The sequence below is a fragment of the Chlamydotis macqueenii genome, chromosome 23 (genome assembly GCF_036417535.1).
Source record: "Chlamydotis macqueenii isolate bChlMac1 chromosome 23, bChlMac1.mat, whole genome shotgun sequence".
Lineage (NCBI taxonomy): Eukaryota > Metazoa > Chordata > Aves > Otidiformes > Otididae > Chlamydotis > Chlamydotis macqueenii.
Window position 1 is genome coordinate 3,456,444 of NC_141578.1, and position 69,528 is coordinate 3,525,971.

General features: G+C 58.6%; 1 protein-coding gene across 9 annotated transcripts; it reads right to left on the reverse strand.

The window, feature by feature from the left end:
- Positions 1 to 435: 435 nt before the first annotated feature.
- Positions 436 to 51,124, reverse strand: ATP2B4 (ATPase plasma membrane Ca2+ transporting 4). 9 transcript variants are annotated; one of them, XM_086765888.1, is made up of 22 exons: positions 51,012 to 51,124; positions 30,658 to 31,109; positions 26,025 to 26,222; positions 24,944 to 25,201; positions 24,003 to 24,128; positions 23,739 to 23,864; positions 21,954 to 21,989; positions 20,196 to 20,357; positions 19,857 to 20,071; positions 19,523 to 19,765; positions 19,162 to 19,403; positions 18,608 to 18,842; positions 17,277 to 17,456; positions 16,918 to 17,005; positions 16,669 to 16,775; positions 15,007 to 15,198; positions 14,683 to 14,896; positions 14,018 to 14,229; positions 13,537 to 13,644; positions 12,974 to 13,156; positions 10,585 to 10,674; positions 436 to 5,147 (listed from the first exon to the last, which is right to left on the reverse strand). In XM_086765888.1, exons 2-22 carry the CDS (start codon positions 30,851 to 30,853, stop codon positions 4,842 to 4,844), a joined length of 3,717 nt encoding a protein of 1,238 aa, XP_086622014.1. In that variant the 5' UTR covers positions 30,854 to 31,109; positions 51,012 to 51,124; the 3' UTR covers positions 436 to 4,841. The 9 variants fall into 9 exon arrangements, with proteins under 9 accessions (XP_086622014.1, XP_086622006.1, XP_086622009.1 ...); XM_086765885.1 differs by having other exon boundaries at positions 4,990 to 5,147; positions 10,482 to 10,674; XM_086765880.1 differs by lacking the exon at positions 10,585 to 10,674.
- Positions 51,125 to 69,528: the final 18,404 nt, after the last annotated feature.

A 69,528-nucleotide genomic window follows, 5' to 3' on the forward strand; every position in this document is an offset into this window, starting at 1 on the left:
ACATGTGGGCACATTTTATTCTCTGGATGCACTTACGCATTGTTTCTGCTCAACAGCCAAAGCTTTATTGATTCAAAACCATTACCCTTCTCCCCCACCCCCAGCACGCTTTATTTTTTTTACTATGTGCCCCCTTTCCCACCCCTCAACCACTCTTCTGCTTGTAATTTGAGTATTATCTCTGCTTGGAGTCTGTTTTCTCAGAAGAAGCCAACTGACAATTCGTTCAAAAAGTTTTTCTCCCAAGAACCATATAAATTACATGCAAAACATTGTACATAGAGATTAATATCAAAATGCAATACAGATCAGGTGCACTTTAAGCTGGACTCTAGGATATGGCAAACACACCAGGGTACATATTGCTTTGAAACCACCATTTTTTTTTTTTTAATGTCATGCATACCACATAATATTCAGTCTTTTGTTTTGTAATTTTCTGGTTTTTTTATACAAAAATACCAGTGCTTATTATACTTAGTTACTGGAAAAGAAAAACTCAGATCTGCGTGCCCTCTTCAAAAGAAAGTTTTGTTGTGAGAGCATTGGATAAATATATATACACACATAAACGTTGATTTAATACTGTATATATATATATTTATTTAAGGGGAGGAAATAAACTAAAGGCAGTTTTAGCCATGGGCTTCGCTGAATGAAAATTGTAATTTTTTTTGTTGAGCAGGAGGATATCAGAGGCAGGACAGCCAGACATCAGCCAGTCTAAGTGACAAGGGACAGCCTTGGCAGAGAGATGCTGGAGAGGAACAGCCAGGCGCCAAGAAACACGCTGGCATTGCCCCGCAGCCTCGCTGTTTGGGGCAGGACCAGGAGAGCGGTATCCCCACATCGCCGTGCCCCGCTGAGGAGAGCTGGGTGTGCAGGAGGGCAGTTTATGGGTTGCACACTCCACAGGTTGATAAACTTGTAGGAGCTGGAGCGAGTAGTGAGAAGCGATGGCAGGCAGGTACGTGTCCTTCCCTCAGGAGGTACAAAAGCTTGCAGGGACTCTTCTTTGAGGTGCTTGGTCCCTGCAGTCATGGAAGGTAACAGGAGTTGGCAATGGTATCTTGGAGATGCCCTCCCTGGATCTGGGATGGGGCTTTTCCGTTCACCCCAAGATTGTGTCACCCCAAGAAGCATTTCTAAAGGGGCTGAGCACTACAGGACATCTACTCCTCGGCTGGGGAAAGCCAAAGGCTGCCCATGCTAAAATATGGTTTAGTTTTTTTCCTTCTTGAGATTGTTTCAAAATTTTCCCTCAAAGCTTATTGCACAAAACCTCTGAAAATTAAGTAGAACCCCTGTGCAAATCAAAGGAAACCTTATCACATAATGCAAATGCCTAAAAATGCCTGTTCAGCAATGCACACAGGACGTGGTATAATGTCTTTGGTACCAATCCGCCAATTTTTTTTTTTTTTTCACAGCAAACCACCACCACCAGAGACCCTACTGGTATTAAGAACTGGATGCAAAATTATGTTCAGAGTGTTTTAATAACAAAGCATTCCAAGGCAAGTTAACACATATCACAGGGTATGACTTCAGTTCCTGTCTGGCATGGCACTCTCCCCCGTGCACACTCGTGGCAGTTCAAACAAAGCAAGGAGAAAAAAAAAAAAAAAAAAATATATATATATCTCCCCCTCTTTCAAGGCATGTTGCAGAGAGTCCCCAGAAGTTCGTGCCGCCGACAATGCCATTCAGCGTAGAGCACCAATCTCCCCCAACTCTTTTGTAATGTCCTTAATAACTTAACCCATAGTCATCTGCTGCCAGTATATCACTGAAACTAAATAGGAAAAAAAACTACTTTACAGAAAAGATGTATGCACAATAAACGTTTATACTTGAAGCAACCAGCCATACCAACATAATTTATATATATATAAAAAAAAAACCAAACACACACATTTGTGTAGTCCAACTAACATCTAGTAGAAAGATGGCTGCTCAGAGAAAAGGAAGCTGACTGGCATCCGATCGCCGACACGCTGAATTAACTACCTGTCACTTTGAACTGCCGTCGCGCAGTCACACGCCGTCGCAGACGTGGGACTCAAGATTTGTTTATTTTTTTTTTTCTTTAAACAAAATACATATGGCTGACGTAAAAATATCAGTTTCTGATCTAAAGAAAACTATATTTTTTTTTTGCATAATATTTATATATAATTATTTCTCCCCCTCCTAATATGGAAAATAGAACAACAAAAATATATCAACTAAAGAACAACCAGACCCTTGTGGCAACCTGCCAGTCACAGATTTCTGGAAGTGACTTTGAGAGCCTCCAAAGTTGGCTTTTTGTTGGTTTTCATCAGTTTAAGTCTTTTCTAAAACAGGTCTGAGGTATTAAAAAAAAAATAATATCAAAAGAAAAACAAAAATTGGTGTATCCCCCCCAAAGTATTTAATAAATATTTATGTAAGCTTGTAAGAACACCATATTTTCATCTTTTTTTTTTTTTGCAAGTATTTAAAATAGAAAAAGTGATCTTTTAAGCAATGTCACCTTTAGCACAGAACCAAACCCCACAACCACCCCTTTTGTCTTTTCCTGTCACCACTGGCGTATCACCCAAGAAAACACCCCCCACCCCCCAGTCCTGCCCAAGGAATTCTTTTCAGCTCATGTGAGGAAGGAACGGGGAGGGCAGCGATGGGTTTGTCTGCGTGGGCAGGGGGGCTTGAGATTGAATTTGCAATTGAGATGGGCAGTGGTGGCAATTTCTTCTTGCTGTTGGCAGTGTACGGAGCCCAGCCTTCACCCCCTTCGCCAGCACCGAGGCAGGAGACCTAGGAGAAGGACCTTTCCTCAGCTACCTGGGGCGGGAACGGGCCGACCTCATCCTTCCCTCCTCCCACCCCGAGGAAGGGACGAGTCGGTGCTGGGCTGGAAACGAAACAAAGACACTTGGTTTGTGATATCGTTTAAGGAACACTTGTTTCTTGGCAAAGTACTGGGCCCTCGCGTGGCAGGCGGTGCTGCAGGCAGTGCTCGGAGAAGGCACGGGAGATTCTGCTGTGCGTTCTTAAAGGAAAGGAAAGAAGAAACCAGCCAGCCCACCCTCTCGCTAAAACCTCTCTGCTTCCAGGGATGGAGGCTGGGCAAAGACGATGATGTTGTACAGCCAGTTACAACCAGGTTCTCTCTGCTTCCAACCCAGCCAAACGGGACAAAGAAGAGAAGGCAGCAGAGCCTCCTTCAGCCTTGCCTGCCCGGGGCCAGTAACCAGGGGTGCACCAGCAAGAGCCCATGGGGAAGAAACCAAGCCCAAGCAAAGCAAATACCTGCCTCCTGCTCTGCCCCATGGTTTCACAAGAGGGTCAGTTCAGAGCCAGCTTGCCCAGGACACCTGGGGCCTCTGCTCCAAAAACCCAGGACTCCCACCAAATGGTTACAAGAGACTGAGGTGAGGCAGAACAAAAGGTGAAGAGATGACCTTCTGAAAATCTACAAGTGAGGCAAAGCCTCCAGGCAGCACCTTCTCTGGAAGACCTGCAGCTAACCAACCAACCTGCCACCTCTGCCAGGAAGTTCCTCCACTGGCAAACCAGCTACGGAAGCGCTGTGGAAATCAAGGGTCCTCCCATCCATCACGGAGCCTGTCCTCCCCTTCCACCAGCTAAAGAGACAACCTGACTCATCCCTTCCATGATCTAGGAGTTGACCTGGCTGCACTGTCAATAACCCGATGCTTGCTCTCCATTCTGCCCGCTAACGCTTTGGCAGCGATGCGCAGAGCTGGCGGGCATGGCTGGAGCATCCTCTGGGGTTCCTCAGCAGTAAGCTGGAGCTTGTACTCCAAGGCTGAAGGACTATTTAGCTCAACAGCACAGACAAGCCAGAGCAGGCAAAAGTCCCTCTGCTCCTGACGGCAGGAGCCGTTAAACCTTCACAAGGCTCTCGCCAAAAGTTTCATGGCTGTTCAAGAGCAGAAGAGATGCATCTCCTAAGACTCCCCAGAAAGGAGCCCCGTTTCTTGCAACCATGGGGTTTTTCTTCACCACCCTTCCACTGCCAGTTTACCTCTACCTTGCTTTGTAGAAAAATCAGAATCTTTTACATCCAGCAAGGTTACAGCCAAGTCACCTTCATTCCTTTTCTATCAATTGCTGCTTTGGAAACAGAGAGAGAAAAGTGTGTGTGCTCACACGGAGGAGGAACTGTAAAGGCTAGGTACCATTTTTCAAGGTGGAAGACTGGTGTACATCCCTGTATCTATCAATCTGTGAGTAAACACCTTCCCCCGGCTGGGTATTTTTGTTTGTTTGTTTATTTTTAAATTTTTCGCACTAGAGTGCTAACTCCCCCACTTCCCACTGTGAAGTTACTGGGGGCAAATCCCACAAGCAAAGAACAAACCCCAACATTTGAAGAAAACCCTAAAAACCACGAGTGGAAAAAAAAAAAAAAATGTCACAAGTGCACCCCAGCCCTCAGGCTGAGAGCGTGCATGTAAGACTACAACAATTTGAACTTTCTTTGAACATGCATTTTTCAAAGTGAAAACTCCCTACAGACGCATGGAGCCCAACTCTCAGAGAGGAAATAACCCGGCTGCTTCACTTGGGTGAGTACCACTGAAAATTAGGGATGGAGATGCACAATTTTGGCTTAGCCTCTCTCTCCCAACACCCAGCATCGTGGTACTCTGGTTCCCACTGCTAAATAATGGTACACAAAAACTAACCCCCCAAAATAAAACACCAAAATGATATACGTATGAGCAGTTTGACACGAAGTGACCGCAGTGTGTGATCAGTTACTGGTGCCAATATCACACAGGGCGAGAGGCGAAGGTGGAGGAGGAGGGGGATTCAAAGTTCTAAGGTCAAACCGATGTCTCCAAGCTGTGTAAGGGGCTTTCGGGCTCCGGGACGGTGACCTCAGCTTGATCGCTGTCCACTGCATTGTTATTTCTGTTGAGGGATGTAGATCCACCCAGGCTACCCCCACCTCGCTTTTTGAGTCCGTCAGTCTCGGGGTCGTCTTCAGCGCCGTCAAGGAATGGTGTTCGAGGCTCGTCTTCCTCCAGGATGAACTCTGGGTGAGTCATGAAGTTATGAATGGAGCTTCTGGATTCGGGTTTCTCGAGGCCTTCGTACAAGGAGCTACGGAACGCATTCACCACTTTGATCTGCCAGGAGGCGAGGAGCGTGGGGGATAAACAAAAGAGGGGTTAGTAGCAGCTACGAGAGGCCAGAGCTCCCAGGAGAAAGTAAAAATAAATAAGAAAGACACAATAAAACAAAAAGCACAACAACAACAAGTCACCACTACTGAACAAACAGCTATGTCAAAACGAGAGATCTATGGTGAACTACGAGGACCAACATGGATAAGACTCAGGCACTAGGTGTGTGATGGGGAATCAACCGACTATGGGGCGACTTCAGAAGCTGCAAGAAAAGACACAAAAAAAAAAAAAACTCAAAAACCCAGATCACTTTGAATGAATGGAAGCCAAAATGCATTAGTTGTCATTACGTGCGCACACGCGTATCTGTGTGTATAAAGGAGGACAAAAAAGTGGAACTACAACTCAAAAAAGAGGTGGGTTAGACAAACAGTGGGTTCACTTCAAGGCAAAAAAAAAAAACAACTCTACTGTGGGAGCAATGTGTGTGTTTGTTCTACTTCATTTTTAGACCTATAGAAAGGAACGGGCTTTAAAAAGGTGTCACAAACTTTTCAAGCCCACGTGAAGCAGTAGGTCCAAGTGGATGCCATGACCAGTAAAACCAGACCCAGCTAAACATGCAAGAAGGAAGCCAGATCTGTGTGAGTTTTCCCACACGGCTGCCACCTGCATCCCGGGCTGGAGCTCTGGATCCTTCCCTACACCGACATGCTGAAGAAGACCCAGCGGTTTCCAAAGGCAGCTATTCTTTTGGATGCTCTGCATGAAAAACAATCTCAAGCTTTGCTAGAAAGCCTGGCCATGCACCGCTCCTGTGAAACCCACAGGCTGTCGGCACTGCCAAAAGCCAGGCTCAACACGTTACAAAGAGCCCGGTTTGGACAACCATGGCCCTGCTACCTCCATCGCACTGGAAGGGAGAGGTCTGGAAACAACCTGGATTCACTGCTCCCTCCAGTTCCTCTGGAAATCCAGCCTTGAACCCTTCCAGCTCTCACCCTCCCTTGCAGCCAAGTCACAGTTGTTCGGTCGGATGGGTGACAAGCGTCCGATCCAGCGAATGATGGGGCAGGAGGCGGCAGCGCTGTGGGGCTGCAGCAAACCTCTCCACCCCGGTGCAGGCTCGGGCATGGGTGAGACAACCAACATGTGCACCTCGGGCGCGGCAGAGCGCTCCAGCTCTCGTGGATGACTCAGGGCTAGAATCACTGGGAAGATGTCAGAAGGCATAAACTGAAGGAGAGCAACGCAATATGTGGGTTTTTGAAGCAGAGCCAACAAACCGAGCAGCTGAAGGTCTCCCAGGCTTTAGAGGAGCTGGTGAAATCACACATCTGGCTCTGCCTTTTACTGCAAAGCTGAGAGCTACCCATCAGTGTGGGTCGCTCTCGGTGTGAGTGCCCTCCGAAGCATCCCTTGGGCTGCTCCGCTGCCTTACACCCATGCTCTCCGCGCTGACTCTTTCAGGCCAGAGCCAGCACGTTGCCTCTCTCCAGAGGTCCCCCTGTCCTACTGCAGCAAGTCACACCAGCACCCTCCTGGCTCGTGGCACCCTCCCAGCCACCTGGGAACTGGGCTGTCTCCTCCCTTTATAGAGGAGGAAGCTACTGACAAAAGCTGCCAGCAGGGACCAAGCATCCTGCGCAAGCTCTTGCCTGTGTTATGGAAGCAATGGGAGTCTTTGCTCTGTTAAGCAGAGTTCATCTGGGACCAGATGTTCTCAACTCCTTCTCTCAGAAAGAAATGCCTCCAGACCACCATGAGACTCTGTTCAGCAACGCTGGGTGCAGTTGGGGAAGTCAGTAACCCCACCCCGTACAGTGCCGGTTGTCCTGCTCTGTCTCCCGCCCCCTGGAAGCGGCACTGCTATTCACGACCTACCTTCAGCTGCTCCCAACACCTGAGGAACCCAGTCCTCACTCATGTCCCTCGCCTGCTCTCATGGCATCCCTGTGAACTGAAGCTAGGACACAAAAAGGGAGCAGATCCACAGATCCCACAAAAGGGGTGCTCCTCTGCAGCATCCCTATGCTACACCCTGGAGAGCCAACCCATCACTCAGCCGCCGGCCGAGGGAGTGGAGAGCGTGCAGAGCTGCTGGAGGGAGAATGATTCGGATATCCCCTTGCAAGCTGATGAGGCAAATAAAGTTCTGCCACTTCTTTGGGAACGGGCTGCAGATCTGGTGGGTGAACAGAGATGCACCCCTCTTCCTGGTGAGATGAGCCAGGTTAAACTGTCCCCCTTGAGGTCCTCGGGCAGGCTAGGAGGGAAGTCACCAACCAGCACAACGAGAGCCTCCTAGGGATCTTTGGTCTCAGCACAAACACCACTCACAAAACCAGACTGGAGAAGTTACGCAAAGAAGAGTCTAGTGCCTGGAACCCTGGAGATTTTACCTGCAAGATGTTCCAGGGTTCCCCTCTCACGAGGGATGCCTTTCTGAGTCTGCTCTCCGAAAGATGATGCTGCACCACACGGGGCAGCAACGTGGCCTCCCCCGGCACAGGCTAGAAACAACCAACCAGCTCTTGCACACGCACACGGACCGGCACACACACACGAGCTGGATAACAGACACTCATGAGGAGATGAGCATGGGCCAGGTACCCTCCCCATGATGCTGGAGCACCAGCTGGCCTGCGGAAATGGAAAGTTTGTGTAGCTGGGAACAGAAATTCAGAGCTGTGTTTGCTGCACTAACAACCACAGCAAGATCCTGGATAAATTCAGTGTTTAGCGTGCAAAGGACAAGGGAGACCACCGAGCAGTCCACCTTCTACCAAGATTGCCAATCTCTCACATCATCATCATCTTGAGAGCAGCAACTGACAAAAGCACTGATCCCTAAAACGCAGTGTGCAAAACCAAGTGTACTAAACCAAGTATAACCAACCCGAAGAAGCTAACGAGAGCCTAGGTGATGGCCAAAGCAACTAGGTGGTCACTCTAGTACAAGCTCAGAGGAAGGAGTAGCTTCACAGAAGCCCTCCCTGCCCCACTGCTCAAGCACTGGTGAGTCCAGACCCCATCTACCATATCACTGCCTTCAGCTCCACCAATAACTGCTGCTGCAGCTTTCCTCAGATTCTTACTTTCATTTAACCAACTCTGTCAGCAACTGCTGTGAAATTAATTCAGCTGTGCAAACAAAGATGAAGTCCTCCCCTACCAAGCTGAGAGCCCACCTCCTTCCCTCCCCATGGTCAGGCTCACACCTCCTCTCCACCTGAAACCTTCACAACCTGCATAACCTCCAAGCTTGGAATTTATTCTTATTTCACACCATCACTGCAGCACCGCGATGTGCTGGGCAAACCCCACTGCTCCCATGGAGGTGGAAATGACATCTTCTGCATGAAGCCAGCATCAGCTCCACCACTGACCCCTTGGTTGCTTTGCCCAGCTCCCTCAAACCAGGGCAAAACCCCCAAAGGAGACCAGCTCAGCTCTGCGGACCATCTCCTGAGGGTCATTCCCAAGACCTCCCTCTCCTCCCCTGATCGGGACACAGCAGGCGGGGCTGCCCAGGTCCAGCCCTGGAGAACTCATCCCACAGAAGTGAAGTGGAAGACAGAGGGACACCGTGAATCTGTACGGAGGGAAATGGAGCTTTGAGAGAGAGGGAAAGGAAGCAGCAGAGGGAAATAGAGAAAAGCCTAGGCAGAAAACAGAGGGAAGACTTAGTGACCTGGGTTAGCTTCTGGTAAAGCTGTTTGCTGCCTGGAAGGGCACAAGCTATCCAAGTTATCTATTCCCTTGCTGCAAATCAGGGAGAACATTAATCCACAGACTGCAAAAAAAACCTGTGTTTTGGTCTTGTCCACCCAAGCCCACTGCCCTGAGAGCCCCCTAAGCCGGTTTGCTCCCAATTAGAAAGTCTTGGTGGTGCACAGATGCAGTCAGGAACAGAAGGCAGCTGTGCTGCTTCAGAAACGTTGGGGTTAAACAAAATAACATTCAAGCATCAGTGTTGGCTAAATAGAGAGAAAACAAAATTATCAGAAATTCTCTCTTCTCTCCCACAGTGCATAAACAGTGGAGACTGAAAGCTATTCGAAAAGTCACCAAGGGTATTTTCTTTAATAAGAGGAGAACACAGAAAATGACTGTGCAATAAAAAAAGCCAATTATCCAGGAAAGATACACTACCTACTCACAGCCTGGCACAGCCCTGCAGAGAGAATTCACGCTCGCATGCTCACAAGCCCAAATACGCAGCTCACAATGAACACTGAGAAGGGCACCACACCAGAGAGGGCTGGTCTTTGGTCTGGAAACCCACAGCTAGATCCCGGATCCAGCTTTGCCACTGATATTCAGCAGGATCATGTTTTTCCTCTCCGTTTGCATGCAGAGAGTCAGGTGTCTCTGCATACACCAAGAAACAGCGCGTGCAGAACAAGCCGGGCACCCATGAGCTGCTGCAACGGGCCGGCGACGCTCCGGCTCCGAGCCCCGCGCCGTCCCCGCAGAGCTCCGGGGCAGCAAAGGGCACGCTGATGTGCACGGGCTCGCTCAGCTCTGCCTCGCATGGCATGCAAGTTGACAGGCGCGACAGGGGAGGCTGCTTGCTTACAAGCCAGCTCCGAAACAGCGGGCTGAGCTGCAGGTGAGCGGCTCCGAGCAGCTCCGATGCGTCACCGCCGGCCGGCTGAGCCGCGGGAACCGGCCGCTCTCACTCACCATCCCAGCTCCCAAGCAAGGCAGGAGCAAACGCCCCTTCTCATGGCGCGCGAGGGGCAGAGAGGCCAGTTCCCGCGGCTCAGCCGACCCCGGTAGCACGCTAACTGCTGTGGGAAGGTCCGAGCGGCCGCTCTACCTCCAGACGGATTTACAGCTTCGGTAAAGCCACGCTTCTGCCCAGCCCTGCCCTCCTGGGGCATCCCGGGGCTGAGCAGAGCCGCGTTGGAAAGAAAAACAGCAGCTTTTGGGCACAGCGTGCCTTTTGTTACAGCAGCGCTTTTAGTTTCTCGTGAACACACAGTTCTTTTAACAAGAACTGCCCATTTTTGCACCCCTTGGGGGTGGTGGACTCATACGTCAGCCCTGCAAAGGAGGAGAAGAGGTAAAAACGGAGGAAGCAACAAGGAATGGGGGGAAGGACCAGAAAGTATTGTAACCTTGCTAAAGATGCAACAGTTTAAAAACTTTTTTTTTTTTTGGTTTTTTTTTTGTTTTGTTTTTAAAATGCGCTCCCGCCCCATCCTTCATTTTGGAAATCAGTGTGCAAGTCAAGGTGTAGAGGGAGAGAGAACAGGCTGCGTTAGGTTGGTGCAGGTGCTCTCTGTGGTTATTAGAAGTCATGCATTGTAATAGACTATCACTCACTGCCCGCAGGAGGAGATGCAGCAGCAGCAGCAACAGCAGAAGTGGTGGGAGTGGAATTGACGGAGGAAAGAGCTACATGGGTTGGGCTAGAAACATTTTTTACATCGTGGTGCTGGCTCACGATGGAAGGCTGTCTCCTGAGGGCTCCCTGCAAAGAGGAGGCGCCGGTCTGGAATGTGTAAACTACGTCCATCTGCAAAGAACCAGAGAGTGAGATAGCGTCGCCCCGGCCAGAGATAGGGAGAGGGGTTCGGGACGGAGGGGAGCAGGGAGGTCGGGCAGACACACAGGGACAGGAAGGAAGAAGGAGGACGGAGAGATGGGGAGAAGGGAGGAGAGCGCCCCACCACCCCACGCTCCCGTAAACCCGCACTGGGTTTGGCTGGTGTTTCTGGGAGCAGAGGAGAGGTCAGCTTCCAGCCTCTGCCCCGCTCTTAGAGGTGCGAGAGGAGCGGGGTTTATCCCACCACCAAGAGAGATTGCGGTGGGAGGGAGCGACAGAGGAAACACCTTGGGTTATCCCGACAATCTGCAGGAGGAGCAGAGAAAGAGAGAGGGTGGGCAGAGGTGCGAGCTGGCAGCCAGTGGTCCAGAAAACTGCACTGGGAAAGTTTCTGGTCCCTCAGCCCCACGGGACGTAGAGCTACGGGGCTGAATCCTGGGACACACCACATGCCTGCAGCTCCCACGGCAGCCGGCCACGCTGGAAGACGTTTCAGCCTCTCTGCCAGGCTCACGGCACTGCATGGGGCTCCAGCGGAGCCGGTACGGGCAGGCAGGGATGCAGCAAGGAAGCACCCTTGGTGGTGGCCACAGTTCCTCTGTGGATGCACCCCGAGGCCAGAGGAACCGAGCAGCATTTGGGTGCCACCATGGTTTCCCAGACACCATGCCGCTGGACTGCCTTCAGCCCCATGCCGCCTCGGCTTCGGCTCCTTGGGAAGGGGCACCTCCTCCAGCCCCAGGTGCAGCTCTCTCTCGCCCTGGAGGTGTTTCACACACTGCTTCGCTCCTTCCCCAGTGTGATCTCCTTCCACCGAGGGACCGACCCTCTTTTCCCCAGCGTGCCGGGCTGGCCCATGGGGAAGGGTCCTGTGCTCTCCCTTAAGATGTGTTCACTCAGGGCAGAAGCCCCAAGATGCTCAGGTTGGACCCGCCGGCTGCTCTGCTTGATGCACAGGGCACCACGGCCAAGAAAGGAGTTGCTGAAGAGGCTCCAGGACAAACCAATGCTTTTTTCAAGAGCTCATTTCAGCCCAGGTCCGCCGTGGTTGCAGGAAGATACCTCGGAGGCTTTGGGCTTGGCCCCAGCAGCACGCCTGGCCGCTGGTACTGCAGCCATTCATATCTACCAAGCCTCCAACACATCTGGACCACTTCTGAAACAGCCCAGTGCTCCCAGCACATCTTCCATGCGAATGAGCCAGACCAAGCTGGCAGCTCAGCCCCCCACAGCACCAGCACTGCCCTGGCCCCCCAGAAGAGGCTGGCTGCCCCTCACCACTCACGACGGGCAGGGCTCAAGGCTGAACCTCACCTTGAAACCCTCAAGGCGACATCTCACAGAGGAGAAGCAAAGTTAACATGGCACAGCATGGCTGCTGCGCTCACTCCGGTCCCTGTGTCTGGGCCATTTTGGTTATCTTCATTTTTCAGAGGAGTGAAAGGTAACACAGCAGCCCTGAGTGCCAGGGGCCGCTGGGGACCTACAGCTGTCCTCCATGGGGCAGCTCTGCTCGGGTCTCAAGGCAAGATGATGGACTGATCTCGCTGCAGGGAGCTCTCACTGCCCTGCCCAGCCAGTAGTCTGGGGGAAAAAACCACCCTTTCGGGAAAAACTGAGTCAGGGAGAAACAGCTGATGTGAAAACCAAATTGGCAGATAGATTCTCCTCCCCTTCTGTGCTTCGGAGCCAAGGGCTCCAGGCAAGGCGCCCACAGAATTGTCAAGGAGGGGTGGCAAGAGCCCATGGCCAAAGGGCCATGGGGAAGGACAGAGAGCAGCAGAGGAGCGAGACCGGAGAAGGTCTCGTGCAGGCAGATCCCTCCTGGGAATGTTCCCCACCGGGACCAGCATCCCAGCAGTGACCAAGAGCAGCTTCAACGCTGATCCGCTTACTGCACAACTCTAAGAGCCCAGTGGGCTCCGTGGCTTCTGAGCCCCCTCCTCTGCCGCACGAGCTGCCCATCAGCAGCCCGTCCAGCCTCCTGCAGACCAGCCCAGCCCCAGGCTGCAGGACACCGCGCTCTCCATCAGAACAGACCGGTGCCTTTCTCCGCCCCAAGCTGTCCCCAAAAGCCAGGCTGTCCTGGTTCCCCAACCAGGGCAGACCCAGAAAGGCACAGGTGGTGGGAGAAGTCTAGCCCAGGAGGCAACGGCATCCTCCAAGCAACAGCCGTCGCCTCTTTCCAGATAGAGACCCTGGAGAGAAAGAAAGAGAAAGAAAAAGAGAGAGAAGGAAGACCCCCGCAGTACCCGCTGCCCCACAGTACCTGCGTCTGTATCCTGTTGAGACCCCGGAACCACAGGATCTGCCCGCGCCGCAGCTCCATTTCAGCGTGGTCAATCTCATCCACGTCTTCAGGCAGCTCCTCCTCTGGGATCTCCTCCTTGGTGATGCCGTGCCCAGCTTCCTTCAGGAACTTCAGGTGGCTGGTTGGGACAGTGCAGATCAGCTGGGGAGAGGAAGGGAGAGAGCAGCTCCTTAGCCTGCAGGCTATGGCGGCATGGAGCCCACCGCCAGCCTTGACCAGGGGGGAGCATTCCTGCAGCGAGCTGCCAGGGACTCAGCCGAGAGATGCCAGGATGCAGCTGAGAGATGCCACGGCTGGATGTGCCCCACTGCAAGCAGGGTGGGAACGAGGAGTAGGTTAGCAGCCTCCTCTCCTCACTGCTAGCGTGGTACTGGGATGGAGCATCACCCCCTTCCAAAGCTGCCTCGGATAAATGCTGGGGAGAACAGGGGCAGCAAGGCAGCGGGAAGGGAGAGGCAGGCTGGGCTGCAAGCATGCTGTGGCGTGGAGGCACGCGGTGTATTTTTCAGACTGGCTCTTACCTGGCCCCAGAGGAGCTCTCCCACTCCGATAAAAATACACCAGAACCACTGGCTGAGGGTGAGCCCGGAGCAGCTGAACGGCTTCCCACCAAACTCCACAATGATGATCTACAGCACAGGAGAGAACAAGTCACGCCCTGGGGAGCTCCAAGGGCTGCGTAGCACAGCCATGGGATAAAGAGGTCCCCTAGTGCCACACAACTTTTCCCCTCTCCCTGGAATCATGAGAGGAGCACAAACCTCACATCTAGGCTACTAACTTCACAGGACACCAGAGATATGCTGGCTGGCCGGCCCTGGCATCCCCCCACACACTCTAGACCCCAATATTCAGGTTTTGTGCCACCAAGAAGCTGCTGGAGAAGAATAAGGGGACAGGACAGAGCTGTGGGCAGCGACTGCAGCACGCACAGGTCCTGTCTGCATCACGGTCCCCTCCCAGCCCCACCATCATCTTTGCACGCTGTTCCCGCAGCCTCACCTGAGCTGCAAACGTCCCCAGCACCACTGTGCAGAAGATGGGGTTGCGGTAGATTGACTCGAAGACGTTCCTCTCCCCGTGGATCTTGCGCGCATTGATCTCGTTGAACAACTGCATCATGACAAAAGTGTTGAAGACGATGGTGTAGTGCTCGGTGGGCGGGGAGTGGAGCGGGGCGTTTCGGCCACTGTCGATGTCAAAAAACTTCTCCCCTAAGCAGAGAAGGGGTTTTGGGGAGGGGATGGGGAAGGGCAGGGAAGAGAGAAGAAGATGAGATCCTGCTTCTTACTTCTTCTGTCCACTGGTGGAGGCAGAATTAGGATCCCAGGCACTTGCTGAAGATCCCTTGCCCCAGCTGCAGTCCCGCACACTAGCCCCACTGAACTCTTATTTCCCTAAAAATGTTGAAAACCTGCTGCCCTGGCTAAAACTGTCTCTGCACCCAGCGAGGTCTTGAGGATACCCACACCCTCAGTGTAAATCCTCTCCCTTCACACCCCTCCACCCCATCCATTATTAAATGAGCTCCATCCTGGCCAACATGGGGTCACTGAGTGACAGCTGAGAATAGCAGCACTGGTGAGGAAAGGTGGCTCACGAGGCAGTGCTGGGACTCTGCCCCTTTCCTCTTCCCCCACACCGTTTTTTGGGGCCTCACAGCTCACCCGCAAAAAGCAGCGTGAAAATGATAGTTAGCTGGTACACGGCGTGCCCCAGGATGTTCTTCATCATGGTGCGGGAGATGAGCGGCTTGTTGCGGCCGTATGGCTTGCGCAGCAGCAAGGACTCGGATGGGGGCTCCGTGGCCAGGGCTAAGGAGGCAAAGGTGTCCATGATGAGGTTCACCCACAGCATCTGGACAGCCTTCAGGGGTGAGTCCTGCAGAGAGAGGGGGGAGAACACGTCACGCCACCAAAACCACCCTCTCTTTGCTCCCCATTTTGCAGGAACCTCTGCTCTCCTCCCTTCCGAGCCTGGCAGCCCCGTACCTGTGTGATGCAGGCACCCGTGAAGGCCACGATGACGGCCACAATGTTAACAGTCAGCTGGAACTGCAGGAACTTGGAGATGCTGTCGTAGACGTTCCGTCCCCACATCACCGCCTTGACGATGCTGGTGAAGTTGTCATCCGTCAGGATGATGTCCGAAGCCTCCTTTGCCACATCTGTGCCAGCGATGCCCTTGAGGACCAGGGAGAAAGCAATGGGGTGAGCTGTGGAGCAAGGTCCATGCTCACAGTCTGCCTGGCTCCACTTCTTCCCAGAAAGCCCCAAGAGAAAAATCCGCCGGAGCCAGAGGAGCCATAGCGCAGCAAAGCTGGAAAATGGCTTCTAATTGCGGCTTCCTCCTTATGCCAGGGGACACGGGGATCCCTGGCTGAGCATCTCTGCTGCAAGCGAGGGCTGGGACCCCCAAATGAGAGAGAGCTCAGCAGCCCGAAGCCTCGGCACCTTCCTGGTGCCTTCTGCCCCGTCTGAGGTGGATGGCAGTCCCGCAGCAAGCGGGGCTTCCCACAGACTGCCAAAAGTCACCCGCAGCATCTCAGAAGGACACAGTTTGCTCTGCAGGAGCTGGGGTCTCTGCGTTTCTCACCGTCGGCACACCGAGGCCCTCGCTTTGCAGTAATTAAGTGCACCAAAGCGATGCCCGTAACGAGCAGGATCCCTGACGCTTTCCTGGAGAAACTCTTGAGATTTGCAAGATCTGTCTCAGCCAGGAACCTCTCGGCTGTTACCATGAGCTTCGGAGCAAGCCGGATAGACCAGCTGAAGGTACCCCACATCCCGTTTGATCCCTGCTCCGCAGGGACCCGAGGGCGGCGCAGCCCCAGTGCCTGGCCCCCAGCACAGCCCAGTGCCTGGCCAGGGTCTGCTGGACACGGGAGCAGGAAGCCTCGCTGTGTAGTCCCCAAGAGAAGACAGATAACCTTCTGCTGTTTGTCCTAAAGGTTCCAGAATTGCACTTGGATGTTTAACACCTTCGTAAAAACCTGTGCTCCCAAAAAAATCTCTCATTTAGCTCCCTACATGGGCTCATAAAGCTCCACCCAGCAGCTGGCTCCTGCTCATGTACCTAAACTTAAACAATTCACAGGAAAGCCATTAAAACTGACAGGTTTATTTTCTTCTTCTTTTGGAGAGGGCAAAGAAAAGCAGCAAACCAGGAGATCAGAGATCTTCACTGTAAATAAAGTCCCCGAGTCAGTGCCAGCACCGCGCTCGGAGCCTGGGCTGCCCGTTACGAGCCTGGGTGAAGAACTGCAGCGACAAACCAAGTCACGCGGAGTTACTGGGCTGCCACAGCTCTCCTGGACCCCACAGCTCAGCGACCGGGGCCAGGCAGGACCCTGCTCTGGGTGCTCTGCCAGTGCCGTGTCACCTTCCGCTTGACACGGTCTCTCCAGGTGGGACAGAGGAGCCCACCCCTGCTCCAGGCAATCGGAGGATTGCTTCCCGTCCTTTTTTTGCTAGTAGTCTGATAAAGTTGATGAGAATTAAATCAAACCTCTAAAGAAGCCATCCTGTAGACTTGGAAAATAGTTTCACTGCTCCAGAAGTAATTTCAGTGTTGAGAATAACCAAGCATGCCATGAGCTTCTCACCCCAGAGAGCAAAGGCCGCCCCCGGGGAAAACCCACCGCCCGTCCGTACCATGGCAAACCCAACGTCGGCTTTCTTCAAAGCCGGGCCATCGTTGGTCCCGTCCCCAGTCACGGCCACCACCTGCCTCTGGTCACCAACGGTGCTGTCGATAATTCCTGAAATGGAGACAAGCAGCTCAGGGAAAATAAAACCCAACGGCAGGCTCCCAGCACAGATGAGGCTGCAGAGGCACGCGGGCGGAGCAGGATGGGACCCTCTGGGCAGAGGCAGCAGCCGGAGGAGCCGACGGGCACTCACCTTTCACGAGCGTGTGCTTATCGGTCGGGGAGGAGCGGGCCAGCACGCGCAGCTTGGGCCAGATCTTATCCAGCTGCTCCTGTTCTACCTGCAAGACAAGGCACTTGTAAGAAAGGGAAGGGATTCCCCTAGAAACCTCCTGCCCCACCGGAGAGCAAACCCCAACTGGGACAGGACATCCAAGCACTCGGACACTCCTGCGGCTGCATTGGCTGAGAATCCCAGAAACCGGAGGGAACAGCCGCGTTTATCTAAGGACAGGTGGAAAACCCAGTGGGATTCAGTGCCTGACACTGCTGGGGCTGTCGGAGAGGCCACCCACGCCCACCGCAGAGTGGGACCTGGGGCTGCTCTCCCACCTCTCCCTTCTCGTTGCGGATGAGCCGGTTGAACTCCTTCCCCTCCAGGCACAAGAAGTCCTCCCCTGGCAGCAGGATGCCACACTTGGTGGCGATGGCACGGGCGGTGTTGATGTTGTCCCCAGTCACCATCCGGACGGTGATCCCGGCACGCTGGCACTTCAGGATGGCGTCTGGTACCTGGGGCACGGGGACAGAATTAGGAGGGGACAGGAAGGACAGGGCAGAGCACTTTGATTTGGCACTGGAGGAGCCAGCCAGCTCCTCTCCCATCCTCCCTAAAAGGATCTCGAAAGGGCCCCGGTGGGGTCGTGGACCAGCAGCCCACCTGCAGCTCAGCTTGGTGGTCATACTGGGAACAAGATGCTGCACCAAAAACTCCCCCCAGCAGAACCAGCTCAGCCGTTTATCCCTGGGGTGCAGGGGCAAGCTACCAGGGACCGGAGAGCACTCCTGCCCCTGCTCCCGCACCGCAGCCTCCTGCCCTCGCCGTGGCTCCAGCCAGACTCGCGTGCACGTCCGGAGCAGCTCCTCCAGCACAGACAGCGCGAGATCTTCCAGCCCCTGCCCCAAGGGGAAGGAAACCTCCCCACCTCCTCCTCAGTGGTGCCGGGCGCCCAGGCACGGCCCAGTGATCCATCACAACAGGGGCATTTCATCCGATCCACCCCCGCACCGCTCCGGCAGCACGTTGCTGCGCTAATGAGTTTATCTATTACGGAGCGGTGGGGGAAGAGGATATTAGTGAGAAATTAGCAAATTGGATCAACGGCCTCCAGAGCCGGTGCAGACGGGGCATCTGTAATGCAATTCCCAGACCCAGATACTTGAACATCTGATCAGGAAAGATGCAAGCGAGGCAGCAGCGCAGGGGCAAGCTCCAAAATGTAATCAAGAGGCAGGTAGCAGAGCGCTTATTGCGTTAGCCCAGCTGCCTGCCTGTCACCCCCGCGTTGGAGGCACCAGGGGACAGGGAGGAACCAGCTAAATCAGCCCTGTCCCTCTCCAACACCTCTCTCAGCCCTACGTGGTGGCTCCATGCACCTTTCAGCTGCAGGTGGAAATAGCCTGGCTCGTGCACAGAGCCCTGGTAGCAGCTGGGGGGGAAAGTTTGGGTGGAAGCAGCCTGCCACCAGGTCATTTTGTCCATGTATGGGAGAGAAACGCCGGCAGCAGGGAACTGGTAGCGTGGGGCGCTTCAGGGATGGATGCAGAGGAGATCCTTGTGCTTTCACAAGGGGCTTGTGGTCCTGAGCAGCAGGGAAAGGGGCTCCTGGCCCAGGAACGGGGCTGGGGTGGAGGACAGCCAGGGCAGAGCTGGGGTTCAGTACCTCTGGCCGCACAGGGTCCTCTATCCCAACCACAGCGATGCAGGTCAGGTCAGACAGGATCTCATTCTCGCTGTCCCAGTCCGGCTCGGCATCAGCGGGGAAGTCGCGGAAGGCCAGGCAGATGGTCCGCAGCCCGTGGCAGGCCATGGGCTCGATCACTTTCTTCACCATCTCATCCCGGTCCTTCACCTTGAATATCCGCGGATCGCCGTTCTTGTCCAGGATCTTGGTGCACCTAACGCAGGACCGGGGTGGAGGGTGAGGGAGACCGGCGGTGGCACACATGCTGCCGGCTCAGCCATCTGCACCCCCTGTCACCCAGGTTCCTCATCTGCAAAACAGCTGCATCCCCCTCACCCACGGCTCCCTACAGCTTTACCAAAGCCACTACAAAATGAGTTCAACACTTTGCATGGCAGCATCTCCTGATAGTCACCTCCCCGCTCCACAGCGGCTGGGCACCCTTCACCCCACAACCCCCCAAAACAGCTCCAGGGTGCACCAGTAGCCTACGGGACAGGGAGAGGACTAGCGTAGCAAGGGAGGACGGTTACTTGCGGAGGATGATCTCGGAGGCTCCCTTGCTGTACATGCGGAAGCTGCCATTGCCGTTCTTCAGCACTGTGCTCATGGACTTGCGCACCGAATTGAAGGTGTAGACCTTATAGAGCTTCTCCTCCGGCACCTCGTTCCGCACAGCCTGGTAATCCTGCTTCAGGTCCAGCACAAAACCCAGCAGGGCGCACTCAGTCTTGTTCCCCACTTGCCTGGGTAGTCCCCCTTCCTTCTCGGGTGGCTGGAGAGAAAGAAGGAAAGGAAAAGTGATGTCAAACCTGGGTACGGCAGGATGGGAGCTGGAGGGATGGCCAAGGGTGGGAAGGACAGAGGACAGGAGGTTGTGGCTCTCCAACTCACCAGGATCTTGGACGTGTAGGCTGAGTTGATGGCAACACCATTGACTATGAGGTCTAAGATCTTGGGCAGGATGGCTTCGGGGTCGGGGATCTGGCGGTAGTGGGTGTCCCCAACGTAGGCCTGCACCACAGTCATGCGGTTCATGGTGAGCGTGCCGGTCTTGTCCGAGCAGATAGCGGTGGCATTGCCCATGGTCTCACATGCATCCAAGTGTCTCACGAGGTTGTTGTCCTTCATCATTTTCTGCAACAGGCACCATGACCAGGAAGGTCAGAGCCAAAAGCCTGAATTTCTTCATCATGCCCCCAGTGACCCCACTGCATCATGGTCTCACCTTCACAGAGTAGGCCAGGGAGATGGTGACCGCCAGCGGGAGCCCTTCAGGCACAGCCACCACCAACACGGTGACACCGATGATGAAAAACTTGACGAAGTACTGGATATAAATAGGAGTGCACTCCGCCAGCCAGGGCCGCCCCTGCACCCCAAACGTGTCGATCACGAAGTACAGTACCAAGATGATGACCGTGATGGCTGACATGATCAGCCCTGGGGAAGGAAGAGGCAGAGCAGCAGGTGAGGGGATGCAGGGGAAGAAGACAGCCCCTTCTCCCCGTGCCACTTCCAGCAAGAGCTCTGGTGTGACAACTCGCACCGGACCACCGCCACTCACCCGCCTTCCCAATCTGGACTGCCAGGCGTGTGAGCTTCCCTTGCAGCACAGACTTCTCCTTCTTGGGCACCTTCACCTTCTTCTTCTCCTTCTCCTCATTTTCCACCCCTTCCTGGCTCTTCAGGGGCTGGATCTCTAAGGCCACACCATCCTGAGTTTTAGCTACAGCCCAGGGCAAAATAAGACACCACGTGTGAATAGGAGAGAGACCGGGAAAACCTGTAGGACACCACTGAGAAAGATGGTGGTGGGAGAGAGAGAGAGAGAGAGAAAACCCAGAACAAGAACCATTCCCGATGACACACGCATCTGAGCACATGGAAACCTCGTGTCCCAGGGCCCTGCCACCTCGCTACGGGCCAGTTCTCTGCCGTCTACCCCAGCCCCACGGATAAAGGATCCTCAGAGCTGACACTGGCGATGTTACCCCTGCACTGGTCACACCTTTCAGGCAGCGCTGCAAGAAACCCTCTGGCCCTGCTTTGGGGTGCAGGCAGGTCTCTTCTGGCCTCCCCCATGGGCTGCTTCACACCCTGCAGCAGATGGGGAGCACTTTGGGCTGACCCCAGAGAGGCTCCAGTCCTCCCAGCCCCTCATGAGCATCCCCACTCCCTCCCAGTGCCGCCTCCGCGGTGCCCTGTGGGCAGCTCAGCAGGAATCACTTGCCAGGGGAGCGACTGAGGGGGTGAGATGGAGGGGAACGGTTAGAAATTGGGATGGAGATTGAGAAGGAGTGAGCCAGCTCCTTGAATCCCGGCCCTGAGCCATCCATCACATTTTTAGGACCCGAGACAACCAGGCTTTCAGTTGCTATAATTGGTCTGGTCTAGCTGAAGGTCTGCACTGGGGTGACCCAGGTCAGCTGGAAGTTTTGGAGAGGGATGGGAAGAGGGTGGGAACCCCGCCCTGAGAGGCTTCTCCTCAGCCGTCAGGGCCGGAGGAACCGCAGTGGCCCCATAGCTGCTCGATGGCTCGAGACACCCCGGAGCTCAGGGCAGCTCCACATCGGACACCTCCACGGTCACGACAGACCCAACACGGACAAAACAAGCACCCGGACACAGTCTGACGGGAAGGAGGGAAACTCAAACTGCTGAGAGGAGAGAGAAAGAGAGAGAGAGAGGTGGAGAGAGAGGTGCAGAAATGGGCTTCCTCCACAGCCTGCAAAGAACACTGTGAGAAACACTGGCGAGGAGACGCTCACGGAGTCGAGGCCATGGGAGGAGAGGGTGCAACTGTCGCGTTGGCCAGGCCCTGTGGGACATTTCATTCCGGGAACAGCAGGAGGGGATCCACATCTCTCTCCCCAAGCCACGCCCAAACCCAAAACCTGCAGAGGGACAGCTTTTGATGGGCACAAGGGCTTCAGAGCCACCAGGTCATGGCTGCGGCTCGTGTCGACATGCATGAAGTTTGCCCCAAGAAAGGGATGCTCTGCCAATGGTCCAGGCTTTTGGAAGAGCCCTGTCCTCCCAGCTCAAAGGCTTTGCCCCTTGCAGGGGCAACGTGGCAGCGGGGGAAGCCAGCCAGCCCCATCCCAGCTACGCACAGCCCCGTGATGGGGTGCCAGAGGGCACCACGATGCCGTGCCGGGGCCACCGGCCGTGAGACCATTGCACCCTCTCCCAGGACAACGAGGCGAGAGTCCCGCCGGAGCAGCAAAGAGCACAGACTGATGAGAAGAAGGAAGGAAGGAAGGAAGGAGGAATGCTCAGTAGTTAGTGTGGTGCTGGTTCAAAGGATGGAGAGGCTGGTTACCTTTGTTGCGATTTTCAGGGGCTCCGGTTTTTTTACCTGTTCAAAGAGAAAAAGGGTGGAGGGCTGAGCACATGGACCCACGTTCACTGTCCGGCTGGTGGGACAGCCCGGGGCCGGCCCTGCTCCGAGGGGGCTGCGCACCGCTCCAGCAGCATCCATGCACATGTCACCCTTTGGACACCACGCGTGCCTTGATCCACACCTCATGGCACCAGGGAGGCTCCGGAGCTCCCTGGCTCCCCCGGGCACCCCGTTCCCAAGGCTTCAGACTTCCCCACCTGCAAAGCACCCACCACAGCCCTTGTCAGTGCTTCACAGGGTGCCAGTGATGTCTCAGACCTTTGGGGAGAAGAAACCACACAGCAGAGCTTGACCTCTGTGCAGCACATGCCGAGCACCGGTGCTTCCTACCTCCAGCTGCCGTCGGGTGCAAGCGGATCCACCCAGGAGGGACAGGCTCGTCCCCCACCATGGGCTTTGCCCCCTATGTCTGTGGTGGCCAAGGTGGGCACATGGGGGTCCCCGACACGGGGAGCACAGGGCTGCTGCAGTCTCCACAAGCCTTGAGTGGTAAGGGGTTTATGCACCTCCTCCCCATCATCCCCCAGCACCACAGTGGGGGGACAAGCTGGTGAAGCCCCCTGCCCTACTCTGCTCCCAAATTGAAGGCTGGAAGGCACAGAGCTGGGTTTGCTGCGGGGCTGAGCAACAGAGCTTGAAGGCTGGGAAAACGCCAAGCACCTGGGTGCCCAGTGAGCTGCTTCTCGACTCCGACAGCGGCGCCGTTCCCACATCTCACCCCGTACTCCCACCTCCAAGCTGGCAGCTAAACCCCAAGAGCTCCACAGGCACCGAACGCCAGCGACGCGAGCCAGCTGCCCGCCCCAGGCGAGCGAAGCTGGAGAAACCCGGCACACATGAGACCCAGCGCCGAAACGGCTGCCGGGAGAGGCCCGGCAAGCCTCCCCCCGCTCCCGGCTGGCATCGCCTCCCGGGAAGGGCTCCCGGTGATGCCAGCCGGCAGCTCCTCTCCGCCAGCTCCTCGCACCTCGTGGCTGCTCCCAGTGAGCCCAGACCTGCTGAACAGAGCTGCGGGGACACTGGGGAGAGCAGGAGCTTCCCAAGCCTGGCTTGTACCGACGCTGGCATTGGAGCTGGCACAGAGCAGGGGAATAAGTAACAAGATGTGAGAGCCAAGGCAGGAAAGCATTCGAGTCCCAGCACGATCAGGAACGCCTCAGCCCGCCTGGCTGCTCTCCTGCCCTCCGCCTCGCAGCACACAACCCCTCCTCTCCCTCCTGCCATCCTCTGCGCCTCGCCTCCTTCCCCGGGGAGCTCAGCGTGTGCCAGCGGAGATCTTCTGGCCCCTAATATCCTGCGGACAACCAGGACTCACCTTCCCACCGCAGGGCGGGCAACCAGCGCCATGGGGCACGGCTATCGGCCACTTTTCCCTCTGAGCCTCGACCCCCCCACCCCACAACCCCAGGCGGCAGCTGGATGGAGAAGGCAGAGTTGGAGCCGTGTCCGAAAGAGCTGCTGAGCGGAGGTCTGGGTGCACGGGGAGGGGGGATTTCCTCAGGCAGCTGCAGGCGAAGGGGCAGCAGGGAGGGATTTCCCCCGCCATCGCCTCAAGATCTCACCATACCTGCCTGGGTCACGGGCACTAACACACAACCGCGTCCCATGGATGTGGGCGGAGCTTGTTGCACACCAGTGGATGCTTCCCAGGAAAGGGAGAAAGGCAAAAGCAGGGAAAAAAGCAGTTTGAGTAGATCTCCTTACCTTTCTTCACCTTCTTTTCCTCTTCTCCTTCTCCCGCACCCAAGAGAGTGAAGATGATTCCCGTCTGGGAGTTGATACCCACGGCAGTCACCACCATCCTGCCGGAGCCCTCCATCACGTGGGTACCTGGCACAGCAGGAAGGCCACGGTGAGACAGGACACTGGCACGTCGTTCCCACCTCCTCCCTAATACCGGGACACAGGACTCGGGAGCAGCCACCGCTCCATCACGGCACAAACCCAGCCCAGCACCGGGATCCTCACCTGACAGCAGCATGGGGTCTTTGTCCAGCGATTTCTTGACTTGGTCTGACTCCCCGGTCAGCGAGCTCTCATCTATTTTCAGGTCATTGCCCTGGATCAGGATCCCGTCTGCTGGCAAGAGATCACCTAGGAGAGAAGCAAAGAGGGGAGTCAGCCCCAGCCCGGCCAGCCACAGCTCACCCCTGCCTGCTCCATCCCAGGAGGAGGCTTCATGTGTCACCAAAAGGACTCAAAATTCAGTCTCAGATCAAATCTAGAGAGAGGAGAAGCAACAGATGGGTATCATAAGACAGATGGGTATTATAAGATGATCTCCAATAGCTCAAAAATCTTCACTGATGTGTGAAAGCACTCGTTGTGAGGACGTTTGCTCAATCAGACAGTGCTTCCTCCATCTGGTTTTCCTGAAGCAACACCGCGTCCTTCCCAAAGCCTCCTGATACATCCAGACGTTACACAATCCCATCATCCACCCATGGAGGGAAGGAAAAAGCCCAATATGAAAATTAACACCATGTTGGACCAATCTCCTTCCTGACAGGAGCTGCATGGGATGAGCATCCCCCTGGTAAACAAGGAGCAGGACCTAGTTTAGCCCAAGGGCTACATCTCCTTGCTAAGATGATGTTCCTCCTTGGTAAAGAAGATGTTCACCAACAAGGGCATGGTTGTGAAAAGGAATAATTTTTGAGACCAGCAGGTCACTAAAGCAACCCAAAGCTGCGTGCAGAGCCTGGCTTAGCTCTGCCAGCCCAGCTCCAAGCTTGCAAGCAGCAAGATCCTGATCTCCCATTGCTCCCGGCCACAGCACGCTGCAAAATGGAGTAACTGGGGGAGCCACGCTTCCCCTCGAGGCAGAAGGGCTGGCAAAGCAGAGAGGAGGAACCACCAAGGCTCCCGAGGTGGAAGGACAGACCCCAGCCACTGCCACCTCCACTCACCGTACTTGATCTGCGCGATGTCTCCCACCACGATCTCGGCCACCGGGATCTGAATCACCTGCCCTTTGCGGATGACCGTGAACTTCTGCTCCTGCTCGATGCGGCTCTGGAGGCCCCGGAATTGCTTCTCCTTGCTCCAGTCATTGAAGGCGGTCACCAGCACCACGATGATCACCGAAAACAAGATAGCCGCCCCCTCGATCCAGCCAGCCTGCGACTCGCCCTCGTCCTCCACGCCGCCCGTCGACTGACCGCACACTGCGGTCAGAGGAGAAGACTCGTTTGCACAACAAGAAACTCGCCTTCCTCCGAGCAACACGCACAGAGCAGAGCCTGGAGGACTGTCACTCCTCCCTGAGCTGCTCCAAGGGCTTCCCCTGCTCTCAGGAGAGGGTTTTTACCTCCCTGGAGGCTTTTTTTTTTCCTCTCCTTTTTTTTTCACTTTTCACTTTTGGCAGAGGTTGAGCTGAAAGAGCTGGGACAACTGGCTTCTATTTCCAGTCGCAGCACCCAGCCCTCCCTCCCCTGCGTGACCCTCGAGTGAGTCACCGTCTCCTTGCATCTCCAGATCCCTGCCCATGCTCGACTCCTCCAGAGCCCAGGTACAGATACAGACATCCAGGGCCAGGGAGGAGAAACTCACCCAACGCTGTCGCTCAGCCACACATGGGGTGTCACGGTCAGGAGGAGGTACCAGGGGACAGACAGCCTTGCCCCTCCATGCCCAAACCAAAAGAGAAGCCTCACGGGACTTGGGAAGCCACCAGATCCCTTGGCCTTTGAGCGTCTTTTAGGGGAGCAGCTCTGAGCCATGTCAGCTGCACCCAGAGATGTCCATCAGTGCAGGTCCCTGGACATGGATGGGACCACGCCAACGACCCCAAGGATGGGGAGAAGCCACCACGTAAAGGGTGAGCAGAAGTTGCTCCCAGCTCCATCTGCCCCAGGGTGGAGGGACCCACAGGATGACATTCCAGAGACAGCACTTGTCCCAGAGCCCTTCTCCCCCACAGCTGGGCACAGTGGCTCACATGGGTCCCCCCACCATGCTGAGGGGACCAAGGGGACCCCAGGGACTCACATTCATTGTCACCGCCCGGAGGGTGGTAGAAGGACAGGCCCAGGGAGATTATGGCTGCGATTTCCAAGATGATCAGCGTGACGTCCTGGAGCGCCTCCCACACTAACTGCAGGAACGTCTTGGCCTTTTTGGGAGGAATGAAGTTCTGACCGAAGACCTGCCGCCTCTTTTCCAGGTCGGTCGGATTCCCGGACAGGCCTGGGGAGAGACGGGGATGAAGGCAAACCCCACCGCTGCCCCTCACCAACATCGGGGGGACCCCCGCAGGGAGCAACTCCCTGCCTGCATGGGGGGCACGAGGTGGAGGCGGGGGGAGCCAAGGCAGGGCTCTGCTCCCATCACCCATGGGGCAGGGGACATCCCACCGGTGGGGCAGGATGATGGAGTGCACAGGGGTGAGGGTGAGCACGCCGAGCCGCCTCTCCCCGGTGCCGCAGCCTCGCGAAGCGCCCGAGTGCCAGTTAATGCCAGTTGGCACTGGCCAGCTTGTTTACATGCTGCATCAAATTAGCCATAAATCTGGCACCGCGAGCGGCGCTCGGAGCTGTCGGAGCCACCTGATCCCCTCTTCTCCTGCCAGCTCGGAGCAGCAGCCGCCGCAGAGAGTGACTTGGCGCAGCAGGATCGTCTCCGAGCTCGGCCGAGCCCCACAGACGCGCCACGGCCGCAGGGACGGGGGCAACGCGGCCGGACCACGTCCCATGGGGAGCTGGTGGAGAGGACACAGGGCTGATCCTGCTGAAAAGGGGTGGTGGGAGCGAGGAAAGGAGCAGGACAGCTGCACCCCCTTGGAGAGAGGGAAGCAAAATGGGAGCCCTGCGGCAGGGGACTGAGCACAGAAGCCCTCACAGCCCCCCCATCCCGGCATGGGGGCCAGCGATGGGAGATGGCAATTTGCCCCGCTGCCTCCTCAGTCCTCCCCGCTGCATCAGAGCCACTAAAAAGCCAATGGGGTGTAAGGCAAGAGCAGCGTCCCCTGCCCAGCACCCCCTTAACCGAGCCCTGCACCGAGCCCCCCCAGCTCTCCACCTTAAGATGGCCCTGGGGCTGCTGCCAGTTCCCGGGATGCACCGGGCAGGCGGCTGTAACGCCCGGTCCTGGACACATCCCAGTGCCTGGAGCAGCCTGGCGTCCATACCCTCCCAGGGGGATCAAGCTGTCCCACTCAGGAGACACCTCCCCACCAGCTCCGTTGCATCCCAGCCAGGAGGAAGCAGGCGGATGAATCCCATTCCCCCCCAACGCATCCCCCTTTCTCCTGCGACTGCAGGGAGAGCAGCCCCGGCGTCCCCACCCAGCTATGACGGGGCAGCAGGGTCCTGGGATCTCCCAGCCTCCGTGGCCTCCCTGAGCCCAACCCATGCAGGAAAGTTTCCTGTCCAACGTCTCCGGTGGGAGGGATGGAAATTACGGCTAAGCGCCGCGGCCTGACTCACGCTGGCGCCAGGGCCGGGGAGGCATGGCGTGTGCCGCAGGCAGGCGTGCCGGGCACACACACACGCGTGCTCTCGCACGAGGATGCAGGATGCTGCCACAGGGCACAGGAGGTTGCACATGTGGCTCCTCCAAAGCCCACGTCCCACTCATGGACGTGCTCCTAGAGCTGCCCCCCATCCTCCTGGGGCAACTGGGGAGGAGGGGAGCTCTCAATTCATCTGTGCTGACACTGGGAGGGTTGCAAAGAGCAGCAGCGCACGTAGTCCAGGTACGCACTGCGGGTCCGGGCTGCCAGCAAATCCCTCCCGGCCGGGGCCACTGCAGGGCCTGAGGGGGACCAAATTTTGGATGGAGGCCACAAGTGACAGCAGGGGAGCAAAATCCCTACGCAGCCACCGGTCCCCGATTAGAGAGGAGGCACTGCAGCCCAGGAAAGCCGCTTTTGGGTAGCAAAGCCTTCACGCGAGGAGCCCTCGGAGCAGCTCCTCACGCCAGGCTCCTCGCCCTGGCTCAGAAAGGAGGTGGCAGCCCTGGGAGCCGCTACCGCCGGCGGGTGAGTCAGGGCGGTGTTTGCTGACACTCGTCACCCAGGGGAGACGGGGAAGGGAGACGCTCTAATCGGTGACTCACCGAAGCCGCTGGCGCTTCGCCATCACCGTCACTGCCCCGCTCTCCTTCCCACCCTGCCCAACCCGCCTCGGGAACAGGGTTGATGGAGGAGGTGGAAAGCTGGTCCCCATCACCAAGCCCCTTTAGGAGAAGCCTTAAGGGCTTGGGGTCCACTGACACCTTTTAGGGCAAGAGCAGCACATCCCAGCAGACTCCCACACTGACGCTGGCCAGACCCTCCCTGAGCAAACATCAGTGCGGAGAGATCCCACCCTACGAGGACAAACAACCCAAAGGACCCCTGGGGGTGAAGGCACCCCTGGGGGGGACTGTGGCCAGCGTCTGTCCCATGGGGACAGTGCCAGGCTTGACCAAGGACAGCCAACACTGCAGCATGGAGAGAGCAGCAGCACGCACCCGAATGGCACCAAACCGCTGCAGATGCCGCACGCAATGGGCCGTATTTTACGGGGGTCTGGGAGGGCTCCCCAGGCAGCTCTGGAAGAGCACACGGCCAGAAGCTTCCTACCCGCGCCAGGAGCCGCACACCATCCCAGCGGGCTAACAAGCGGAGGGATAAGGAGCACAGGCCAGGCGCAGACATCCGCACACGGCTGCCCATCGCACCGCGGAGCTGGGACACGCACCCAACGCCCGTACGTGCAGCCGTGCCCCGTCTGGTGCCCACACGTCCAGCGAATCTCTCGGGCTTTGGCCGGGCAGTGCCAGCTCGGAAGGCGTTTGTAGGCGTTTGAGTCTTGGGGTCAAGTCTGAACCAGCCCCAGCTCCTTGGAAAAGACTTCTCAGAGGGAAAGAGCCCCACACTGTGTGTGCTCAGACATACTGGTGTTCCCCAGATGGCACATCCTTCACTAAACCCCAGCTGGGACGTCCCACCTGCAAACCCCGTTGCCCCGCACTCTCCGGAGCGAGCAGCCACCTGGGGACCCCACTCCCCATTTCCCAGGCTTCACCCACGGACGCACTGATGCAGGGGACACACTCCCAGCTTGCAGCTTCCCGACCTGCCGGGGTTTTCCTCCTCGCGGCACCGCGGCGGTGTCACACCCTGCGTCGGGCTCTCAGGCAGGCGCCCGCAAAGAGGCAGTCCCAGCACAACAGGAGCCCAACGCCCAACTCCGATGGGATCAGACGGAGGTGCCGCCTGCTGCCTCGGGCTTCCGCTCTTCCTAAAAATCCCGACTTGCAGGATAACGCATTTCTTTGCTCTCAGTGCTCAACAGGACGAGGTTTGGGACAGGCAACCAAGCTTACCTCCGATGCAAGAGGGTGAGGCAGGCATACGATGGGGACACGGGATATAGCAATGCCAACCGGAACAGAGCGGGAATAGGGGCCTGGAAGCAGCACTCAGGATCGAAGGGCTGCCTTCGCCTCACCCTCAGCAAGGGCCATCAGGCCACGGCAGAGCCTTTTGGGTTCGCTTCCCCCCCTCCCCTCCCACCTCCAAAGGAGTGCGCTCCCAGTTTGGCGGGGCCAAGCGCATTGTTTTGCGACCTGGACTTGGTATTTCCACCGGGACTCCCCCCCCTTCTCTAATGACATCCCGATATTGTCTCCCCTTCCCGGTCCCACTCACAGCTGGGAAACGCGCTAATCCCCAGCTTACGGCACTAATAATAACCCACAAAGTTTTCAGAGCTGAGGCACAGCCACGTCCCCCATCCCATGGGGGCCGGATCCTGCCAGCCCCAGGTAAACCCTCGGTGCTGTAAGCAGGGGGTCTCTCCCCACTGTACCCCCTTTTAATGCTAAGGAAAGAAGGCATCACCGTGCAGAGGCACCCGCAGCCACCCCAGCTCCTGCTCCCCGATAAGGGGGGCCCCAAAAGGGCCAGCCCAGCCCACGGGGAGGGGAGGTGACGTCCCTCAACCGAAGCCTCCCAGAAGCAACCTGGCATCACTGCCGCTGCTCCAACCCGCAATGCTCAGAAGCACCCAACCAGGTTTTAAGCTCCCACAGCCGCTTGAGCGGCCCTCCAGATCAGGGGGAGATGTGCAGCATCTCCCCATCCCCAGCAGCGATCTCCTTCAGGGACGCGCTGCCTGTCCCTCCGCCGAGATGCTAACAACCAGCGAACCAGCTCCACGCAGCCCGGCCATCTCCCCAGCGCTCTCCAACCTTTACACTCCGCCCGCAGCCCTGCCGTTAACCCTGTAAATCATTAACCAGGGGAAAGGCTGGCGCTGACCTGCAGCTGGGCTGCGGAGAGGAGTCCCCCCGCGCCCCTCTTTCGCCCCATCAGCTCCTCGCCCCTGCCCGCATCCCGCCTCCGCTCCATCCTCCCAGGGGATGCGGGGCTCCGGGCTATGCTTCGGTGGAAGCCCCAAGGAAGACGCTTCCCTTTTTATTTTTTTTCCCCTTCTCTACCGTAACTGATCATTTATTCCGATGCAGGGAGCCATCTCCCACGAGGCTTGCGACGGACGCCACGAGACCACACTTTGAGCTCAGCCAGGAGAGCTACGCAAGCCACCACCTTGAACCTTGCATGGCTCCAGTCCAGAGGCACCGACCGGACCCGAGCGGCCGATCCCACTTTGAAGACCACAGGATGGTCGCTTACCTTCAACTGGCGACGTCTTCAACCTCTTGCAGACGTTCTGCACGCCGCCATAGGAGTCATTGAGCCGGGCGACCGCCTCGGCGCTCCTCAGCTCCATGAGGTTCCTGAGCTCCACCATGGAGCAACCAAAGTCCCCCTCATGGTTGCCTTCGGCAACCGAGTTCCCGGGGTGGTGGTCGGCCACGTTGTTCGTCATCTTGCCGGCGCACTGGCGGCGATGCCGACTCGCAGCTCCTGCGGCGCCTTCCCTCGAGGGTCCGGCGAGGGGATGCTCGGTGCGGCCCCTTCCCTGGGGATTGTCCGGGTGAAGCGAGTGCCTCTAACCGAGCCCAACTTCTCCGGATAAAGGTGTAAACAGGATGTGCATGTTACCGCGGAGGCGACCTTAGCAACGACCAGCGTGCATCTCCCGCAGAAGGAGGAGGGCTCCCTGGATACCACAGCAACTGGAGCTGCAAAAACAAGGATGGGAAACAAAAATATCGGCATTAGAAGGTCTGCTAATAAATGCACGTGCCCCACAGGACGGGCGAGCAGGAGCAACAGCACCCAAAGGTGGTTTGGAGGCGCTGGCTTGTTCACCCAGCCCCAGCAGTCAGCGTGATTTGCCCAAAAAACCTGGATGAGCAGAAGTTGACCTTGCAGGGAGCTCAGATGGGCTCAGCACGGACCAGGGCATTTCACGGGCGCTCGGCTGTGCCGCGGGGAAAACCGGCGGCCGCAGCTCCAGCAGCACACGGGGCCGGGCAGGAAGGGCGCCCAGGTGGTTCTTCGCTCAACCCCCAGCTGCCCGGCCCAGAAAAATGCTCCCATTCAGTTGGGTTTAAAAATACATCTCAGCAGTGGAAAACAGCTGCTTCCTGCGCAGGCTGCCGTCCCGGGGCGGGAGCGCCGGCTGACCGCGCTGCCAACAGGTAAGCGGAAGCATGCCGGCACCGACGGAGAGGGGCTCGCAGCACCCAGAGGACTTGTAACCAGCAGAGAGATTTGGCAGGAGCCGGAGAAGCTCCTAAAACCCACGCGTTTCTCTAAAATGAAGAGGCTTTTGCATTAATGACGCCCTTTCAGGCCATGTATTGGGAAGTCCTCTGCGGCCAGGCGTGGACCACAAGCATCCCGCAGCTCCCTGCTTCTGCAGGAGTTTGGGGCCTGGGGTGCCCCGCTGGCATCCCGGACAGAGAGGACGGGCGCTGGGGACATGGAGGGAGCAGCACGGGCCAGAGGGGGAAGGAGCTTTTTCTCGCTCAAGGTGCCCCCCGGCTCTGCTCCCAAGCTCGGCCACCGGCAGTGATGCTGCCAGACCTCTCCAGCGCGACAGAGGCGACAAGCCTACAAGGGAGGCTCTTTGTGGAAAGAAAATAAAACCTTTCCTAGAGCAACATAAATGAATAACAACAGGGGAATGGCCACTAAGGCAGCATCAGCACCGAGACAGAGGCCCAGAGCAAGCACCCAGATGAGAACGGGAGGAAGGACAGAAAATGCCCATTGCCACTCCCCAGGAGCCCACGGGATGCACCAGCCCTTGCAAACCCATCAGACAGGCACCAGACCATCATAGGGCCGTCCCCTTACCACCCCACAGCAAATAACCCCAGTTCCAGCCCCGGTCATATCCAACCCCTGGGGCAGCAAGACCCCAAAAGCAAACCCCTCCCTGCACATCTGACCCAGAGCCTGGCCCCTGCGAGCAGCTCCCCTCCCTGCCAGCAACGCCCGCGGCGGCTGCCGGGGTTATCAGGAGGCAACAGGCACCAACTGAACCTCAGGGACACGGGCCATGCCACCGCCACGGAGGGTCCTGTCCGCCAGCTGCCGGCAGCAAAGGGACGGGGAGCACAGAGATGGGTTCCCCCCCCAGCATCACAGCTCCTGGGGCACCCAAGTTTGTACCCTTGGGGCAGAGCGTTGCTGCTGCCCTGTAAAGCAGGGATCACCAGCACCGGCACCCTAAGCTCGTGCTCAGTCCGGTCACCCCACGGCTCCTCGCAGAGCTGAGCTCATCCATCATTTAAAGGCATGAAAGCTGCCGGCAGCGGGAGATAGGAGACGGCGGGTCCAATTAAGCAGACTCCTGCTGATCAAGAGAAAAAAAAAGATAATTCCCCCCACCTCCAAACAGTAATTTTTTCCCCTTTCACAGCAACTAACATCTTCTGAGGAGAGCTCGGAGGTTAAGAGAAAGACAGTTAATTAATACTGTGATGGCGTAGTCCATAATTACCCCTGAAGGAGCCCACAGGGCACCGATCATCACCAGCCCATGCCCAGCAACGAGGCTCCTTCCCTCCAGCAGCGCTGGCCACGGCGACTCGCTCCGCCGGTCAGGAAGAAAGGAGGGATGGTGGCGGAGCAAGGCTCCTGCCATCTGGACTGAGCATCCTCCTCCGGCCCCGTTTTAGGGTCGGAGCAGCAGCCGGGTCAGAGACCCATTCCCAGCCCATCCCTGCCCCATCCCGCCGGCACAGGACAGGCTCCCTGGCCAGGCTGGGAAGGATCCGTCCCATGCGAGTGGAGGGAAGCCCAACAGCTAAGGCTCTACCGAGCTCCTAATGACCCCAGCAACATTCAGCGGGCTGCGTCACCTCCTAAATAGCATCCCTGAGCAGGACAAGGAGGAGTTTGGGTGCGGCAGCAGCGAAGGACGCAGACCCTCTCCACCCACGGGCCGGGGTGCGGGCTGGGGGAAGGAGCGTGCACGCTCTGGGAAGGAGAGAGCGGCTGGCGAGGAGCGGCCAAGGCGATGCGGTGCTGCAGACAAACCTGCCCAGAATAATAAACGGCTGCATTACACCTCCGTCCTGGCTGGGCAGAGCGGCCGCGGGCCAGCGCCGGGCCCGGAGCAGCCCTCTGCGCGTGCCTGCCGGCGGCCGCTGGCGGAAGGAAAGGGACTTGTTGGATTTTAAGCATAGGGGAGAGGAAAGTGGGCTACTCAGAGAGATACGAGGGAAAAAAAAACCTGCCCCAGCAGCTGCTGCTGGGCCACCGCGCAGGAGCACAAATCCTCCCCGCTCAGCTCAGCGCCCGCGGGCCAGACCCCAGTGGGCAGACGTGGGCACGTCCAGCCCAGAAGATGAAGCAAACGCCTGCCCAGCTGCATCGGTACATCCCAGCCCCACACGCTGCCCCTCGCTTGGGGGCCATCCCGTCCCTTGGGCAGCACCCACCGGGGTCCGTCTCCTCTCCCGCTTCAGGAGTGGGGTGTTGGAAACGCTCGGCTGCTGGAGGTTGCCATGGCAAACTCAATGTAAAGCTGTCAGGGATGCTGTTTATGTTGCCAAGTGGGGAGGAAAAAAAAAAAAAAAAAACCCAAACCAAAACCCCCAAATTACCCTTTCTGACCTGAATTTAAGACTTTTCTCTTTGGAAATTGAAAGCTGAGCTCCATCCCCAGTGGAGAGGCTGTGCTGAGCCCCAGAGCACAGTCCCATGGACAGACCAACGCTCCAGATGGACATACGGGCTCCAAAAGCCAAAGTAGCCAACTGAAGCAGGAAAAAATGGGCCTGAAGCACCTTTCACTGCCTGCTCGCTGGCAAGCGTCCCAGGAGGGACCGTGCAGCTCTCCCAGCTCTCCTTCCCACTGCACAGACCCACCGCTCAGCACCCGCCATCGGCTGCTGGGAAGCGTGGTCCCACGTGGGAGCGATGCTCCAACGGGAGAGCAAGAGCCGAAAAGCTGCCGGAACGGCCGCATCTGCCGAGAAAAATCACTGGGAGAGACACGTTAAGCACCGGTGGAGGGTGTTTCGGAAGGGGAAGGGACCCCGTCGGGCAGCCGGGGAAGGAGCAAGCGCGCAGGGAGACGCCGGGTAACGAACAGGGCTCCCTGCACCAGGACCTTTGCACAAGACATCGCGCCTGGTTTTGACGGAGACGGGAGCCTTGGGAAACACTGCTCCTGGCAGGGGTGGGGGGGCGCGGGGAGGGTGCAGCTCCCCACCTCAGTGCCGGGTCCGTCTCCCACGGTGGAGGCACCAAGCACGATCAAGTGAAACACCCAGGGACACGTGGAGCAAGAAGCGATCCCCAGGCCACGGCAACACCGATGCTGGGCGGATTTTGAGCCACCACAGATCCTCCCCCCCCCCCCCCCCACTCAGTCCTCCACCTCCCACCCTGCGCCGCAGCGGAGCCCCCACCTCTCCCCGTGAAGCGAGGGGCCGCGGTGCCGGGGATCGGGCCCCTCCCTTGCACACTCACCAAATCGCAATGTGCAGACGGCGGCCTGCGTGCAAGGCTCGCTTGTTCCCAGCGACACCCATGGTAAAGCCGCTCCACGGCCGCACGCTTAACCCCTCCCGTGCTGGGCGGCCGGGGGGGCACCCAGAGGGGACACCCAGCGAGCTGCCGGGTGTTATCACCGCCTCGGGCGAGAGATAGATGGAAAGAGCCGAGACGATGGCTGACGGCAGCAAACCGCGGGCTCTGGAGGGCCAGGGCTGGTTCCCGGGGGTCAGGGGTGCATCCCAGGGAAGATTCCACCCTCGGGATCAAGCGCTTCCCCCAGCGCCTGCTCGCAGCCAAGAAGGGAGAAGGCACAGGACCGAAGGCGTTGAGCGAACAAGCGAAGGTCACCGCGCAGGAACCTGCGCCCAACGCCACGGAGAGGGGCCCTGCCCCGAGCAGGGAAGGGTGGGAGAGGCGAGGGGGGATGAGGCAGCGCGAAACACCCTGGACAGACCTCCCCAGGCACGAGCGAGGGAGCAGGATCTGTCTCTCCTCTTCCAGTAACGCCGGCATCCACCTCCCCCCCTGCTCCCTCCTCAGGGCTCTGGGTGCCCAGACCAGACACTGTCCCCCAGCTGGGGCTCCCCCAGAGCCCACGTCGCCCACGGGACGTTACCTCACGGGACGTTACCTCCTCACCAGTGCCTTCATCGCGGCATCTGTTTCCTTTGCCATGGCGTGCTGCCCCGGAGCAGGCTGTGCGGCGCCCCAGGGGTGGGGACAGTGGCGTTTCCCTCCCCGGTGGGGCCACCCCAGCACCCACCAGTGGGAAACCCCTCAGCGGCACCCACCCCACAGCTGCAACAACCAAGGGTGCTGCACATCTGGACAGGTAAATGCAAAAGCCAAAATCCTGGGATAGGGGAGACAGCGATGCCCGCGAGACCCTCTCATTTCCCTCGCAATGCAGAGGGGGACGAAGCTCCCAGCCTTCATCTTGCAAGAGTGTGGGGGGACTAAATGTGACCTCCCCCCCCCCTCCAGGGCACTGCAGCTGGAAAAGGAGCCAGCAAAACGTGCAGGAAGTGCTGGGGCCTCACACCGCCCCGTGGCAGCGACACCCTGCCAGGGGAAACCGAGTCGCGGTGCAGAAGTTATTTGGTCCACAGTGCAGGGCTGATGCTGCAGCACGGGAACCGGCGTTTTCGCTACAGGAACACCAACGCCAGTGGAAATTTGCTGCGGGGTCAGGAGGAGCTCAGGGCATCTCCTACGCTAGCCCACCGGCAGCCCCCACGGCAGCATCCCGGGAAAGGCAGAATCTTCTCCTCCCGCATCCCCGCGGGTGTAGCGGCAGCTCCGCAACGCCGCCAGTTAAAATTCCCAAACTCCCACGCTGTGCCGACTCCTACACACCTCCACCGTCTGCGAGCTGGGATGCCGGAGGCGACGCGAGGGTGTGGGGGACACGCACCCCAAAAGCGCCCGGTTACTGTAGGCAACGTGTAACGCTGGCACCCGTGGCCGCCGGCTCGGGGTGACATGTTGGAAGGAGCTGCCGGCCCCGAGGTGCCACCGCCACCGGCACCAGCTCCCCACCCTCCTCTGCCGCCGGAGCATGAATTGCGCCAGCCCACGGACGGCAGGAGCCGTAGTATTTCTCCCACGCACCTCCGCCAAGGTGCACGCTTCCCTGCTGACGGGAGCGGGGCGAGCGCTGGCTCGGGTGCCGAGAGCGTGCACGGCGTGCTCCGCACGCACAGGGCACAAGTCACGTCCCCAAACAAGCTGTCACCCCCCGTCCCCACACAGGACACACGACGCACCGACACCAGTGCCAAAGCCATGGATGGGGAATAAACCGGAGCATGATCCCGTCCCACCAGCGGTGTTACACCATCGCACCATCCTCTTCCTCTCCTGCCTCCCGCCAGGCTGCGGGGACCGAAAGGACGGATGGCAGCTCTGAGCCACGCGCCGACATTACGGCCAAAGCACAAGCGACCTTCTCCAAAAGCCCATCTCCCTTCGCAGGCCTCTCCGCAGAGAACGCAACCAGCTGCCATCAGCCTGCTAATTACAGCTGCCGCGGCTCCGTTTTTGCTAATATTTCGCCTCCTGTTAACGAAGGTAAGAAAACGGTTGGGTGCTTTTTTTTTTCCCCACATGCCCAAGGCAGCAATTAGCTCTTGCGAAAGGCAGGGAAGAGGCTGGAGGCAGGAGAGCACCGGGCGTGCTGCAGAGGCGTGGAACGAGCACGGATGCAGCGATCCATGACGTGGCTCCCCAAAATCTGCCGCCCCGAGCCTGCTGCCAGCCCAGGGGCCACGGCATGACACATCCATGTGCAAAAGCCACCGGCGCAGCCACCACAGCCTCTTGTGCCAGAGGGGCTCAGGAATCTGCCCACGCCCCTGGGCTTCCCCATGCCACAGGGTGCGGTGGCCCAGGAATTTCAGGGGGGGTTGGGGGGGGGGGAAAAAAAAAAAAAAAAAAAAAAAAAAAAAAGAAAGGAGGGAGTCTCCAGGCGAGCTGTCAAGGGGAATGTTTCCATCTAAGGCCTTGGTATTTCTCTCCCGGCGCCTGCACTAAATCACCCCAGCTCCTCTCATTATTCTTTTGCGCTTTACAAGGTAGCGCAGCCGGTGGAAGAATGCCAAAATATGCCAAAAGCAAACCCCCGCCTCTTCTGCACCCGCAAATACCTGCGGCCCTCCAGCCCTCGGAGGGGCACAGCATCCCCTCCCGCCACCCCTCCGCGGGCACCTCGGCCGGTGCAGGGTGACCCGGCGCCTTGCAGAGCCCCAGGGTGCCCGGCGCTGCCAAACCAGGGGTCTGTGCTGGACCCCGGCACGAGGCTTCGTCCACCTCTTCTCCCTCCCATTCGGCACCGGGAAACGGGTTCCTCTTGCCCCAGCGTGGGAGCAAGAAGGATTCCTCTAGCCCCATCACCAACCCGTCCTGGGCTTGTGCTAGCGCAAACCGGCAAGTCCAAGGCAACGCAGGGAAAGGTTTGGGATCCAGCTGACTCGGACCTGGGCTTGACGACAGAAATAAGGCGGCAAACCAGGCCTGGGGCTCTGTCTCTCCAGCTCCTCTCACAGCACCGCCGCCTCGGCTGGGCCGCTCCCAGGACCGACGTCGAGCGACGGTTGCATCCCAGCCCTGCGCTCAGAGCAGCCTGGATCGTCCCAGTTCGCGGCACGCCTGGACACCTACCAGCCTGGCACCCCGCTGCAGAATGGGAGAGGACACCCAACAACCCTGTCAGGTTGGGTGGGCAGCTGAGGGGGTCCCATCCGCAGGCAGATGCCCCGTCCCCCGTGCACCTTTCCCCAGCTCCTGCGTGGCACGTGGATGCTGGGAGGCTGCGGCTGTCCCTGCCGGTCCCTGCGGAGCAGGGATGCACAGAGCATGGCTGGGAGCAGCGTCCACGCAGCTGGAGGAGAGGACGTGGGCCACGAGGATGGGATTAAAACCAAGGACTCGTGCAGAAAGCAAGACGAAGGGAGCAGAGCACCCTACCTCAAGCGACGGGCACCCTCTGCTCCAGAATCCTCACGAGCGGTTCCTGGGGCAGAGGTACAGGAGCCCAGCCCAGCTCACCCGCAGCCCTTGCTGCCAGCCCAGCGCTGCGCTGCTCGGAGGAGCAGGCGGAGAGGCAGGGATGCTCCAGGTAGCTCAGCCCTGTCCCGGAGCATCCAGCCACCTCCAGCGCCTGCGGGTGCCCATCGGTGTCCACAAGCACCGGGCGCGGATACTCTCCGGCAGGCGTGGGACTCGGTTCCCCCGCACATCCCTCCACCTAACAGAGGTGGGGAAACTGAGGCAGCAACACACCTGAGCACAACAGCAGCCCTCGGAGCAGGGAGGAGATCCCAACACACCCGACTCCCACCTTTCCACATCCTGAAGGAACAGCTTAACTTAAAATAAAGTAAAAACCAACAGGAAAGAACCGACTGACCGAGCACAGGGGGAGTCTCACAAGCAAAACAAGACGCGGAGAACAAGAGAGCCATCAGCCAGGACACATGGGTACAGCCATGATATTTTTAGCAGTATTACACAGGGACAGGGGATTCCTACCCTGAAGATCCCCGGGGGCTTAAAATAGGTCCCGTCACTTCCTCCCAGCAGCGGCTGGGAGAAGCATCTGCTTCTTCTGGAAGCTGGGAGGAGACATCGAGCCCTTGGGTCTCGGGACGCCGCGGGGCACCCCGGGCAGCATCGCAGCACTAACCTTCTCCGTCGGAGCACTGTGATGAGCTGCTTCCTCCTGCCCCGTTCGGTGAAGAGAAAAAGCCCGTGCGAAAACCAAAATAGCAGCAATAATTAATAAAAAAAAAAAAATAAAAAAAAATTACCCGTGGCCTTCACAGCAAGGGAAACTGAGGCAGGGGAAGGGGAGCTTGTTTGACACCACGGGGGAAAGTCGGTGGCTTGCTGGGTTGCACGGCCCACTCGGTGAGCAGGGGGTCCCCCAAAGCGGGGATGCACTGGAGGGGAACCCCAGAAGCCCAGTAAGTCCAGCCACCCCACAGCAGCCCCCAGGAACGGGCTGGGAGAGCAGGAGGGATGACCCAACAGTCAGATCCCGAGCCTGAGGTTGGCAGCAGCCCTGGGGACAGGGCAAAGGTTTGGGGACAAAAATGCCCCTCCTGCCGCCCTCGCCACGCAGGCAAGGGGGATGGGTGCCCCTGCGTCCGGGGGTCCGGCACCCGCAGCTCCCCACTGTCTCAGCTCCGAGGGTTCCCGCACGGTTCCGCTCTGGATCGCATCCCAGCGTGCCGGGCAAAGGGTAACTTCTCCAGTCCCAGCTAGCAGGTATCCCTCACGCTGGACTGCGCCGGCAGCAAATCCATATTTTTCCCCATTCAAAATTCCACGCAGAGAGGAGATTTTTTTTTTTCCAGGCAAAGAAGAAGAGTGAGCAACCGGGGCGGGGGGGAGGGAGGCTGTGTGAGCCCTTCCTGCCCCAAAGGGTTAAAAAATAACGCCGGCAAAAAAGTGTGTCTGCGATAGGAAAAACACACGCGCTCCCAGGGAGAGCGCGCCGGCTGCTCGCCGTTTCCCTTCCCGACATGCCCCGCTCCTGGGAAAGTGTAGGCTGTTTTCCATATATAACTGCAAACTGTTCCATGCAGTAAGAAGTCTAATTAAAGGGAGGGAGGGAGAGCGAGCAGGAGAGACGCAGAAGACCGAAAGGCAATATTTATACGAGGGAAGAAAGCCTGCATCCCGGGCACCAAATTAGACCCTCGCAGAGCAAAGCCCATGATATCATCGGGAGATCAAATCCGGGCAGAGCGGCGGCTTTGCCGAAGAGGCAAATCAGAGCCTGGAAAATATGTACCAAGAAATAAGGGGAGGGAGCCAGATGGGCCAGGAGAGCACGGGGAGGAAAAACAAATCGGAGCCAGTTGCTGGGAGAAGGCAGAGGGCTGCGGGAGGGTGCACGTCCACCCCCAGCCCCTCGCCGCCCCGCGTGTCCCGCAGCTGGAGAACCAGTTATTTAAGTAAATAGCAGGAATCTGCTTGGAAAAAAAAAAAAATATGTTAAAGTCAAGCTGCACGCGCAGGGCTGGGGGATGCGGAATGCCAGGGAGGAGGGCGACACGCTGCGAGAGCCAGATGCTGCGGCGGGTGGGGAGAGGCACCCATCCCGGGCACCCACCCCACGCAGCGCCCAGCCCTCATCCCACTGCGACGCGCCAGCCCCGGCTCTCCCACTCACGCACAGCCGCATCCCACTGCCCCGATGCTTTGGGGGCACCCCCTTCCCCAGCATCCCCAGTCTGGCCAGGGCAGGAGGGGTGCAGGGGGGGGCCACAGGGCCGGAGGGGGAAACCACACATCCCATCGGCTCTTCAAAGCCTCCGTCGGAGCCGCGCTCCCCGCCAGCGCCAGCCGCAGCCCCAGGTAATCCACAGCCAGCTAGCACGTTCCTGGTGTCGTTAGGTCCTCTGCCTACACTAGGCGTCAACGCATTGTAAAACCGTTAACGTACTTTTAATTAAGTGCCGGTATATTTAAAAGTCGCCTTACCTAGGCTGAGCCCTCGCGGCGAGGCTGGCTGATCCCCCAGCCGCGGGGTTTGCTGGGTCGCTCGGTGCCGACGGCACCGTCACTGACATCCTCACGGGTGTCGCGTGCTCTGCTCCCAACGGCGGCTGGGGACCATCCCCTCTGCACCCCAAAATGGGACCCGGTCACCCCAATGCGGCAGCTGAGCCCCGGTGTGCTGGGCACCGCCATTCCCGGCACCGCCCCGGCCCCCGTCCATCCCCACCTCCGCACGCGCGCAACGCCCTTGCGCCCCGGGCGCCCAGCACCGTCCTGACCTGCCATCCTGTTTATGCAGCGTCTCGAACCCCACACGCTCCCTCCCTGTGCGCTTCGGGCAACGCCCCAGAGGCTCCCAGCTGCACCAGTAACCCAGAGAAACTGGGATATCCCTTTCCTCAAGTGCCAGCGTGAAGTCACTGGCGAGGCTCCCACCTCCTGCATCCCTCCAGGTGGGATGGAGCCTTCCAGCCCCTCCGGCGCTGACCCACATCCCACTGCACAGGTCCCTTGTGCGCAGAAACTGCGCCTCACGGCGCTGGGGGAGGGCAGCCTGCATGTCCTCCCCCCAAAAAACACCCCTGCTGTTGAACCTGCAATGACGCCAAGAGTCCCAAGCTTGGGTTGAGCTCTACCTCAAACCGAGACACTCGCCGCAGAGCTGGGAGAAGAACTCAATGGGGACAAGGACACCCCGCTACATGGCGGGGGGCTCACACCCGTGCCCCCCCCTTAGCGCAGAGCCAGCCCCAAAGCCCTGCAGCCTCCGCTCAGCCTCTAAGCAAGAGGAACGGACCAGCCCCGCATGGCACGGCCGAGCTGGACGCGGCCCCGGGGTCACCCGAGGTGACTGCCGGACACCAGCCACTTTGTCCTGGCTGGACCTGGAGGGGCAGGAGCTGGGGGAGGCTTTATAACAGTCCCTGCCTATCACCAGCACGGATCCAGGTGGGTATCTAAGCACCAGCGCTAATCTGGGGATAATAGCGGCTTTAGCAGCGATAGGGCAGAGATTACTGCCGCAATCTGGGTGTTAGGGGCGTTTCGTTGGCAGTAAGCAGCGCAGCAGGCAGACGGAGCGAGGCGATCCGCAGGGAATAAAAGCCAGCGGCACGACCCAGCCCCCGGCAGCTCCCCAGTGGCACCTGAGCCCAGTGCCGGGCTGGTACTAGGGTACCGGAGGGAGACATCCCCAACCCGTGACTGGGAGACTCGCTGTCTGCCTCTTCTCTGCCCCCACATTTTCCCAGCTGCCTGCAGTAGGGGGGTCCTTCATCATCCTCTCCATCAGCCTCCTGCACCACGCTCTGACCCCAGGCCAGGGCAGGGCAGGTGCTTTTGCTCCCTGCATAACAAGGACAGCGGGAATTCAAAAAGCAAGTCTCACTGCCAAGGGAACCCCCTTGGTCCGGGGTCCCCCAGCACCATTCGGGGCTTGTTCTGCCGGGGGAGCACCCTGCTCCTACACAGCCCCTTCAGTGTAGGCAGACAAACAGGGTCCTGGGGTGAGGAAGCTGAGGTTTGGGGAAGTCTTTCCCCTCTCCGCCCGCTTCTTTGGCTCCCTTCTTGGCAATGCTCTGCCCAAACCGATCACCCGGAGCAGGGATGGAGCACGGCGAGGCCGCAGGGGCTGAGAAACAGCGAGGCCGGACTGCGCAGGCAGCTGCGTCCAGGGGAGTGGGAGGAGGAAGGGAGGATCCCTCATTGTCCTTTCCAAAGGGAAAAGGGACAGTCCCCTGAATGGAAGTGCCAGGCAGGGCAGGAAACACCTCCAGCCTCCTTGCTCCAGGCTGCATCTGCTCACGGAGAGCAGAGGACGCTTGCATGCGGCGCAAGTCCCCCCGGCGCTGCAGAAGCACGATCTGCAACATCTTGCAAGGATTTGATGCATTTCACGTTCAACTGCAGGAGCGAGAGGATCCCCCGGCTGCTGCCCTGCAGAGAAACACCCAAACGCTGCAGGGAAGGGAGAGGAGGAGGAGGAGGAGGAAGGGCCATGGCTGCACTGAGCACCGGGTAAAGGCAGTGCAGGATGCCCAGCAAGGTGAGACTGGGCGCACAAGAAGATGAGCGTGTCCGCAGATGGCGGGCACGGATGGGGAGAGATAGAAAGAGTGGGAAAACAACACCAGGAAGTGAAGCAACACATGGAAAGAGAGGAAAGGCAGCGGGTCAGGAGTTAGCACAACAGAATTTAGCGGTGGATACAGAGCTGGAGCACGTTGCTGAAGGATTTGGGCTCACCAGAGCCCGGCCCACGGGGACCGGCTGCACCCAGCCCTCGAGCATCCGCTGGGTACCAGGGCAGCCGCCGCTCCATCGCTCCCAGACAAACCTCCCCCAAACCAGGCACCTCCAGAGCAACACCTCAGCACCCCGACCCGTGCCTCCAGCCTCCTTCCCCAAGCAGCCGTCTCCCCCGCGAGCCGCGACGGGCTGCGTTTGGCACCCGGCGCACGCCCAGTAATTCAAGCTGCCCCTGGGAAGAGCAGCCTGCGGATTTAATGCTCCGCGGAGCCAACGGGCGCTCGCGAGGCCGGCTCCCAGGGGCGCAGCGTATCCCCGGGGATGTGGAAGCAGGTAGCGGGGTGAGGTTATACAGCTGTATTTTTCTTTTTTTTTTTTCCCCTCACGGGGAGGTGAGCAGGTCTTGGCTGCTTGCTTTCTCCTTCCCCCAGGAGATCTCCTGCTCTCTCGGGAAACACACCCACGTGCCCCACAGCTCTCCGGGGAGGAAACGCTGCCCAAGCAGAATCAGCTGTTTCGGTCCTTCCCTTCGTTTTTTGGACAGTCCATTCGGGGTCAGATTGAAGAGCAACTCGTCACTTGGGAAATAACACCACTTCAGGCCTCCTCCCTCAAATAAACCTCAAAAGACATCATTTAGGCGAGCTTAATTTGGACAACTAAAAATAGCCGGCACCAGTCACACTGGAAAATGCAGGCTGCGGAGCTCCACGCTTTCGCAGCTCGAGCTGGGACATGGGAGTTTCTGGCTACGGGAAGGGTCCCCCCCCTCCAGCTCCACAGATGCGTCCCTGGGTGACGGGCACAGCCCTGCTCCCGCGGGGTGGGCACAGTTGGACCCATCCCTGGGGTCAGCAGCGCTCCTCACAGCTGCTCTGCTGAAAGTTTTGGGTCCCTGCACTTTCCCCGAGCAGGATGCCGTGACTCACAGCCACGTCTGCACCAGGACACCCAGGAAAGATCTGCCACGCTCGCAGCTTTTCCACAGCCCAGCCAAATCTCCGGGTCCCGGCTCCTTGCCGCTGATTCAGCCCCGCTTCCCCCAGCGTCCCCAGTCGCAGACCTCTCCGCACGCGGGATGGTCCCCTGCCCCGAGTAACACATCAAGGCGGGTTGTTATTGCAGCTTTTCTCCTGTTCCATAGCGGCAGAGCTGTCGCAAGCCACGCGACACTCGCGACGTACAATTCAAGCCCGGCAGCCCATCCCACCAGCAGCTCCATCGCCAGCCTGGCTCTACCGACTGCCACCGAGCCACAGATCCAGCCTGCATTCCCCTCCTTCCACTGCTCCAGAGGCAGGAATAATATTTAACTCGGGTTCACGCTGGAGCACGAGCTCCCTCCCCGCCCGGGTCACCCCCGGGCTGTCTCCATCGCGGAGGCCATGCCGGATCCACGCTCCCGGCACGGCCACGTGCTCGTGGGAGAGCCCAGCGCCGGCAGAAAGCCCCTGCGGAGCGAGCGGCGCTGGGCTGGGAACCGCAGGGAAGCTCGGCACGGCGCGGTGCCGGCCGCGGCGCGGTTTTTGTACGCGGCCGTCCCGGCACACGGGACAGGCAGGGAGGCCGTACGGGTGCCACACCGATCTGGGAGCCTCACGCAGCAAACGAGACGCCCTGCCCTGAATTTCACGCCCAGCAGATCACGCCTGGAGCCGTTCCCCAACGACAAAACGGGGGCTTTGACCCCTGCAAGAAAGAACATGAGATGGGAAGATGCTCGAGGACCGAGCCATCTTCTCGCTCATCCTCACATCCCTTTGCTGCCTGCAGCGGCCGCGGCCTGCGAGACGGCACGAGAAAGAAAGCAGCTTTCCACCACTGGTTAGAAAATAAAAATAAAAATAAATAAAGCATCCGTGCAGCCCGAGATTGGCCTGCAGCAGCCAAGCGCTGGAGCAACCCAGGGTTACTTTTAAGTAGCTGGTGAGAAGGTGGAAAGAGAGATGAAGAGCGACGCCGCGCCACTAAACCTCTGGGAGGGCTGGAGCAGGAATAAAAGGCGAGAAGAGAAAAGCGGAGGGCATGCCGCGGGGCTGGCCGGGGCTACGGGCACCTCCCGGGCAAGCGAGGGGTGGGGAAGGGACAGCAAAGCTCTCGCTGTCACAGCAGGGTCCTTAATTAGCATCTCGGGAAAGCGGGTTGTAAAAAAAAAAAAAAAAAAAAAAAAAAAAAAATCAGACACCTTCCGTCCGAAATCTGAGCCCGGACCCGAAAATCCGATCGCTGGATCCGATGCTCAAAGAGCAAAGGTCACGCCAAGTCCCGGGCAGGCCCTGCAACCGCGGTGTAGGGCTGGGCTCCGCCGTGGTCCGGCTTCACCCCCTGCCCACCCCCGGCCCCCCAGCCCGAGCAGAGGCAGCACGGCGAGGGCCAGCAGCTTATTTTTAGCCTGGGGAAGGCAGGAGCCCACGAGCAACCCTCCCAGCCCTCGGCACTGGGCACGCTGCTTTTATTCCTGCCATTGCTGAAGTGAGTGCCTCAGGCCTCAGCCCACCCCACCGCCCCCAAGGCTCCGCAGCGCTGGATTCGGCCCCCAGCTGGCATCACCGACCAGCCCAATCCCTCCCCTGGCACAAATCCTTCCTCTGCCCAAAGAGGAGGAGGAGGATGCTGGGATCAGCCCAGGAACCGGCGGCCGCCACGGCCCCGCGGCAGAAGGATCCAGCTTATTTACAGCTCCTTAACGGACCGCGGCGAGTTAGGCAGGGCTGACCTTTCCGTGCCTGAGACAAAGAGGAGATGTCAGCAGCAGCGGCGGCGGCGAAGGAGTCGCAGGATCGGCGAAGCGAAGCCCTGCTCTGCCAAGCGGGACGGAGCAGGCGAGACCCAGGCAGGGGGGCTCAGGAGCGGGGAACCGGCTGGGGCCACGGGAAGTGAAGCGCGTTGGGATCCCAGCCTGGGAAAAGGAGGGATCGCATTCCTCCCACCCCGCCGGACAAACTCTTCCGGGTAGGGACTCCTACGCGTTGCGCTCTGCCCAGGCACACCAGCAGTTCGCTGCTCCCCGCAGCCCCCGGCTGCTTTAGCAGGGGGAAAATACACAGATGCCACATAAAATTAAAAAAAAAAAAATAGGGGAGGGGGATGGAGACTCGCCCCCAGCACCCACCGCCGCGCTCGACTCCGTTGGCTGTCGGCACCTTGGCTCAGCCCAGCTGCCGACTCATCCCTGCCATGGAAGCGTAGAAGCAAAAGTTTCCCCGTCAGCATAAAACACGGACAACCGGCCAAACCTTCGACTTGGCTTCTGCCACCTCGGCGAGGAGTCCTCACGTTGGGGACCCGCCGTGTCCCAGCTCGGGTGCCCGCGATGGGCAGGGGGGTGCAGGGTCTGCCCCACGTCCCCGTGGGCTCGCCACGGCCCCTCGCGCTGCGGGGAGGGAAGGGTTTGCTGACACGAGGAGCTCTCCTGAGCCAGCCCTTGGCACTGTCTGCCAGGATGATCCTTCCCATGCCCCTTCCCTTGCTCCGGAGCAAGCGAGCCGCAGGATTTTGGCAGAGGACTGAACGCAAGGCTGGCGTCACAGCTGCTTGATGCCCCTTCCCGCTCCGCATGGCGTTTCGGACTGGATGCCACCATGCAGAAGCACACATGTCCCAGGGACCCAGCATCCCACCTCACAACCAGGGTCCCCATGTCCCTGTCCCTCTGCCAGGGCAGTGGTGGCCTGTCCACGCTTCTGAGGTGGCACAGGCAGAGGGATGCTCCCAACCAGGACTCCCACGGCTCCGGTTCCTGACACCCCAGGGACACATCGCTGCGCGTTGCCTTCCCGTGTTTAAATCCGAGTCCCCTCCCAGAAGCTCACAAACGCAGGAGGACACCAAACTCATCTGTTACTCACAGGATCCAAGTTGCTTAATTAGTGCTTTAAAAGAGTCACCATCCAGGTGGGTGACACACCAGTGGGTTGTCATGTGCTCCGCATGTCTCAAACATTTGCTTTCTTCCTTGCTCTATCCAGGATTAGCTTGGGTTGTTTTTTTTTTTCCACCCCCCTCCTTTCCTTTTTCTAATGAACAAATAGAGGGGCAGGTTTTATAAGTCCATGGAAACTCTATTATCCCTCTGCATTAAAGCCAAAAGCAACTAATTAAAACATCAAAGTCAGATGTTTCATTAGTTTGGCCTCGGAAAGCGCTGGCAGGAGGTGGCAGGGAACGTGGCTCCCACGGCCGGCTGCACCGAGGGACCCCGAGGCCAGACCCACACCCCAAAACACGGTCCCTGTCCCAGTGTCACTGGGAAACGCAGCGGGGAGGTGCTGTCACCTCCTTGTCCCTCTCCTCCAGCTGGTCACCGCTCGACACGGATTTTGAGAGGAGGGAGGCTGGGGAGAGGTGCACCACCACCCCATCCAAGCTCAGAGCCACACATCACCAGCACCACGGGACGGGTCCTTGTTCCCTCCTGGGCACCGCACAAGGGCGAGAGGGACGGGTTCGAATTCCCAGCTCACCCAGTCCTGTTTCTGGCCTTCCCTGCGCATCATATCTCCACCTGTCTGACAGAAACAACACCGTTGCCTCCATCCATCCCAACCAGGCATGGGCCAGCATCCCTCACCTCGCCTGGATGCACTCCCAGAAGTCCCCAGCGAGACAGAGGAGCTGGGGGACACCAGAGGCGGTGGCACCTCTTTGCACTGCAGCGGCCACCTCCCCATCCAAGGATCCACATCCCATTGCCACGCTCACCGCGAGCATCATCCAGGCTCCCGCTCCCCAAGCCCGGTCCCTGCCGCAGCGAGCGCACCCCCGGCACAGCCGCGCCCGGAGCAAAGCGGGGTGCCCACCTCACACCTCACCAGGGGTTTAACCCTGGTTTTTCTCCGGCTCTCAGAGAGCAGCGGTGATTTGCCAAGCGCAGCACAGCCTTCCCCAGCAGGGAGGGGCCCCGGGCGAGGAGGAAGCCGAAGCAGCAGCAGCCATCCCTTCCCAGGGCCCTGCTGCGCGGAGCAGCGGACACGGGGAGCAGTGGACATGGGGAGTCCCCCCACAGAGCTGCTGCTCAGTGCCAGGCTCCTCGTGTCCCCAAAAATCCTTCCAGCGCTGCCGCAACAGGCGTGTGCAACCGCTGCGGGCAAACTGCTCGTGGCCTAGCAAGGGATTGAAAAAAGAAAAAAAAAAAAAAACCAAAAAAAAAAAAAGAAAAAACCAAACCACACAACCAAGAAACCAACCCCAAGAGCGAGCAGGGAAGCCCTGCGAGGTGCAGGCAGGGAAGGAGCAGGCTCCTTCCAGCGGCCTTGGGGAAGCGGGGGAACTCCAGGCACAGCTCCACCCCAGCGCTTTCTACTGCAAAAACAATAGCGGAGAGGAGCAGCGGAGAGGAGCAGCAGTCCCTCCCTGCTCTTACTCACCCTGCCCAAGGACCTGCGCTCCCTACGGCTCAGCCCTCCCTGCCCGGGGTGTCCCGGGGGGCTCCGGCATGGCAGGTCCCAGCTCCTTGGGTGATGCTCCAGCCGGCAGCGGCGCACGCTAACGGCAAGAGATCCTCACCAACAGCGGGAGATCCTCCGTACGCAGAGCCAGACCCATGGCACACGAGAGCCAGCAGCGCAGGGAATTCCCTCCGTCACCATCTCAACCGACAAGGAACAAAAAAAAAAAAAAAAAAAAAAAGCCACCACCCAATAACACCCTTCGCCCTCTCAAGCCTCTACCTGCAGCGCTTGCACCACCTCCCCAGCGCCAGCCAGCTCCTCTCCGGCAGGGAAGGAGCCAAGGCTTTGCAGAGATCCCTGCGCGTCCCCTTGTGCGAGGCCGCTCCCATGGCAGCGCCCACGGCCCCGCCGCCGGCGAGGGTGGGACGAGGATGGGGACGGACCCTGCACCCTGAGGTGCTGGGCTCCAGGGTGCAAGGAAGAGGAAGGTATGAGGAAGCTCTGCCTCGCTGCCCTGGGCGCTTCCCAGTTCCGCTCACATCGCACCGCCGTCCCAGCGCGGGCAACCCCTCCATCGTGCAGCACCCGCCTTGGCACGGGGCAGAAAACCCACGTAATCCGAGTCAACCGCTCCGAAAAGGCTTTGGGGAAATCAAAGGGCGCGTAGCTTTTTGGGAGGCCTCCAAGAGCACCCAGCTCCCTCCATTCTGCACGGGAGAACCCTCCACTATCCAGGGTCTGGGGGGCACCTGCAGCCACCCCTGACCCCAGCACCCAGCCCACGCCATCCCGAGTGGATGCGTGGGATTTCCAAAGGAGGGTGACCCACGGGAGCAGCTGGCGGGAGACGGAGCCGGGACGGGAACCCCATGCCACTGCGGGGTGGGGCTGGCGGAGCGCGGGGGCGTCAGCTTCTCTCGCTCATGATTAAATAATTGAGGTGCGTTTCAGTGCTCAAGGAAGCGAAAGATTGAGGGCACTGTCTGGAGCCAGGCAGAGCGCAGGCAGCCGGCGCAAACCCTGCCTGCGGAGCAGCCGACAAGCAGGAGCATCGTCCCCATTTGGGGTGAGGGGCACAGAACGGCGTCCCCCCCCAGCCCCAGGACAGTTCTGGACAACCCCACGAGTGCTCACCTCCAGCCCAGCCCCATGTCCCTGGCTCCCAACTGGGCTGCCAGTCCACGGGCAGAAACAGGCTGCACTGGTTTGAGATTTGCAATCCAAACCCCCACCCAACCTCAAGTCTCCAGAGATAAGAGCACAATAACCTATTGTCCCTCCCCGCTCCCTCCCCTCTCAAGATCTCCGACGAAGCAGGGAGGGACCACCCAGCTCCACACCCCAACACCCGGCGCTGGGTGGGGGGGGCTCGGACAGACCCCACGAGGGACAAGACCCCGGCCCCTGCCCCAGCCAGGCCGGGCAGCCGGAGGGGATGCTCGGAAGGTCCAGAGCCAGGGCGCGGGCAGGGCTGGGATGCAGGGAAGCACTGGAGGCAGAAGAGGCTCCTGCCTGCTGGCCATGTGGGCCAAAGCCTCCCTGCTTTTCCTTATTTTTTAATTTTTTTTCCCCCCATTCCTCCTGTTTTCTGCTGTGGATTTGATCAGCTGGATTGGTGCAGGCAGGAGGGGGGACGTGCCTGGCCGTGGCGTGGGCGAGGCACCAGGCAGCCTCCCTGCGATCCCACCCTCCATCCATCCCTCCCACCCCTGTGTCCGGATCCGGCCCCACGCACACCCTGCCCGCCTCACCCCACTCGAGAAGCACCTCGCCCCGTTCCATGTGGGGATCAGCACCCTTGTCCTGCCCCACGGGTGGGGAAAACCACCCACGCAGCACCTTCCCCGCTCTGTCCTTGGGCTGCCGCAAGGCCCCCCCCCCCCACCCACCGCCTCTGCCCTTCCCTCCAGTACCAGTGCCAAGCTGCAGCGTGGACTGGGATGGATGGAGGAACTTGACCCACGGCGGTCGAATCCTGCCCCTCCTCATCCTCCCTGCAGTGCCACAACACGCTGCCCTCTAAAACCACGCGTGACCCGGAGCCCCACGCCCCACTCTCCTTTCAAGGGCAGGCAACAAGTTGTAGCATAACCGGAGTGGGTTCTCCCCGCCCCCGCCCCCCCCGCCCCACTCCCCACATATGCCGGGGGAGGGGGAGCTGCACACCTCGCAGATCCCCACGCACAAACGCGGAGGGACCGTGGGCATCCCACCCACCTCTCGGGACTCACCCGGCTCCGCGTTGCAGCTGGACCGGGCAGCCTCGGAGTGGGGGGGTGCCACGCCAAGACCACCCCCCCTCACTCCCATCCCACCTGCTGCACCTGGGTGCAGCCACCCCAATACACACAGCGCTGCATACTGGGAGGGACTGGGGTGGGCGAAAGCACCGAAAAAACACGCACCGAGAAGCACCCATGGGACCCGACCCCTCCCCTACCCACTCCCCCCCCCGCCCCCCGCTTCTCCCCACGCACTCACCGGCTCAGCCCCCCCACGGCTGGCCATGGGATGGAGCGGGGGGGTGGCAAAGGAGCGGTCTCGGAGCTAGCGGGAGAAAATGCTTGTCATGGCAACCCGGGCCGTGCCGAGCCGAGCCGTGCTCGCCCCAGCCCGCCGTGGGAGGGGCTCTCTTAAGGTGGCGGCCCGCCCCGTCGGCTGCTTAAGGGGGACGGGAGGGAACGGGCGGGGTCTGCGCGCCCCTCCGGGTAGAACGGTGGATGTACCCCTCCAGGCACAGTGGGAACCCGCCGGGGAGGGTGGTGCGACCACCCTCAGGCAATGTAGGGACCCCCCGGGCACGGTGGTACAAGCACCCCCAGGAAATACAGGGACCCCCCCCGGGCAAGGTGGTGTGAACACCCCCAGGAAATGTGGGGACCCCTCAGGCAACACCATGAATGCATCCCCAGGCAGCATGGGGACACCCCCAGGCAGGGCAGTGTGAGCACCCCCTGAAATTTAGGGACCCCCCAGACAGGGTGGTCTGAGCACCCCTGGGCCCCCCTGTTGCCCCCAGGCAACACCATGCATCACCCACAGGGCAGCATGGAGACCCCCTGAGCAGGGCAGTGCGAGCACCCCAAGAAAATGTGGGGACCCCTCAAGTAGCACAAGGAACCCCTGGGCAGGGTGGTGTGTGCACCCCCAGGAAATGTGGGGATCCATTGGGCAGCATAAGGACCCCCAGGCATTGCAGCGTGAGCACCCCCAGGCAGCGTGGAGACCCCCTGCACGTGCACCCCTCAGCCAGCGTGGGACCCTCCCCACGGCACTGCAGTGCACGCCCCCCCGGGGCACCGTGCGTACCTCCCCACGGCAGTGAGGTGCATGCACCCCCCAAGCAGCGGGGACCCCCGCTCAGGGCAGTGCAAGTACCCCAAGAAGCGGGGGTCTCCTCGTGCACAGACCCCTCCCCGTTCCTGTGGGGAATGCAGATCTCCAGAGCACCACGAACGGTGGCAAAACTGGGGTTCCTCCTGGGCGCTGTGCTTTTGGGGTTCCTCATGGTTCATCACTTGGGGCTGGGGTGCGCCCAGCCCTGCAAACCATGGGGCACGGTCCTCTGACATCCCCCGAGAGTGACTGTCCCCTTGGGTGACAGCGTCACTTGGGGGGGGTACACTCACTCTGTGCGTGGCAGAGGGTTGAGCGTCAGTAACTGCCCCTTCACCGGGGCAGATTGACCCTCACTTATTTTTTTTAGAAGCGAGCGGGAGAAAAATCTTCTTGAAACGCGCCTGAAGCCTGCGAAACGCTGCGATCGTACTGGAAGCGCAGCGCGGCATCGGTGCGGCAACGCTGGGTGCAGGCAACCTTAAATCGGCGTTAATCCCCTCCGCGTCCCCACGTTTGGGCACGCAACCCGGTTCAAGTTAAACCAGTGGAACATCTGTGCAGGCACAAGCCCTAATTAGCGCTGGTAACGTTTTTTTTTTCCCCCCTTGAGGGCCTGCACCTCGATAATTTCGCATTCCTGAGCAGTCCCGGGGCAAGGCGGTGCTGCGGGAGGTGGGTTACGCCGGGAGGACCGAGCCTTGCTCCCAGCGAACGCTTTGTGCCCTTTCCCGGGGGAATTCCTCCCCAGGGTTGCGGAGCCGCTATCCAAAATAGGTGCTGGTAAAATCTGACATTTTCCCGGGGAGTTAGACGGGGTTATTCCTTCTTAAATACAAGACTCCGGGGCTGGAGACTCATGACAAGGGCAAACCTTGTACCTGGAAGCCAGGCATCTTCCATTTCTTGGCTCTGCGGCTGGCCCACTGCAGAAAGTGGGAATAAACACGCGGCTTTTAGCCGGTGCCCGGTTCCCCCTCCAGCAAAATAAAAAGCAGGCGGCACTGACCACCTCGGTTCTAGGTGATTGCCAAACGGCTTGGAAAATAGACGGCGGTGCAGACAGTGGAGTGCTTCCAGGGGACTGGGATGCAAAACGGCCAGTGAGACATGATGGCCTTTAAAACAGGTTTTTTGGAGCTTGGACAGGATCTCTGACCATCTGGATTCGGACTCCTGAAAGGAAATCGGCCTTCCCGCCTCGGGGAACCTGTTGTGCTCTCAGAAATGCTGAGAATTTGCAGCCTCCTCGGGCTTCGGCTGAGATGGGGAAAGGCAGATTTTACAGCCCGGGCACTTGCAGTGGAAGGAACTTGCCAAAATCCGTTCGAATAAACGTGCTTCCCATCCAGTGGCAGCCTGCAATTACAGAGCTGGTACTTAGCAGCTCCTGCCTGGTGTGTTTCCATTACAGCGAGAGCAACCATAAACACTGAGGCTGCAAGCCCCTTCCATTTTAACATTTAAGGAAAAGCACATGGAGGAAAAGTCAAAAGCCTGGCTGGAGCGCGAGCGGCAGCAGGACCACGGCCTCTGAGCCAGCAGCCGGCCCCCGCTCACACCCACGCGTCCCCACGTGCCGCTGCGAAGTGGGGCAGAGCAAGTGGAAAGTTCCTCCGTGGAGTATTTTGGGGTCATCCCGTGGCTGATGCTGCTCTAAAATTGCTCTGAAGACCCTTCGTCTGCCTCTGCTTCCCAGGACCATGCCCCTGGTGCCACCCCTCCCGCTCCGTCACGCTGCTCTGCCGCGGGCGCCAGCGATGCTCTGTGCTCCCACACCCAGAAGAGGAGGGAGAAGGGAGCGAGCCTCTAGCCAGCGAAGCCCCTCGTGCGTCTCCCACGCCGGGGCCCTGATCCTGGGAGGTTCCAGGATCCCCGGCGCTCACAGGTGAGCTCTGAGGGAGATGCTACATCCCACCGGCAAGCCTCTGCAGGGCCGCTCCTCTACTTTGTGCTGTACCTTTGGCCTTCTCATCCCGCCTTGGATGATGGCAGGATATTTATTTCTTCCCTCATGTTCACCCAGAGCCAGCCCTGGCCACGCGCGCGAGGCCAGCTCCACGTCGGGCAGGCGGCTGTGGGGAGCACATGGGTTTTCACAGCCGGGATGCGGCCAGGAGACACCACACACCGAGCTCCGGCCATGGGAGGGATGCTCAGACCCGTGCCCCTCGCTGCTCTCCCCTCTTCGCCCACACTTTGCGCTCGATGCCAGGGCAGTGCCGGGAGAGGAGCCAGAGCCCCGTCCCAGCCCAGGAAGCGTCTTCAGAAAAGGAGCAAAGACTCCCACAGTGACCAGCGGCGTCGGAGCCCACGACCAGGGACCTAAACCCCGCGGGGAGCCCTGCTGTTATCCGTATTTTGGTCGCTCTTTTCTTTTCAAAATGCTTTTTCTGCTGTAAGCCAAGCAGACAGCAGTCCCTGGCCTAAGAGAGACCAGCAGCTACATAAAATAAATAACCCCAAAATAGAAAAGATCAGTCCACCAGGTTCTTCTGTAAAAACCAGGCTTAACCGATGATTTCCCTTTAAAACCAGTGTGAAACTTCACAATAATTTGCCTTTAATGTCTCCCAGGCTGAGAACTTGTAGGTGGAGTTTCAGCCCAAAATGAATTGAATCAGCCGAGTTGTATCAGCCAAGTTACAAACCCATCAAAACCCGGGGCCAGATCCTGATCTCATCCCCGCGGGTAGAAAGCCAGCGGAATCGACGGGGAAGATTTTTGTCATGGTGCCGGAGAGCAGGATTGGACCCCCAGGGTTTCTAATGGAAACACTGACTGACTCTTAAGCACAAGGCAGAGTCGGGCGTCTGTAAAATCTCTCTCCATTCAAGGGCTAAATATAGGGAGAGCGAACGCCAGCGATTCTGCTTGCGGCGCTCAGGGATAAATAAACCCCCGACCGCTGCCGTGGGAGAGGCTTTGTTGGAAATGCCAGGGGCTGACGGGGGGTCCCGCTGCTCCCAGGTCCCCTCCGACGTGGCAGGGCAGGGGGTCTGCGGGCAAGGAGGCAGGGCTGGCTGAGCTGCTCCCAGGTGATGCCCGTAGCTGTGCAGGGCTGGTGCAAAAGGAGTTTGGATTTTCTGGGTTTTTTTTTGCTTCTTCTTCCACTTTTCTCTCTCTGCTTAGCCCTGCTGAGCTTCAGACGCCCGTTTGCAAGGCTCAGACTCACGCCCCGAGCGAGGAGAGCAGCCTGGGTGCTGCTGATGGGAAGGGTCCCATCGCGGCCACATCAATTCTCTGCCTTTTCCCTGCTTTGCCTCACTCGGTTCTGGGCTTTCCCCTCGCTCCAGGGCAGCTCCAGATAAATCTGACAGCTGTGGGATTGCTAATAAACCCATTGCCGTGCCATTGCTAATAAACCCCTCCTAGCCCATTTCTGCTTTCAATTACTCCAACAGCCCTGTTAACTTCTAATTGAGCAGCTGCTTCATTGAGGGAGAGGGGCTGGAGATAAAAACCAAAACAGAATCGGAGGGATTTGGGCCTATTTTTGCTTTATGGATGTCATTAGGAGACAAAATTGTTAATTCACCTAAGGAGTTCGTCACCGCACTGACAGACGTTGGGTTTTCCCTGGGAGCCCTGCCAGTGACGGCACTTTTCCTTTCCCCACCCCGACACATTGCCATTTGGAGCTGGAGCCACGACAGTGCCTGTTATTATACCCCAATATTTGCAACAGCTGAGGAAAGGCCTCCCAGTTACTTCTTTCCAAGTACCCGTGGCGCCGGGATGCGGTGCGGCCTCGCCAGGGCTGCTGGCACGGTCAAGCTCCTTCCTCCTCCACGGAGTATCCCACCACGGCACCCTGCGCTTAGGGCGATGCAAATACCCAAATACCCCCACCTTGAGATCTGGGAGACCCCCCCCCGGTCCCCTCCCAAGGGATTCAGAGGGAGCTAGCTAGATTCTCAGCTCCATCTCAAAATGAACATTTTTCCCTCCAGTTCCGACCTCGTTTAATTCCTCACATCAAGGAGGAACCTTGTACTCGGTGTTTGCATCACGGTAACACCTCCGGGGACCTTAGTGGGACTGAGGAAAGTCCCTGCTGCCAGGAGTGACAAGGCGGTGGGTAGTGCTGAAAGAGAGGAGAGAGAAGTGACAGCGCGGGAGAGCCGCTCTCCCGTCACTCGCAAGCTGTCAGTCCCGGAGCTGGGGATGCGGAGGAGAGCCCGGGCTCCCGAGCCCTACTTTGGTGCCTTCCTTCCAGAAATGGTGGGGAAAAGCCAGGCTGGTGCCGGAGGTCTCTTCCCCGGGGCCGGAGATGCTGTTGGTCCCAGTCTGGGCGGCGTGGTACCCGGCATGGCGATGCTGCAGAGCCCACGCTGCGGTACCAGGACACAGCAGGGATGGGGACAGCGTAGCAAAGGCAGCGTTAACCCCAGCAGGTCCCTTTCTGGGGGACATTTGTGCTCTCTCACTGCCCATCCCTAATGCTGTGGGTTCAGGAGCAGCCCTCTGAGAGGAAGACACTTCCCTCCAGCCCTGCTGCTCCCAAAAAACCTGCTTTTGGAGACCAAAGCCCCACTGAAAGCCCACGGAGAGCAGCTGCAGGTCACTGTGCGGTACGTGGAGCCCAGGCGGGGCTGGCATCGCCCCAGTAAAGCCACCCTGAGCCTGCGGACATCCACCCCCTCCGCTCCCACGTCCTTTGCCGCACGAAGTCGGGCACCAGCATCCTGTTACCAAAAAGGCTAAGCCTCCCCTAACCCTGTGTTTAGACTGCTTGTTGGGTCCTCGGGTGATGTAATACTGGGTTTTGCTGGTATTGATGCCCCACGGCAAAGCCAGGGCGAGCTCAGCCTCTGCAAACACCCACCATGAGCAGGAGAGAGGTGGCGAAGGTGGGTTGAGAAAGTAGACAACGTAAAGGTGACCTCTTCCCAAAATGGAGAAAGACGCAGAAGAGAAAATCATAATCACTGCCAAGTGCGTCCGCAGGAAAAGAGAAAGAAACGACTATTTTATTTGAATAATAACCATCAATAATACATTGCTTAGAAGCTGCAGAGGACTGCAATTAAAAAAAGCATTGCATTCCCTGAGCAAAATCTAAATTATTCCTCACAGCTTCTCCGCTCGCTGAGTTATATTAAAATGAAGCGGTTCCTGGTGCGGCGTGGCGCGGCAGAGCTGGGGAGCCCGGGTGGAAGGCATAAAAGAAGAAAAAACGCGAGGAGAAAGAAGAGGAGCCCTAATGTAGGGGGTTATAAATATTTTACAGCCAAGGAGGAGTGGGGAGCCACAGATATAGATGAGATTGCGGGCGTCCGTGGTGGGAGGGAGGAATTAATCACATCAACAGAGGAGAAACTTTTCTGGAGGAGCACATGCCCACACCCACAGCCGAAACGGCTCCGGAGGGTGTCTGGGTGCCGGGCACGGGCGGTTTTGGGTTTGCTCTGGAAGGCGCAAACGTGACTTGGTGATGGTGACCTACCTCTGCCGGGTGCTGCGGGCAGTGCACCGGGTGACGGAGGCACCGTCGGTTCCTCGGGAAACACAGAGTGCAAATATTTACCCGGAAAATCCCAAGAAACCGCACAGGTGGGGCTGGAAATGCTCCAAGTGGGCAGGATCCCAGTGCAGGAGCGAGATAACACCGCCGCACCTCGCACCCCGACATTCGCAGGGCAAACACCAGCGGGCAACCCCTCCTATGGCTCTCTGAACCGCGGCTCCGCTACGCAGAGAGGAGCGAACGGGCCCAGGGGACCTCCTGTCCCAGAGCAAACCCTGAGGCAGCTCCGCGTCCTCCCTGGAGAGCATCAGCAGAGCTGGGGCCGAGGGAGGTCAAGGAACCTCCGAGCTGACCGGAGCCAGCGCGGGAGGCTGCGGCGTATCCGAAACCGCGGTGCACGGTAGGACCAGGGCCACCGTGTTTCCTCAGCTCTTAGCCCGTGCTTCCCAGCCATCCCAGGCACTTCTCAGCGACAGGGACATCCCCATCATCTTTGCCTCCTTCCTCCGCAGGCTGAGCAGAGGGATAATCCCGCAGGCAGCGTGGGACCCCCTGTTCCCAGCTCCAAGCCTGGTCTCCATCCAGCATGGTCCTGGGTACCACCGGAGTGCTGCTCAGTGGCACTGGCCCCAGCCATCTCCCCATCCACGCTGGCTGGAAAAGCTGGGTGGCACCTGCTGGGAGCCTCTGCAGGTATTAAAACCCCTGCACCTAAGCGTGCCTCTTTAAAAATTAAAGCCTCGGTGAGAAAGAAAATGAGTCATGACAGGGAGAGATGAAGCTCACGGCATCTGCAAATTGCTGAAGGAAGGAGAGCCAGCAGCAGGGCCGTGGCCATCTCTGATGCATCGGGCGAAAGGGTGGAGATTGAACGGAAAGCAGCCGGAGCATGGGACACCCGACGGGGTGTGCTGGGGGAGCTGGATATTTGGCTGATGGCCACTGTGCGGGCAAGGACACCTTCCCCAAAGCTGTGAAGATGCCGAAGGCTCTGTTGCCCCCAAAACCAGACCCAACCTCCTGGCCGCTGCTGCTTTCTGCTAAAGTGTGAGACCCCGCACTGCAGCTGGCCCCAGGGCAGAGGGTGGTGCAATTACCTCAAATCCTGACACTGCAACGCCTGATACTGACACAGGAGCTGGAACAGCTCGCGCTGCAAATATGGCACAGATGTATCTCTTCTGCAAGACGTGCATGTGTCTCACATCAGCGGTGACGCCAGCAACTTATTTCCCCGCTGACTGAGATGGCTGTGACGTGTGAACCTGCCCTTAATTTCCAGTGGCACCAATATGTTTCCTTCCTTCCTTTTTTTTTTTTTCCCCTCTGCCAGCTCCAGTTTGCTCCATGTAGGACATGACAGGCAGCGATAAAGCACTCTGAGTGATGCTGGGAGGCCCAAGGGCTGGCACATCCTAGGCTCCCGAGGAGCAATTAGCTAACGGAGGCCAAGGGCTGGGCTGGCAGCTCACAGTGAACCCGGGTCACACATGACACATCGCATACATAAAGGATGTGTATGTGTCAGTCTAGAGCAGAGCTCCAAGCAAAAAAAAAAAAAATACAATAAAATAAAAATATAAAAACCAATGTTTGCTTCAGGGAGGGAAGCCAAGAGCGTGTAGGCAGGAGGGTGAGCGAGCATCCCTCCCTCAGCCCGAGGAGCACGCGGCTGCGCTCCAGCCCAAGGGGATGCTGCAGCAGACAGGACAAGGGACGAAGCTGGATGCCCTTCTGCAGGACTGGGATGCTCTGTATTTCTGTTTAAGGGTGCACATATCCAGGACACAAGCCCGTGGCCAGGACACCCCTGTGCTCGGCTGGCCGGTGCAGCGGTTACCAGGGCCGTGCGCTGTGTGGTCCGGCAGGCGCGGAGCTCTGCACATGTATTTGTAAATACATTAAGCCCATGGTTTGCAGAGGAAGATGTGAGCCAAGCGCCTGCAATCGCCTGCGCGGGAGCATAACCTTTGGGGAGCGAAGCCTTTGCACTCTTTACTGAGCTCAGCAGAAATTGTTCTGCTCTGCCGAGCTGGAAATTGGCTGCAAATACCATCGCTCAAGCATCGGGTCTGAAGAATAGTTTCTCCGTTCCGTCATTAGCTGTGGGCACCCCCCGAGCAGATGGGGAGGAGGAAAAGGACTGATGCGGTCCCTCGGGCCCACCGTGGCGGCAGGTGGGGACTCAACTCTGCCCATGCAACCTCAGGCGTGGGAGGAAACACGGCCAGGAGATGTCTGCAGAGGGGAGGAGACAGATGCCTGTGTGCCATCAAGGAGGACCAGGAAGGCTTGAGCCCTCCAGCCCTGCCAGACTCACAGCTCCATCACTTATCCTGCGTCCTGGTCCCCCTCCGACTAATTTCCTTCCTCCTGTGTCCATCCCTGCGTACAGCCCTTTTCCTCTCCGCAGAATCGGGAACGTGGCTTTCAACCCAAACCCCAAAGGAGACGGCGTGGCCGCAGGATCAAGACCGCTCCCTCCGGCATCCCAGGCTGTCGGTGTCCCGCTTTTGGATTTTTGGATACATCGGATGCTTTTGGCCATTCATTATCAGCTGAGGAGCAGCACCACGGCGTTGGGCAACGGAGCCAGACGCAGCCTGGCCGGTAGCGTCACTCAGGCGATGTCTTTAGAGGGAGAGGGCTCGGCGGCGGCCGGAGAGGCCGGTGGCGTGGGCAGCGCTATCTGCCCGCGATGACTAACTCGCTCCCCAACACACCCTCTGCTCCGGCGCTGCGGCAGCAACCGCTATCAGAAAGCAGAAGCTGGTTCCTTCCCTCTTGCTCCCCACTAAGATTTTCCAGTGACTGATCCTTCTGCAGCGCTAACAGAAACTTGCCCAGTCCCCAGCCTTTTCTACTCCTCAGTGTTTGTTTTTTGTCATTTTTTTTTCCCATCCAGCTGTCTTTTAGCATCATCTACCCTGCACTAGCTGCGCTCAGAAGACGAGCGTCATCTCTGGCGTTGCCTTCGAGCAGGAGACGCGCTTGGTTCTGCTTCTAGCGTCTACCAGCATGGGAGACCCGTGAGGACAAGCGCCTCATTCCCCTGCACCCAGCTCGGACGTGGCTCTTCAGGGTCTCCGGTGACAGGGAGCCAGCCCTGGGCACAGCACAGTACAAACCGCAGCCCAGCACAAGGGCAGGGGCATCACGGGCACGGCTCTGCTGAGGATGGGCTCCAGAGCCAGACCTGCCCAGCCAGGCACCCCGCAGCCTCCGGCCACCTTCACCTCATCTTTTCCAGCAGCGAAACGACTCCCAGCCAGGCTGAACCCAGCCCAGCTCCTCGGCCAACGCAAAGCCCAGCAGAATCTCCAGCTCCATGCCTCGCCCAGCCTGCTTCCTCCAGCACTAACTCAGCATTAATCAACTCCTCAATCATTAATTAAAAAGCCCTACAGACTGCAATCCCCAGCCCATGCTCAACAAGAGGCAAGCAGCAGCCAAAGAGCTCTCCTAGTGCTTGTTCCCTAAATCTGTTCCTAATTAGGAGTGGACTTACCCCCGCAATTAATTGCTGGAGTCATTCATTAGGTATCACAGATGATCTCTTTGGAAAAGGAGGCAGCAGAGTGGATAATCAGCTCATTACGAATCAAGAGAGTCAAAATGGTGGTGAAGCCTCTGTACCTGGCCAGGGGACAGCGGAAGCTGGAGGTTTCCAGCAGAAAACTCCTGGCTTTGGGACAAGTGGGAGTTGGAATTTTTTTTTTTTTTTTTCCTGCATGGCGCTGAGAGTGCTGCAGAGACGATGCTCCGGATGCCGCCAGCCCCAGGGGCTGTCGCTGCAGACCAAGGAGCTGCACCCAGCGCGACGCAGCGCTCGTGTCCCCGCTTACCCCAGCCCCACGTCCCCAGCCGCCCGCTCCTCGTCACCGCGTCCAAGCCCCAAGGGGAGCTGGGGCTGAAGCAACCCTTCCAAAGCAATTACTCCGAGCTGGCTGTTTTGACTCATCTCCAGGTATCAGCAAGGCTTGCGGAGAGCGCTCTGCCCAGGACCAGTGCAGGAATCCCATTTTCTCCCGGCATTCCCGCTGAACACAGGGGTTTTTCCCCCCATGTTGTGGGCACTTCCTGGGAAATCAGCTGGGTCAGCTCACGTAACTCGGCATCAGGGAACGTCCCCCGTCATGTGGCCTGGCAGGAGGCACACAGTGACACAGGCCGAGCGTGAGGAGACCACAAGCCCTTTCCTAACCCCGCCTTGAGCTAAGTTAAGCTCTTCCGTGCCTCAGTTTCCCCAGCTCCCCACCACCCTCCTCTCCCGCGCCGCAGGGTGCGTAAGGCACGGGAAGCTCGTTGGCTGCAGTCGCTGCTGAAAGCGTCGCGTGCTATTATGAGCTTTAAGGGAAGTTCAAGCGTTTCTGTGCCTCAGCATTTAATTTTTCCCTCCTAATACAATCTGCGTGGAAACAAATTACCCCTTCTACACCCAGACCCACCCAGGAAATGGCCACCCTGCAAGTGAAAAGGCCACAGGGCCATTCCCCCAAGGCTCTCAGCAGGCAGAGGCTGCAGTTATAGTGGGGTTTTTTTCAGTTTTACCATATTCAGGCTGTTTCGGTGATGCACGAGCTCCGTGCCACCTCCACCACAGCCAGGTCACCACGAGGGGCTGGAACCCTTGGTGCCTTTGCTACCAAAGCAGCTCACTGGTTTCTCAAATGAAGATGCTTAGAGGAAAGGAAAAAAAAAATAATTAAAAAATGTGTTAAGTGACAGGAGTTGAGCTGCATTCTGGGCTAATGGCTGGTGAAATTACATTAAAAAATGGAGCAAAGCAAACCCTGGAAGGTAGAAGACTGTAAACAGCAAGAGAAACTGGGACGCAACTTCTGAGCAGCAGCAGCTGTTTGCTGCTGGTTGACGGGGAACCGTGGGTGACTCAGGCTGGGGACAACTAAACAGTTCCGGCTCTCCTGGGAACTGGTTCGACTCCAGGCACTGGTGACCAGTGCCACGGTGATGGGCTCTCTGACAAAGATCTGGTGGCTCTCCGCCCTGCTCTTAGTGGGGACAGATTTTCACATACAGCAGCAGCTCCAAGCCTGGCCAGCCTCACAAAACTGCACTTCCCACCCTAGCAGCTGAACATCCAAACACTTTCCGGTCACCACGAGCCAGGATGGGGCTGAACCGATCGGTTCTGCGGTCCATCGCCAAGTCCTTAGGGGAGCTCCAGAGGAGGGTTATTTGCTGCTCCTGTCTGGAAGCTGATGAGGCAGCTGAGGACAGCGAGGATACGCTGGAGAAAGCTCAGGACAGCGCTCGGACGGGGAAGCGGTGTCCCCTAAACATCCCCTTCAGCCCCAAGGCAGCACCTGGGCAGATGGACGGGTGGCGAGGAGACAGATGAATAGATGGCGCGAGGAAAGCAATGAAGAGTGGAGACAGTTGGGCAGAAGAGGGACAGAAGCGGGCAGAGTGACAAGGGCACGGCCAGACAGACGGCTGCGTGGCCAGAAAGGCGGCGGGTGCAGGGTCTGCAGATGGAGGGGATTAGGATGGGCAGCGGCAGCGTGCAAGGCGCACGCTTACCCACGCTACCTCTGGAGCGGAGAGCCACCTGATGAGTAATAATAATGAATTCTGATGATGAATAAGCGTTCAGGCTCAGCTGCGCTTTCATGCCAGACTCGCAGGGGCGGAGGGAACAAGGTCTGCTGCAGCCCTGCCTGCCTGCTGCCTTCCCTGGCCCCGCGCCTCCGCCAGCCCCGAGGCCACCAGGACATTAACCTGCTTTTCCATCGGCGGCTGCCGGCCACGTCAGCCAGCTTTTAATTAGCCCCAGCACTTCCGAGCATCCCCCGGCAGCCCGTTTGGGAAGATCCGGGGGCTGGCAGAGCCCAGCCTTACGGCCAGAGCCTGCAGCTGAGACCCGTCACAGCTTGGTGCCAGGTCTCCAGCGGAGCTCCACTCTCTGCCTGCCGCTCATGCGCCCCCAAACCTGCCCTGTCCCCCTTCAGAGGGCATCCCCTCAACAACTGCTGCCATGCCAGCCTTTCTGAGCGCTTGCTGCTCCCCTGGCCCTGAGCTGGGACAGTGCCCCGACCCACGGCTGGCGGTCGGAGCAGCCAAGCCGCGAGGAAATCTGGTGCGTCTCCCGAAGCCTCTGCTCCCGGAGCCCTGTGATTATGGGAATTTCTCTTTCCTTTTCTTCACTTTAATTTGCAGCCTCTGCAGTTGCAGAGCTGCACTCCTCCCAGGAGGAGCAGGTCCCTGGGTGGGAGGGGAAGGCACCCACCCTGCCAAGACCCAGACCCCAATGCAGAGCATCCATCCCTCGACCCCCTCTGCAAACCCTTCGCACCCCAGCCATCGGTTTTCTGTGGTGCGTGGCTACCCATGCCCAGCCCCACACGCCTCTCGAGGGATCTTGGCAGCAGGCGCTCACTCCTCAGCAACTAATCCTGCTCCTCACCACCGGCCAAGGGCTGCCAGGAATAAACACATCCACGAGCCCGCCTGCCACATGCCTTTCCATAAGGGGAGCGGAGGTGCCGCTCTCTCCCGACTCGCTTCCAGGTTGGTGGGTCACTGGGGCCAAGCGGGGAAGGGGCAGCGGGGGCTCCTGCAACGCCCAGTGTCTGCTGGGCAGCCTTTGCAGGGTGCTCAGGGTGAGAGCCTGCCCGCAGTCCCCATCCTTCCAAATCACACCCCACCCTCAGCAGAGCATCACCCTCAGTCGGTGCAGCATCTCACTCACCTCCCCTGCATCCACCAGCAGAAACTGACCCGGTGGTCACAGCACTGCATGAGCTGACTGCAAAGAGGCCATTAAATAAATTAACTAACGAGAGTGTTAATTAGAGATGAGAAGGCTCTGGGAGAGCAGGAGGAAGGCAGAGGAGCTGGCTGACCTGCGCACCCCCAGCAGAAGGGCAGCCCTGGCTGGGGGACCACCCCCATAGGCAGCTCTTGCTGCGGTGGGGACACAGTGGGGGGTGGCTGGGACCCCCACATGATGCGGCGGGTTCCAGGTGCCACCTCACCCATCAACAGGGATGCCCCTGCGAAGGCACTGTTCAAAGCATTGCTTCCAATACCCGTCTGTTTTCCCATCCTGCCATGGAGACGCCTCCTTATATAAACCCTGTTAAGTAGGACGGCCTTTTATATCTCTTTCTGCCATCGCTGCCGGTGGCTCTGCAGGCTCCAGGCCTCTGAACCATCCCCACCGCCTGCTTGGCAGCCGAGGGGAAAAGCAATCGGAGCACAGGCAGCCTGGCTGCCCTTGTGCCCAGCCCCGTGCCACAGCCCTGCCAGCGCCGGAAGGGGCTGCGCCCAGCCCAGGCACCGGTCACCAGTGCTGGCTGGGTTCGTCCAACACCACGTCAGGTCACAGAGGGCTGTGGGATGGCTTCAAGCTGGGAATAAGTGGTGAGGAATTAATTGAAGTGGCTGAGTTCCTGCAATGCCCTCCCCGGAGCAGGGGAGATGGAGGGGATGAGCGTGAGATGGTGGCACGGCCACACTCAAGTGCCTTTTGGTTCCCCCAAGTTCAGCAATGAGGGCTCCATCATTGCGGCAGCCCCCCGCCCGGGCCAGCAGCCCCTGGGACCGTGGCATCCCCTAATTCACAATCATTCATGGCTCCCTGTGGCCAGAGCATCCCCTCCTCGCTGCCCGCTCCGTGCCTCCGCACTGCCTTTTCTCCAGCCCTGTCAGCCATCGAAAGTGACAGCTTTAACAAGGGTAAATTTTTGATGAACAAGCCATTAAATATTTGTGGCCATTGCATGAGCTTTCAATTATTCAGCATAAAAATGCAGGCAAGGTGCAGGCAGCTCGGGCAGCGGTGTCCTGGGCTGCCGGGCTCTCCCTGCGGCGGCAAAGGATGCGGTGGCTGCGTGGGACATGGATGTGCTGGGGATGGCCAGGGAGCCCGGGCAGAGCCAGCTAGAAACCCTCCAGCCCACACCGTGGGGAAAAAACTCCGGAGAAGAAGCCGCTTCTCCGGCAAAATCATTTTAATTCCCATGAGAATTCTCCTAGGGAGAGAGAAACCTTGCTGGGATGGAGGCAATGCTGCGACGTCTTGCTGCAAACTTAAATTTGCCCGCTCCTGGGTTTTTCACCATTCCCTGGATTTCTGGATTTGCTGCTTTGGCCACAGAGTCACCCCCAGCAGCGCTGCTCTGGGCTCATGGTGCGTCCTCGTCCCCAAGGCGTGCTTTGTGGGGACACCGGGAGCTGGCACGCCGATTCCCCTCTCCCAGGCTGGACAAGGCGGAGATTTCCATTGCTTCCAGCTCTGGGCTGGTCCCGCAGAGCTGGTGGGCTGAGTAGGGGTGTGAGCTGTCTACGAGGAGAGGACAGACATCTCTGCTCATCTCCTGCCTGGGCAAGGTTTGGGAAAGGCAGGAAAAGGAGCAACGCGCTGGACACTCAGAGGATGCTCGTCATGCTCTCTGGATGCCCAAGGCCACAGCTCGTCAGGGCGCTGGCCAAAGTCATCGCTGCCCCGCTGGCTCCTTCCTGCCCCGCGGGACGGGGCTCGGCACGACACGCACGCGGCCGGCCAGCGTCACCCGGCGGGAGAGCAGCGGGTGGGTCCCCAGGGGGAGTACCTCGGGCCATCCTCAGGATGCCAGCAGCTCCGCTGGCTTCCCAGCTGACGATCAAACCCTGAGGGTTGTTTGAATCAAAATCCCGTTTGCAAACGCCAGCGTTTCCCCACAAAAGAGCAATGCAGAGCTGTGACCAGCCCCAGCCTGGGAACACCCCAGGGCCGCATTGTTCGCCGAAGCAGGGGCATCCCACCCTGGGCACGCTCCAGCCTGGGTGTTTCTTGTTTCCCTACCGAAGCTGCCGCTCGCGTTTGGTTCCCATCACTGAAGGATGTTTAACAGCTCCCGCATCTCACCCCGCCTCTGCCCGCTTCCAGCTTTCGGCAGAAGGACGTCAGCATCCACGGGGAGCACTGGGGAGGTGCAGAGCATCCCCGATCCCCCTCATCCCTCGCTGCAGCCAATGGGGAGAGCTGGTCCTACTGCAAATGTGGCTGCGTTATGGAGGGAGCTCATTATTGCACTGGGGCTCCGTCGGGGTGCTGCTCATCAGCTGATATTGGGTGCACAGACACCACCCAAACCTGCACCCCACTGAACTGGGGCACCCGCTGCAGCAGGGCTGCTCCCGCTCGGTGCTTTGCAGTCGGCCGGTCCTGGAACGTACCTGGGGGAAGCAGCCAAGAGGCATAAAATCCCTGCTGAGCCTCTGCCAGCCGGACGAGCGGCAATTAAAACAAAATGATTAATCACAAACAGTGAGCAGCTATAAAACTTTCCAGTAATAGGAGTGAGAGCGGGATAAGCAGCTGAAGAGGCTCCTGGCTGCAGCAGAGGGGCGGCGCTGAGTTTCCAGCGGGGTTTAGGAGATGAGCGCTGCTCCCGCCGAGGGCAGGGACGGTCCCCGGCTCCTCACAAAGTGCTGAGCTCCCTTTTGCCTTCAGACAGATACAAGCTTCTTGGCTGGAGATGGCGATGCTCGCTGGGCGGGATGCTCTTCGCCGCGGCGCCCGTGACGTTGCCGTCGGCTCGTGCCGGGTGCTGGCGCCCACCGATAGCGGACGCTTGGGCAGGGCGTATTTCGGATCGCTTTTCCCCGAGCATCGCTGGGCCCCGAACTGCATCCCTGCTTGAGGTCTGCTCAGAGCCCAGGGTGCACATGTGTGCAGGCGTGGGAGGGCTGGCAGCGCAGAGACCGAGCATCCCGCCGGGCTGCTCACGCCTGCCATCAGGTACGCAAACTTTCTTACCTTCGAAGAAAGGAAACCCAAGGATTAGCTGGGCTCTTTCATTGCCATGACAACCCTAAAGCATTTATCAGAGATAATTGCTGAGAGGCCGGATCCTGACCCATGCCGGGTACCACACTGCGGCAGGATGCCTTCTGCCCCTTTGCTCCTCTTGTCTTTGACACCTGCGTCTTCTGAGCATCCCCATCCCGGTGCAGCTGGGCTGGAAACTGCAAACAGAGGCCGAGGACGCCATTCCCAACACCCTCCTGTTGCTGGGAGGTGCTGGGAGGGCCGGAGCAGGGCTCCTGTGAGGGCTGAGGGAGGGATGCTCTTTCCATTTGATACGCTGGTTTAGTAGAGGGTCGGCCATTCTCCCCAAGAGCCCGCCCGCGGCAATTGAGCCGCATCGCCGTGGTGGGAAGGAGAATCCATTTCCAACACTTTATTATTCTTATTGATAATAATTTTAAAAATTGCCTTAAAATGGTGGTGCTGACCTTGGCACAAAGTGCGTGCTGGGACTCAGCCCTGGTTGGGGTAAATGGGATTTTTGGATCCATCTCAAGTCATTAACTCCTCCCAGCCAGTCATTAATTCCCAGGAAATGTCCTATGACTTGGATCGCCGCTGCTTAATTAATACAGGCTCCCATCCCCAGGAGCCTGGGGCCAAATCCTGAAGTCATTCCCTACAAAGCTTCGCCTTGGCTGCCGGAGCTGCTCCTCAAGCCCACGGCGTCTGTGGTGCCAGCGGGAGCCAAGCCGATCCTGAGGGATGTGAGCGCTGCGTGATGTGGATGCTGGGGGATGTGGGTGCTGCAGGATGCGGATGCTGTGGGACGCGGGTGCTGCAGGATGTGGGTGCTGTGGGTGCTGATGGGGCCAGCAAAAAACTACCCACAGCTTGGAGCCACAAACAGTGTTTTGTCGTGGGTTTGAACACCACGTCACAGCCAGGGCAACCTCTCTGAGGCATCAGCATGACCCTGAGCAGCGCGATATATTATCCTAACAACACAGAGTCGCACGGGGAAGCCTCCACACATGCTCACACTCCCTCCATCCCCAGCAAGGGATATGCAGCAAACGCTTCTTTCTTCGCCTCTCTCTTCCAGCAGCTCTCACGCCGTTAGCTTTATCCCCCTTCGCTCATCAAAAATAGAACTTGCAACACCGTCTCTTCCCCTCTCTCCCCTGCCCTCGTCTTTCATAATCCCTTTTCTTAAAAGAGAAATAAAACCCCATTCATCACAATAATGATTTTTATTTCCAAGCGTAGCTGGTGATTTATGGACCTGCTTCCCGAAGCCGCTCACTCTCCCGCAGCAGAAATAGATGAAAGCGTTTAGGGGTGGGCTGGGGGTGCCGGGGGGGACACACGGGGATGGGCAGGAGGGAGATGTGGGGACACGGCGGGTGGGCACGTGCCAGCGAGTCCCGTGACAGCACGAGCTGGAAGAACAGCTTAAAATAAAAGCGGTGGTTTGATAGAAAAAGGGAGATGCTGCCCATCCAACAGCCCGAAATGAGCCCCTGGTGCCGCGTGGATGCAGGAGCATCACGGGATGCAGGAGCCCGCACAATCCTGACCGTACCCTGTGGCACACGGCGCGGGCTGGGCAGCGCTGCCCGACCCTGCTGGCATTTCAGGCCGTGGGGACAAACAAACCTGTAAAACCCGAGCGATGCGGGGCCATAAATCCCCCACGTGAACCCGCAGGGTGGGCTGAGGAAGGTCACGCTGCCTAGCATTTCCCCCCCACGCCAATAGCCGGTGGGCAGAGGCGACGCGGGGCTCAAATATCGGCAGGGTTTTGGTCGGGGAGCGGTTGCAGCGCTGGGCAGCTGGGCAAAATCCCATCAATCCCATCCCACTGGTCGTGCCATTGCCCATCCGCAACCTCTCAGGCCACTTGAAGCCTTTTGAGAAGACCCTTTACCAGCCCCACTGCAGATGCCTCCAGACCTTTCCCAGAATCACTGGTCATTTGGCAAATTTAGGCTGCCTGTATATTTATTTTTGCCTGCATTTATTTGCCTGCATCTCTCTTTTTTTTTTTTTTTTTCCTGTTTATCCAAAGTTATGGCTCGATTTCAGGAGTTAAAGAAAACTCAATTTATAAATAGTTTGCTCAAAGCACCGCTTTCCAGAAACGACAGAAGTCAGCTCCCAGCGAGTGCTGCTTCCCCAGGGATGGGTCCTTGCAAGGAGAGGGGAGGTTTCCATCATTCCCACATCATCCCCACAAACAACATCCAACCTTCCCGAGAAAGTCAGCCGGAGCGTTTTGGGCGGCTGCCGGTGTTGTGGCCAGCACATTCCCCTGCTCCAAGCATGACGGTGGAACCACGGCGGCTGGGGACAGCTTGAGCGGAGAAGCAGCATCCCCGCTCCGCACAGGGCGCGTCACCCGGCTTCGAGCGGCCGAGATGTCCCCAGGTCG

What these genes read in the sequence shown, in the direction of transcription:
- ATP2B4 (XM_086765888.1), bottom strand. Translation starts at nt 30,853, where the DNA reads ATGACGAACAACGTGGCCGACCACCACCCCGGGAACTCGGTTGCCGAA. An exon ending in CATCGCGCAGATCAAGTACG is followed by an intron (nt 24,129 to 24,943) that starts GTGAGTGGAGGT and finishes CTTCTCTCCTAG; the next exon opens with GTGATCTCTTGCCAGCAGAC. An exon ending in CGGGTGCCTGCATCACACAG is followed by an intron (nt 14,897 to 15,006) that starts GTACGGGGCTGC and finishes CTCTCTCTGCAG; the next exon opens with GACTCACCCCTGAAGGCTGT.